Source organism: Mya arenaria, chromosome 10 (assembly GCF_026914265.1).
Source record: "Mya arenaria isolate MELC-2E11 chromosome 10, ASM2691426v1".
Lineage (NCBI taxonomy): Eukaryota > Metazoa > Mollusca > Bivalvia > Myida > Myidae > Mya > Mya arenaria.
In genome coordinates, this window is record NC_069131.1 from 74,494,707 (window position 1) to 74,566,795 (window position 72,089).

Genomic DNA, 72,089 nt, shown 5'->3' on the forward strand with positions numbered 1-72,089 from the left:
AATGGTTACGAATCTCAATGCAATGGTTACGAATCTCAATGCAATGGTTACGAATCTCAATGCAATGTTTACGAATATCAATGCAATGTTTACGAATCTCAATGCAATGTTTACGAATCTCAATGCAATGGTTACGAATCTCAATGCAATGTTTACGAATCTCAATGCAATGTTTACAAATCTTAATGCAATGGTTACGAATCTCAATGCAACGGTTACGTATCTCAGTGCAACGGTTACTAATCTCAATGCAATGTTTACGAATCCCAAGGCAATGGTTACGAATTCCAATGCAACGGTTACGAATCTCAATGCAACGGTTACGAATCTCAATGCAATGGTTACGAATCTCAATGCAACGGTTACGAATCCCAATGCAATGGTTACGAATTCCAATGCAATGGTTACGAATTCCAATGCAATGGTTACGAATCTCAATGCAATGGTTACGAATCCCAACGCAATGGTTACGAATTCCAATGCAATGGTTTACGAATCTCAATGCAATGGTTACGAATCTCAATGCAATGGTTACGAATCTCAATGCAACGGTTACGAATCTCAATGCAATGGTTACGAATCTCAATGCAATGTTTACGAATCTCAATGCAATGTTTACGAATCTCAATGCAATGGTTACGAATCTCATTGCAATGTTTACGAATCTCAATGCAATGTTTACAAATCTCAATGCAATCGTTACGAATCTCAATGCAACGGTTACGAATCTCAGTGCAACGGTTACGAATCTCAATGCAATGTTTACGAATCCCAATGCAATGGTTACGAATCCCAATGCAATGTTTACGAATCTCAATGCAATGTTAACGAATCCAAATGCAATGTTTACGAATCTCAATGCAATGGTTACGAATCTCAGTGAAATAGTTATGAATCTCAATGTAATGTTTACAAATCTCAATGCAATGGTTACGAATCTCAATGCAATGTTTACGAATCTCAATGCAATGGTTACGAATCTCAATGCAATGTTTACGAATCTCAATGCAATGGTTACGAATCTCAATGCAATGTTTACGAATCTCAATGCAATGGTTACGAATCTCAGTGCAACGGTTACGAATCTCAATGCAATGTTTACGATTCTCAACGCAATGTTTACAAATCTCAATGCAATGGTTACAAATCTCAATGCAATGTTTACAAATCTCAATGCAATGGTTACGAATCTCAATGCAATGTTTACGAATCTCAATGCAATGTTTACGAATCTCAATGCAATGGTTACAAATCTCAATGCAATGGTTACGAATCGCAATGCAATGTTTACGAATATCAATGCAATGTTTACGAATCTCAGTGCAATGGTTACAAATCTCAATGCAATGGTTACAAATCTCAATGCAATGTTTACGAATCTCAATGCAATGGTTACGAATCTCAATGCAATGGTTTCGAATCTCAATGCAATAGTTACGAATCTCAATGCAATGATTACAAATCTCAATGCAATAGTTACGAATCTCAATGCAATGTTTACGAATCTCAATGCAATGTTTACGAATCTCAGTGTAATAGTTACGAATCTCAATGCAATGGTTACGAATCTCAATGCAATGTTTACGACTATCAATGCAATGGTTACGAATCTCAATGCAATGTTTACAAATCTTAATGCAATGTTTACAAATCGCAATGCAATGTTTACGAATCTCAATGATATAGTTAAGAATCTCAATGATATAGTTACGAATCTCAATGCAATGTTTTCGAATCTCACTGCAATGGTTACAAATCTCAATGCAATGGTTACGAATCTCAATGCAATGTTGTTTACGAAACTCAATGCAGCGGTTACAAACCTCAATGCAATGGTTACAAATCTCAATTCAATGTTGACAAACCTCAATGCAATGGTTACGAATCTCAATTCAATGTTGACAAACATCAATGCAATGGTTACGAATCTCAATGCAATAGTTACAGATCTCATTGCAATGTTTACGAATCTCAATGCAATGTTTACGAATCTCAATGCAATGTTTACAATTCTCAGTGCACGTTTTACAATTCTCAATGCAATGTAAACGAATCTCAATGCAATGGTCACGAATCTCAATGCAATGTTTACGAATATCAATGCAAAGTGTTCATGTCTGAACAATTATAAAATATGCCTAAAAACATTCTTAAAAACTTTATGCAATTATCTGCAAACGTGGAATAGGTTATACTCTTCCCGCCAGACCAATAGGACACAAGTTACTCACAAGACCAAGGTGTTTGCATCAAAGGTCAAAGGTTGAAAAGATCACTGTCAGGGCTGTATCTTGACCATGCATCAAAGGCTTTTAAAACTTGCCATGAAAAATTACTATGATAAGGTGACATGGCGCGCAAAACACCCATGTATGTGCCTCAAGGTCAAGGTCACCTTTAAAGGTTAGATGTTCAAATAGTGCTTGTCCGGGCTGTTGTCAAAGACTAGGAAACTGTACGGATGGTACGATTTTTTTATTACAAAAATACTTAATCTCAGACTCAACTCAATTCACATCATAAAAGCATAGTACCTATGATTCAAAATCTTACATGTTTTATACTGTTTGAAATCATTTAAGAGTTGTGTATTTTCACACAATAGCTTATATGAATAGTAGTAATAAAGGATAATCTAACGGGGTTATTTATGTAAGGTCCTCCGATATGAGTATGGCTTAATACAAATGTATTGGATCATCTACAAAATGAATGCAAAGTAAATGCATTTGCTCTCGAATTAAAATGTAGATTTACAGATACAATTAATAAGGAATGGGGTGAATTTTCCGTGTTCTTGTATACTCAGAAGAAAAAGTTAATTCAGTATTTTCATTTTTGAACTAAGTCAACAATCTGAAAATAGTTTAAGTAAATACGTCTAAACAACATGTGGTTGACCTTTTTATTATCAATACATCGGTTAATCCCTGATTTGCCATAACATACATATTTTTTTCGATTTTTTTTTCGAAATTCACGTGGTGCACGTGCACACGTTAATATGGTCATAAAATATCGACGACAACCATGGGACGTGGCCCAAGCGTATCATTAGACAACAGAAATATCGCTTTAGGATTGCTGGAAGCCGGCATACGCGCAGCTGTCGTCGCGCGTCGTTTTGGTGTTTACGAACGGACTATTTTTCGTCTGCAAGAACGATTCATTCAAACAGGCAGCGATAAGGACAGGCTGCAGTCAGGCAGACCTCGTAAACATTTTGTATTTGGATTACGTCGACCAACTTCTCGTCGACCTTGAACGAAGCAATTATGGAAGTATGGATATGTCAGTCCAGGTAGGTAATCTTATCGTTTGCGGATGATATCTCAATAGTATTAGTCACTCCCCTTGATCTACAATGATGTTGTCTATACATATTGCCTGAGTTGGAAAATTGAAGTTAATGTCAAGAAATCAAACATTATTGTCTTTTCAAAAAGACGAGCTGAACCACCAATAGGAATACTTTATGGAAACATGTTCATTGAACAATCAAGCTACGTAATCCATCTTGGTATAGGCAAGGACTATAATTCCACTAATATAATATTACTCACATATAATATAATAATATATTCCACTCGCATTGAAGAAGGGCTACAGAAGGCGAGAAACGCATTTTATTCCATGGCTGCGCAGGGAGTTAGTCCCCATGGTCTCATCAAACTGATCTCTATAGATAATTATGTGAAAATTGTCAAACCAATAGCATTATATGGTTGTGAGCTTTGGTGTAACATGTCTATGACAAATGCTAACTTGGTCAAAAGGTTTCAAGACTTTATTGTCAAAAAGATACTGCGGTTTGACTAGATCTGATATGTCGGTGAAGCGATAGTTGGTTTGCATAAACTTAGTTGTGAGGATTGGAATTAGAAAGCTTCTGTTTTTGCACAAACTTCTAAGCTTAAATGTCCACTGCATTAGCAGGAATCTGTTTATTCGTAGGTATCTATTATATTTATCGAACTCACATGTATGGCTTTGTACCTGATATATGTTGTTTCTTATGTAAATATGGTTTGCAGACAACTGTTAACGATGTGATTGTTAATCCATCAAAGCTGCCTTCCAAATCAATTTGGAAGAGCTTCCTTAAGACTTTAGTTTACCAGTTTAAGGAGATCGATCGAGTGGAACTCGCGTGTGCTTTGCTATGACAGTTTTCATTAGTTTAGGTTTCTTCACCCAAACGTCCGTCCATGTATAGTATACAAAGTGCGTTCTCACAGCGGATACAATTGCGATCAATATTCTTTTTCAATAATATATGTACATAGTGGATATGTATGCGTTGCGACATCGACATTACGCTCGTCATTTATAAGTGACATTCGTGTCTTTGGGACGCAATTCCTTGCAGACTTATTGCATCTAAATGGAACTTTCTTTTTACTAAGACTCCTCGGTGCTCCTATCTTACCACTGTTAAATAAACTTTTAAATACACTTGTTCTCCTCAAACGATCATTTAAGTTCATTTACAACTTTGATGAAGGTAATGCGTAGGGCACGCAGGTCCTGTTGCTGACGCTTATAGAAATATATATAGACATATATATGTAAATGCATGTACCCGACCGACACTCAAAATCTGTACACATATTGTGTTAGCTATGCTGTATTGTGCATCACCATGTTGTTTTATTTAAACATTATATAACCCATCCATTTATTATATGTATACTTTAATAATGTGTATATAACTTGTATATCTTCAGTAATGGAGGAAATAAAGAAGATAGATGGATAGATCCTTTATTGAAATAGTGTTAATATTACGTTTTGACGAACTACATTTAAGACGTTTAATTGTTGACTGTCTAAAGTCGTCATTTGACTCGATTTTTTTACATTTTGGTATGTTTTTTTACAATTATGATATCAAAGAGTAAAACATTTCATTAAATAATTGTCCTATGATTCGTTACAGAAAAAAACATTTTTTGGTGCCAATCTGGTGTACAGTCCCTTTAAACGTTTTTGCTACATGTGTACAAATTTCTACAATTATTAAAATTAAATGACAAGAAAATTTTATATAAAAAAGCCTGAATAAATTAATTTAAGTATGAAATAAAAAGATTGTAATACGTATAAGGAGAAAGTAGAGGAGAGAACGGTTAAGAGGCGGGAGAGAAAGAGGAGGGAGATAATAAAAAAGAGGAGATAAAGAGAGGGAGAGGAAAAGGGTGAGATAAAGGGGAGGGAGAGAAAGGGGATGGAGAGAAAGGGGAGGGAGAGAAAGGGGGGCAAAGAGGAGGGAGAGAAAGAGGAGAAAAGGGAGGGAGAGAAAGAGGAGGTAGAGAAAGGGGAGAAAGATGAGGGAGATAAAGAGGAGGTAGAGAAAGGGGAGAAAGAGAAGTGAAGGGAGAGAAAGAGGAGGTAGAGGAAGAGAAGGGGATTGAGAGAAAAAGGAGGGAGAGGATGAGGAGGAAGGGGAGAAAGAGAAGGGGGGGAAGATGGGAGAAAGAGTGGAGAGAAAGGGGAGGGGAGGGAGATATGAGTTAGGGGGAATTGAGAGAAAGAGGGGATGAGAAAGAATGAGATAAAGAAATAGTGGGAGAGATAGGCAAAGAGGAGAAAGTGAGAAGTGACAGGGGAAGAAGAACGAGAAAGGAGATACAATGCGGAAGTTGAGAGGTTGAAAGTACATAAGAAAGTTTATGAGATTGAAGAGGAAAAGAGGCAAGGGTGAGTAATGGGAAGAGAAGGAGTGGGAAAAGAAGGCAAAATGAGAAATTTATTATTATTTGATAACTACATAGCAGATATGATGTAATGGTGCCTGCTTGGATGATGGAACTACATAGCCGATATGATGTAATGGTGCCTGCTTGGATGATGGAACTGCATAGCGGGTATGGTGTAATGGTGCCTGCTTGGATGATGGAACGACACAGCCGATATGATGTAATGGTGCCTGCTTGGATGATGGAACTGCATAGCTGATATGATGTAATGGTGCCTGCTTGGATGATGGAACTGCATAGCGGGTATGGTGTAATGGTGCCTGCTTGGATGATGGAACTACATAGCCGATATGATGTAATGGTGCCTGCTTGGATGATGGAACTGCATAGCGGGTATGGTGTAATAATGCCTGCTTTGATGATTGAATTGCATAGCGGGTATGGTGTAATGACACCTGCTTGGGTGATGGAATTGTTAAGCCGATATGGTGTAATGATGCTTGCTTGGATGATGGAATTACACAGCTGATGTGATATAAAGATGCCTGCTTGAATGATGGAATTGCATAGCGGGTATGGTGTCATGATGACTGCTTGGATGATGGAATTGCATAGCCGATATGGTGTAATGATGCCTGCTTGGATGATGGAATTACGCAGCCGATATGATGAAATGATGCCTGCTTGGATGATGGAATTGCATTGCGGGTATGGTGTAATGATGCCAGTTTGGATGATGGAATTGCATAGCGGGTATGGTGTAATGATGCCAGTTTGGATGATGGAATTGCATAGCGGGTATGGTGTATTGATGCCCGTTTGGATGATGGAATTACATAGCGGGTATGGTGTAATGATGCCAGTTTGGATGATGGAATTGCATAGCGGGTATGGTGTAATGATGCCCGCTTTGATGACGGAATTGCATAGCGGGTATGGTGTAATGATGCCAGTTTGGATGACGGAATTGCATAGCGGGTATGGTGTAATGATGCCAGTTTGGATGATGAAATTGCATAGCGGGTATGGTGTAATGATGCCAGTTTGGATGATGGAATTGCATAGCGGGTATGGTGTAATGATGCCAGTTTGGATGATGGAATTGCATAGCGGGTATGGTGTAATGATGCCAGTTTGGATGATGGAATTGCAAAGCGGGTATGGTGTAATGATGCCAGTTTGGATGATGGAATTGCATAGCGGGTATGGTGTAATGATGCCAGTTTGGATGACGGAATTGCATACCGGGTATGGTGTAATGATGCCAGTTTGGATGATGAAATTCCATAGCGGGTATGGTGTAATGATGCCAGTTTGGATGATGGAATTGCATAGCGGGTATGGTGTAATGATGCCAGTTTGGATGATGAAATTCCATAGCGGGTATGGTGTAATGATGCCAGTTTGGATGATGGAATTGCATAGCGGGTATGGTGTAATGATGCCTGCTTTGATGATGGAATTGCAAAGCGGGTATGGTGTAATGATGCCAGTTTGGATGATGGAATTGCATAGCGGGTATGGTGTAATGATGCCAGTTTGGATGATGGAATTGCATAGCGGGTATGGTGTAATGATGCCAGTTTGGATGATGAAATTCCATAGCGGGTATGGTGTAATGATGCCAGTTTGGATGATGGAATTGCATAGCGGGTATGGTGTAATGATGCCTGCTTTGATGATGGAATTGCAAAGCGGGTATGGTGTAATGATGCCAGTTTGGATGATGGAATTGCATAGCGGGTATGGTGTAATGATGCATGTTTAGATGATGGAATTGCATAGCGGGTATGGTGTAATGATGCATGTTTAGATGATGGAATTGCATAGCGGGTATGGTGTAATGATGCCAGTTTGGATGATGGAGTTGCATAGCGGGTATGGTAAAATGATGCCTGCTTTGATGATGGAATTGCATAGCGGGTATGGTGTAATGATACCTGTTTGGACATTGTAGCCACATTAATGATCGACAAATAACCTTTACGGAATACAAAGGCGAAGGAGCGAATGCAACCTCTTTTGCTCCTTTGCCCCGTCCGTTTGCGCAAGCGCTTAATAGGCATTTAAAAACAAATTGACCAATCATGTTTTCACTATTGATGCAAGGGAAACACCTCGGTATATGGTTGTTACAACTATGAGCACGAATTGTCTTTCTTGTCCATAATATATACCGCTCATTCAATTCTTTAGGGATTCTCCACATTTGTTTTAAACAAAATACGAATATATTAACTATAAAGATTTCATTGATCCCATTCTGTGCAGTGACTTGTGCCTGTTTTTACAAAACAAATGCCAGTAGTTCTTTAATTGATTACGTAAGTGTGTTGATTCTTTGCACGCTTGTTATCGCATCAGTGTTGGTTAACCACATTAACACAATATATTGATGTTCCTAAGTTGTCTAAACTTAGCTTTTAGTTGTGACTCTCTCAGAAGTGTTTCAATAAGTTGTCTCCATCATCAGGGGTACGTTTTTTATCATCAGAAGGAAAACGGTGATTGTTGCATCCAGCGAGTCGTGTATATAGCTGGAAAAGGTGCTAAACATTACTATTTTAAACAAACAACATCTCTGACATACATTCAATGCAGCAACACAAGCAATCGCATACAGTCATTTCCCCGCATTTTAGTGTCGCAGTTAGACAGAGGATACTCTAGGACTCAAGGACAATAACTAACAAATAATGCAGACAGAGTTATGGTTTATAAGCAGTGTACTTCTCCTTATTAATTTGTTCAGTGGAACCCCGTTCATCAAGGGACCGGTGAAAATACCCCGAGCCTCGAGAAATTCGAGTTAATCGGGAATGCTTACCTTCCTTCACATCCAGGTCGAGCCAATGAGGAAATCGAGATGAGCGAGTTCGAGTCAACGGGATATATGGATGTGAAGATTCATGTCAATACATCAAAGACTGTTCAAGGTGGTATTGACAAAAATAAGTTTAAATATCAATTGAAATGCGCGTTAAAATTTTATTGTATTAAATATTAAATTATCAACGGTGGTCGTATCGTTTCTATTTCCATGTACAGACATTTATTTTTACCTCATTACCAGAGATAACCAATGTAGATGTAGTTTTTCAGAGTTTATAATGCATAATTATGATAGCTTATGGCACACTTTGATCTGAGCCGTATGTTGTTTATGTTTACAAAGAAATAAATCACTGATTGCAATATGGATTTTTTTAAACTTTTAATTAACGTTTTGTCTTATAGCGAAACAAAAAGGATCAATGTTTTCAAAAGAATTTTAACCTTTGAATGTTTACGAATCTCAATACAATGCTAACAAATTTCAATGTAATGTTTGCAAATCTCGATGCAAGTTTATAAACCTCAATGCAATGTTTACAAATCTCAATGCAATTTCAACGAATCTAAATGCAAGATTTACAAATATCATTGCAATGCTTACGAATCTCTTTTAAATGTTAACGATTCTCAATGCAATGTTTACAAATCCCAATGCAATGTTAACAAATCTCAATGCAATTATTACAACTCTCAATGCACGGTTTACAATTCTCAACGCAATGGTTATAAATCTCAATGCAATGTTTACGAATATCAAAGCAATGTTTACAAATCTCAATGCAATGTTTACGAATCTCAATGCAATGTTTACAATTCTCAACGCAATTATTACAACTCTCAATGCAATGTTTACGATTCTCAATGCAATGGTTACAAATCTAAATGCAATGTTAACGAATCTCAATGCAATGTTTACAAATCTCAATGCAATGGTTACGAATCTCAATGCAATTATTACAACTCTCAATGCAATGTTTACAATTTTCAATGCAATGGTTACGAATCTCAATGCAATGTTTACAAATCTCAATGCAATGTTTACGAATCTCAATGCAATGTTTACGAATCTCAATGCATGTTTACAAATCTCAATGCAATGGTTACAAATTTCAATGAAATGGTTACGAATCTCAATGCATTTCAATTCATTGATTACAAATCTAAATGCATTGTTTACAAATCTCAATGCATAGGTTACGAATCTCAATACTAGGTCTACAAATCACAGTGCAATGTTTACAACTCGCAATGTAATGTAAACGAATATCAATGCAATGATTACGAATACTAATGCAATATTTACAATTGTCAATGCAATGGTTACGAATCTCAATGCAATGGTTAGGAATCGAAATGCAATGTTTACGACTATCAATGCAATGGTTACGAATCTCAATGCAATGGTTTCGAATCTCAATGCAATGGTTACGAATCTCAATGCAATGTTTACAAATCTCAATGATATAGTTAGGAATCTCAATTCAATGATAACGAATCTCAATGCAATGTTTACGAATCTCAATGCAATGTTTACGAATCTCAATGCAACGGTTACGGATCTCAGTGCAATGGTTACGAATCTCAGTGCAACGGTTACGAATCTCAGTGCAACGTTTACGAATCCCAATGCAATATTTACGAATCTCAATGCAATGGTTACGAATCTCAATGCAATGGTTACGAATCTCAATGCAATGGTTACGAATCTCAATGCAACGGTTACGAATCTCAATGCAATGTTTACGAATCTCAATGCAATGGTTACGAATCTCAATGCAATGGTTACGAATCTCAATGCAACGGTTACGAATCTCAATGCAATGTTTACGAATCTCAATGCAATGTTTACGAATCTCAATGCAATGGTTACGAATCTCAATGCAATGGTTACGAATCTCAATGCAATGGTTACGAATCTCAATGCAACGGTTACGAATCTCAATGCAATGGTTACGAATCTCAATGCAATGGTTACGAATCTCAATGCAATGGTTACGAATCTCAATGCAATGGTTACGAATCTCAATGCAATGGTTACGAATCTCAATGCAATGTTTACGAATCTCAATGCAATGTTTACGAATCTCAATGCAATGTTTACGAATCTCAATGCAATGGTTACGAATCTCAATGCAATGTTTACGAATCTCAATGCAATGTTTACAAATCTTAATGCAATGGTTACGAATCTCAATGCAACGGTTACGTATCTCAGTGCAACGGTTACTAATCTCAATGCAATGTTTACGAATCCCAAGGCAATGGTTACGAATTCCAATGCAACGGTTACGAATCTCAATGCAACGGTTACGAATCTCAATGCAATGGTTACGAATCTCAATGCAACGGTTACGAATCCCAATGCAATGGTTACGAATTCCAATGCAATGGTTACGAATTCCAATGCAATGGTTACGAATCTCAATGCAATGTTTACGAATCTCAATGCAATGGTTACGAATTCCAATGCAATGGTTACGAATCTCAATGCAATGGTTACGAATCTCAATGCAATGGTTACGAATCTCAATGCAACGGTTACGAATCTCAATGCACTGGTTACGAATCTCAATGCAATGTTTACGAATCTCAATGCAATGTTTACGAATCTCAATGCAATGGTTACGAATCTCATTGCAATGTTTACGAATCTCAATGCAATATTTACAAATCTCAATGCAATCGTTACGAATCTCAATGCAACGGTTACGAATCTCAGTGCAACGGTTACGAATCTCAATGCAATGTTTACGAATCCCAATGCAATGGTTACGAATCCCAATGCAATGTTTACGAATCTCAATGCAATGTTAACGAATCCAAATGCAATGTTTACGAATCTCAATGCAATGGTTACGAATCTCAGTGAAATAGTTATGAATCTCAATGTAATGTTTACAAATCTCAATGCAATGGTTACGAATCTCAATGCAATGTTTACGAATCTCAATGCAATGGTTACGAATCTCAATGCAATGTTTACGAATCTCAATGCAATGGTTACGAATCTCAATGCAATGTTTACGAATCTCAATGCAATGGTTACGAATCTCAGTGCAACGGTTACGAATCTCAATGCAATGTTTACGATTCTCAACGCAATGTTTACAAATCTCAATGCAATGGTTACAAATCTCAATGCAATGTTTACAAATCTCAATGCAATGGTTACGAATCTCAATGCAATGTTTACGAATCTCAATGCAATGTTTACGAATCTCAATGCAATGGTTACAAATCTCAATGCAATGGTTACGAATCGCAATGCAATGTTTACGAATATCAATGCAATGTTTACGAATCTCAGTGCAATGGTTACAAATCTCAATGCAATGGTTACAAATCTCAATGCAATGTTTACGAATCTCAATGCAATGGTTACGAATCTCAATGCAATGGTTTCGAATCTCAATGCAATAGTTACGAATCTCAATGCAATGATTACAAATCTCAATGCAATAGTTACGAATCTCAATGCAATGTTTACGAATCTCAATGCAATGTTTACGAATCTCAGTGTAATAGTTACGAATCTCAATGCAATGGTTACGAATCTCAATGCAATGTTTACGACTATCAATGCAATGGTTACGAATCTCAATGCAATGTTTACAAATCTTAATGCAATGTTTACAAATCGCAATGCAATGTTTACGAATCTCAATGATATAGTTAAGAATCTCAATGATATAGTTACGAATCTCAATGCAATGTTTTCGAATCTCACTGCAATGGTTACAAATCTCAATGCAATGGTTACGAATCTCAATGCAATGTTGTTTACGAAACTCAATGCAGCGGTTACAAACCTCAATGCAATGGTTACAAATCTCAATTCAATGTTGACAAACCTCAATGCAATGGTTACGAATCTCAATTCAATGTTGACAAACATCAATGCAATGGTTACGAATCTCAATGCAATAGTTACAGATCTCATTGCAATGTTTACGAATCTCAATGCAATGTTTACGAATCTCAATGCAATGTTTACAATTCTCAGTGCACGTTTTACAATTCTCAATGCAATGTAAACGAATCTCAATGCAATGGTCACGAATCTCAATGCAATGTTTACGAATATCAATGCAAAGTGTTCATGTCTGAACAATTATAAAATATGCCTAAAAACATTCTTAAAAACTTTATGCAATTATCTGCAAACGTGGAATAGGTTATACTCTTCCCGCCAGACCAATAGGACACAAGTTACTCACAAGACCAAGGTGTTTGCATCAAAGGTCAAAGGTTGAAAAGATCACTGTCAGGGCTGTATCTTGACCATGCATCAAAGGCTTTTAAAACTTGCCATGAAAAATTACTATGATAAGGTGACATGGCGCGCAAAACACCCATGTATGTGCCTCAAGGTCAAGGTCACCTTTAAAGGTTAGATGTTCAAATAGTGCTTGTCCGGGCTGTTGTCAAAGACTAGGAAACTGTACGGATGGTACGATTTTTTTATTACAAAAATACTTAATCTCAGACTCAACTCAATTCACATCATAAAAGCATAGTACCTATGATTCAAAATCTTACATGTTTTAGACTGTTTGAAATCATTTAAGAGTTGTGTATTTTCCCACAATAGCTTATATGAATAGTAGTAATAAAGGATAATCTAACGGGGTTATTTATGTAAGGTCCTCCGATATGAGTATGGCTTAATACAAATGTATTGGATCATCTACAAAATGAATGCAAAGTAAATGCATTTGCTCTCGAATTAAAATGTAGATTTACAGATACAATTAATAAGGAATGGGGTGAATTTTCCGTGTTCTTGTATACTCAGAAGAAAAAGTTAATTCAGTATTTTCATTTTTGAACTAAGTCAACAATCTGAAAATAGTTTAAGTAAATACGTCTAAACAACATGTGGTTGACCTTTTTATTATCAATACATCGGTTAATCCCTGATTTGCCATAACATACATATTTTTTTCGATTTTTTTTTCGAAATTCACGTGGTGCACGTGCACACGTTAATATGGTCATAAAATATCGACGACAACCATGGGACGTGGCCCAAGCGTATCATTAGACAACAGAAATATCGCTTTAGGATTGCTGGAAGCCGGCATACGCGCAGCTGTCGTCGCGCGTCGTTTTGGTGTTTACGAACGGACTATTTTTCGTCTGCAAGAACGATTCATTCAAACAGGCAGCGATAAGGACAGGCTGCAGTCAGGCAGACCTCGTAAACATTTTGTATTTGGATTACGTCGACCAACTTCTCGTCGACCTTGAACGAAGCAATTATGGAAGTATGGATATGTCAGTCCAGGTAGGTAATCTTATCGTTTGCGGATGATATCTCAATAGTATTAGTCACTCCCCTTGATCTACAATGATGTTGTCTATACATATTGCCTGAGTTGGAAAATTGAAGTTAATGTCAAGAAATCAAACATTATTGTCTTTTCAAAAAGACGAGCTGAACCACCAATAGGAATACTTTATGGAAACATGTTCATTGAACAATCAAGCTACGTAATCCATCTTGGTATAGGCAAGGACTATAATTCCACTAATATAATATTACTCACATATAATATAATAATATATTCCACTCGCATTGAAGAAGGGCTACAGAAGGCGAGAAACGCATTTTATTCCATGGCTGCGCAGGGAGTTAGTCCCCATGGTCTCATCAAACTGATCTCTATAGATAATTATGTGAAAATTGTCAAACCAATAGCATTATATGGTTGTGAGCTTTGGTGTAACATGTCTATGACAAATGCTAACTTGGTCAAAAGGTTTCAAGACTTTATTGTCAAAAAGATACTGCGGTTTGACTAGATCTGATATGTCGGTGAAGCGATAGTTGGTTTGCATAAACTTAGTTGTGAGGTTGGAATTAGAAAGCTTCTGTTTTTGCACAAACTTCTAAGCTTAAATGTCCACTGCATTAGCAGGAATCTGTTTATTCGTAGGTATCTATTATATTTATCGAACTCACATGTATGGCTTTGTACCTGATATATGTTGTTTCTTATGTAAATATGGTTTGCAGACAACTGTTAACGATGTGATTGTTAATCCATCAAAGCTGCCTTCCAAATCAATTTGGAAGAGCTTCCTTAAGACTTTAGTTTACCAGTTTAAGGAGATCGATCGAGTGGAACTCGCGTGTGCTTTGCTATGACAGTTTTCATTAGTTTAGGTTTCTTCACCCAAACGTCCGTCCATGTATAGTATACAAAGTGCGTTCTCACAGCGGATACAATTGCGATCAATATTCTTTTTCAATAATATATGTACATAGTGGATATGTATGCGTTGCGACATCGACATTACGCTCGTCATTTATAAGTGACATTCGTGTCTTTGGGACGCAATTCCTTGCAGACTTATTGCATCTAAATGGAACTTTCTTTTTACTAAGACTCCTCGGTGCTCCTATCTTACCACTGTTAAATAAACTTTTAAATACACTTGTTCTCCTCAAACGATCATTTAAGTTCATTTACAACTTTGATGAAGGTAATGCGTAGGGCACGCAGGTCCTGTTGCTGACGCTTATAGAAATATATATAGACATATATATGTAAATGCATGTACCCGACCGACACTCAAAATCTGTACACATATTGTGTTAGCTATGCTGTATTGTGCATCACCATGTTGTTTTATTTAAACATTATATAACCCATCCATTTATTATATGTATACTTTAATAATGTGTATATAACTTGTATATCTTCAGTAATGGAGGAAATAAAGAAGATAGATGGATAGATCCTTTATTGAAATAGTGTAATATTACGTTTTGACGAACTACATTTAAGACGTTTAATTGTTGACTGTCTAAAGTCGTCATTTGACTCGATTTTTTTACATTTTGGTATGTTTTTTTACAATTATGATATCAAAGAGTAAAACATTTCATTAAATAATTGTCCTATGATTCGTTACAGAAAAAAACATTTTTTGGTGCCAATCTGGTGTACAGTCCCTTTAAACGTTTTTGCTACATGTGTACAAATTTCTACAATTATTAAAATTAAATGACAAGAAAATTTTATATAAAAAAGCCTGAATAAATTAATTTAAGTATGAAATAAAAAGATTGTAATACGTATAAGGAGAAAGTAGAGGAGAGAACGGTTAAGAGGCGGGAGAGAAAGAGGAGGGAGATAATAAAAAAGAGGAGATAAAGAGAGGGAGAGGAAAAGGGTGAGATAAAGGGGAGGGAGAGAAAGGGGATGGAGAGAAAGGGGAGGGAGAGAAAGGGGGGCAAAGAGGAGGGAGAGAAAGAGGAGAAAAGGGAGGGAGAGAAAGAGGAGGTAGAGAAAGGGGAGAAAGATGAGGGAGATAAAGAGGAGGTAGAGAAAGGGGAGAAAGAGAAGTGAAGGGAGAGAAAGAGGAGGTAGAGGAAGAGAAGGGGATTGAGAGAAAAAGGAGGGAGAGGATGAGGAGGAAGGGGAGAAAGAGAAGGGGGGGAAGATGGGAGAAAGAGTGGAGAGAAAGGGGAGGGGAGGGAGATATGAGTTAGGGGGAATTGAGAGAAAGAGGGGATGAGAAAGAATGAGATAAAGAAATAGTGGGAGAGATAGGCAAAGAGGAGAAAGTGAGAAGTGACAGGGGAAGAAGAACGAGAAAGGAGATACAATGCGGAAGTTGAGAGGTTGAAAGTACATAAGAAAGTTTATGAGATTGAAGAGGAAAAGAGGCAAGGGTGAGTAATGGGAAGAGAAGGAGTGGGAAAAGAAGGCAAAATGAGAAATTTATTATTATTTGATAACTACATAGCAGATATGATGTAATGGTGCCTGCTTGGATGATGGAACTACATAGCCGATATGATGTAATGGTGCCTGCTTGGATGATGGAACTGCATAGCGGGTATGGTGTAATGGTGCCTGCTTGGATGATGGAACGACACAGCCGATATGATGTAATGGTGCCTGCTTGGATGATGGAACTGCATAGCCTGATATGATGTAATGGTGCCTGCTTGGATGATGGAACTGCATAGCGGGTATGGTGTAATGGTGCCTGCTTGGATGATGGAACTACATAGCCGATATGATGTAATGGTGCCTGCTTGGATGATGGAACTGCATAGCGGGTATGGTGTAATAATGCCTGCTTTGATGATTGAATTGCATAGCGGGTATGGTGTAATGACACCTGCTTGGGTGATGGAATTGTTAAGCCGATATGGTGTAATGATGCTTGCTTGGATGATGGAATTACACAGCTGATGTGATATAAAGATGCCTGCTTGAATGATGGAATTGCATAGCGGGTATGGTGTCATGATGACTGCTTGGATGATGGAATTGCATAGCCGATATGGTGTAATGATGCCTGCTTGGATGATGGAATTACGCAGCCGATATGATGAAATGATGCCTGCTTGGATGATGGAATTGCATTGCGGGTATGGTGTAATGATGCCAGTTTGGATGATGGAATTGCATAGCGGGTATGGTGTAATGATGCCAGTTTGGATGATGGAATTGCATAGCGGGTATGGTGTATTGATGCCCGTTTGGATGATGGAATTACATAGCGGGTATGGTGTAATGATGCCAGTTTGGATGATGGAATTGCATAGCGGGTATGGTGTAATGATGCCCGCTTTGATGACGGAATTGCATAGCGGGTATGGTGTAATGATGCCAGTTTGGATGACGGAATTGCATAGCGGGTATGGTGTAATGATGCCAGTTTGGATGATGAAATTGCATAGCGGGTATGGTGTAATGATGCCAGTTTGGATGATGGAATTGCATAGCGGGTATGGTGTAATGATGCCAGTTTGGATGATGGAATTGCATAGCGGGTATGGTGTAATGATGCCAGTTTGGATGATGGAATTGCAAAGCGGGTATGGTGTAATGATGCCAGTTTGGATGATGGAATTGCATAGCGGGTATGGTGTAATGATGCCAGTTTGGATGACGGAATTGCATACCGGGTATGGTGTAATGATGCCAGTTTGGATGATGAAATTCCATAGCGGGTATGGTGTAATGATGCCAGTTTGGATGATGGAATTGCATAGCGGGTATGGTGTAATGATGCCAGTTTGGATGATGAAATTCCATAGCGGGTATGGTGTAATGATGCCAGTTTGGATGATGGAATTGCATAGCGGGTATGGTGTAATGATGCCTGCTTTGATGATGGAATTGCAAAGCGGGTATGGTGTAATGATGCCAGTTTGGATGATGGAATTGCATAGCGGGTATGGTGTAATGATGCCAGTTTGGATGATGGAATTGCATAGCGGGTATGGTGTAATGATGCCAGTTTGGATGATGAAATTCCATAGCGGGTATGGTGTAATGATGCCAGTTTGGATGATGGAATTGCATAGCGGGTATGGTGTAATGATGCCTGCTTTGATGATGGAATTGCAAAGCGGGTATGGTGTAATGATGCCAGTTTGGATGATGGAATTGCATAGCGGGTATGGTGTAATGATGCATGTTTAGATGATGGAATTGCATAGCGGGTATGGTGTAATGATGCATGTTTAGATGATGGAATTGCATAGCGGGTATGGTGTAATGATGCCAGTTTGGATGATGGAGTTGCATAGCGGGTATGGTAAAATGATGCCTGCTTTGATGATGGAATTGCATAGCGGGTATGGTGTAATGATACCTGTTTGGACATTGTAGCCACATTAATGATCGACAAATAACCTTTACGGAATACAAAGGCGAAGGAGCGAATGCAACCTCTTTTGCTCCTTTGCCCCGTCCGTTTGCGCAAGCGCTTAATAGGCATTTAAAAACAAATTGACCAATCATGTTTTCACTATTGATGCAAGGGAAACACCTCGGTATATGGTTGTTACAACTATGAGCACGAATTGTCTTTCTTGTCCATAATATATACCGCTCATTCAATTCTTTAGGGATTCTCCACATTTGTTTTAAACAAAATACGAATATATTAACTATAAAGATTTCATTGATCCCATTCTGTGCAGTGACTTGTGCCTGTTTTTACAAAACAAATGCCAGTAGTTCTTTAATTGATTACGTAAGTGTGTTGATTCTTTGCACGCTTGTTATCGCATCAGTGTTGGTTAACCACATTAACACAATATATTGATGTTCCTAAGTTGTCTAAACTTAGCTTTTAGTTGTGACTCTCTCAGAAGTGTTTCAATAAGTTGTCTCCATCATCAGGGGTACGTTTTTTATCATCAGAAGGAAAACGGTGATTGTTGCATCCAGCGAGTCGTGTATATAGCTGGAAAAGGTGCTAAACATTACTATTTTAAACAAACAACATCTCTGACATACATTCAATGCAGCAACACAAGCAATCGCATACAGTCATTTCCCCGCATTTTAGTGTCGCAGTTAGACAGAGGATACTCTAGGACTCAAGGACAATAACTAACAAATAATGCAGACAGAGTTATGGTTTATAAGCAGTGTACTTCTCCTTATTAATTTGTTCAGTGGAACCCCGTTCATCAAGGGACCGGTGAAAATACCCCGAGCCTCGAGAAATTCGAGTTAATCGGGAATGCTTACCTTCCTTCACATCCAGGTCGAGCCAATGAGGAAATCGAGATGAGCGAGTTCGAGTCAACGGGATATATGGATGTGAAGATTCATGTCAATACATCAAAGACTGTTCAAGGTGGTATTGACAAAAATAAGTTTAAATATCAATTGAAATGCGCGTTAAAATTTTATTGTATTAAATATTAAATTATCAACGGTGGTCGTATCGTTTCTATTTCCATGTACAGACATTTATTTTTACCTCATTACCAGAGATAACCAATGTAGATGTAGTTTTTCAGAGTTTATAATGCATAATTATGATAGCTTATGGCACACTTTGATCTGAGCCGTATGTTGTTTATGTTTACAAAGAAATAAATCACTGATTGCAATATGGATTTTTTTAAACTTTTAATTAACGTTTTGTCTTATAGCGAAACAAAAAGGATCAATGTTTTCAAAAGAATTTCAACCTTTGAATGTTTACGAATCTCAATACAATGCTAACAAATTTCAATGTAATGTTTGCAAATCTCGATGCAAGTTTATAAACCTCAATGCAATGTTTACAAATCTCAATGCAATTTCAACGAATCTAAATGCAAGATTTACAAATATCATTGCAATGCTTACGAATCTCTTTTAAATGTTAACGATTCTCAATGCAATGTTTACAAATCCCAATGCAATGTTAACAAATCTCAATGCAATTATTACAACTCTCAATGCACGGTTTACAATTCTCAACGCAATGGTTATAAATCTCAATGCAATGTTTACGAATATCAAAGCAATGTTTACAAATCTCAATGCAATGTTTACGAATCTCAATGCAATGTTTACAATTCTCAACGCAATTATTACAACTCTCAATGCAATGTTTACGATTCTCAATGCAATGGTTACAAATCTAAATGCAATGTTAACGAATCTCAATGCAATGTTTACAAATCTCAATGCAATGGTTACGAATCTCAATGCAATTATTACAACTCTCAATGCAATGTTTACAATTTTCAATGCAATGGTTACGAATCTCAATGCAATGTTTACAAATCTCAATGCAATGTTTACGAATCTCAATGCAATGTTTACGAATCTCAATGCATGTTTACAAATCTCAATGCAATGGTTACAAATTTCAATGAAATGGTTACGAATCTCAATGCATTTCAATTCATTGATTACAAATCTCAATTCATTGATTACAATCTCAATGCATTGTTTACAAATCTCAATGCATAGGTTACGAATCTCAATACTAGGTCTACAAATCACAGTGCAATGTTTACAACTCGCAATGTTAATGTAAACGAATATCAATGCAATGATTACGAATACTAATGCAATATTTACAATTGTCAATGCAATGGTTACCGAATCTCAATGCAATGGTTAGGAATCGAAATGCAATGTTTACGACTATCAATGCAATGGTTACGAATCTCAATGCAATGGTTTCGAATCTCAATGCAATGGTTACGAATCTCAATGCAATGTTTACAAATCTCAATGATATAGTTAGGAATCTCAATTCAATGATAACGAATCTCAATGCAATGTTTACGAATCTCAATGCAATGTTTACGAATCTCAATGCAACGGTTACGGATCTCAGTGCAATGGTTACGAATCTCAGTGCAATGTTTACGAATCTCAATGCAATGTTTACGAATCTCAATGCAATGTTTACGAATCTCAATGCAACGGTTACGGATCTCAGTGCAATGGTTACGAATCTCAGTGCAATGTTTACGAATCCCAATGCAATGTTACGAATCTCAATGCAATGGTTACGAATCTCAATGCAATGTTTACGAATCTCAATGCAATGGTTACGAATCTCAATGCAATGGTTACGAATCTCAGTGCAATGTTTACGAATCTCAATGCAATGATTACGAATCGCAATGCAATGGTTACGAATCTCAATGCAACGGTTACCAATCTCAGTGCAATGTTTACGAATCGCAATGCAACGGTTACCAATCTCAGTGCAATGTTTACGAATCGCAATGCAATGATAACGAATCTCAATGCAATGTTTACGAATCTCAATGCAATGTTTACGAATCTCAATGCAACGGTTACGTATCTCAGTGCAATGGTTACGAATCTCAGTGCAATGTTTACGAATCCCAATGCAATGTTTACGAATCTCAATGCAATGGTTACGAATCTCAATGCAATGTTTACGAATCTCAATGCAATGGTTACGAATCTCAATGCAATGGTTACGAATCTCAGTGCAATGTTTACGAATCTCAATGCAATGATTACGAATCGCAATGCAATGGTTACGAATCTCAATGCAACGGTTACCAATCTCAGTGCAATGTTTACGAATCGCAATGCAATGGTTACGAATCTCAATGCAATGTTTACGAATCTCAATGCAATGTTTACGAATCTCAATGCAATGGTTACGAATCTCAATGCAATGGTTACGAATCTCAATGCAATGGTTACGAATCTCAATGCAACGGTTACGAATCTCAATGCAATGTTTACGAATCTCAATGCAATGGTTACGAATCTCAATGCAATGGTTACGAATCTCAATGCAATGGTTACGAATCTCAATGCAATGTTTACGAATCTCAATGCAATGTTTACGAATCTCAATGCAATGGTTACGAATCTCAATGCAATGGTTACGAATCTCAATGCAATGGTTACGAATCTCAATGCAACGGTTACGATTCTCAATGCAATGGTTACGAATCTCAATGCAATGGTTACGAATCTCAATGCAATGGTTACGAATCTCAATGCAATGGTTACGAATCTCAATGCAATGGTTACGAATCTCAATGCAATGGTTACGAATCTCAATGCAATGTTTACGAATCTCAATGCAATGGTTACGAATTCCAATGCAATGTTTACGAATCTCAATGCAATGTTTACAAATCTTAATGCAATGGTTACGAATCTCAATGCAACGGTTACGTATCTCAGTGCAACGGTTACGAATCTCAATGCAATGTTTACGAATCCCAATGCAATGGTTACGAATTCCAATGCAATGGTTACGAATTCCAATGCAATGTTTACGAATCTCAATGCAATGTTTACAAATCTTAATGCAATGGTTACGAATCTCAATGCAACGGTTACGTATCTCAGTGCAACGGTTACGAATCTCAATGCAATGTTTACGAATCCCAATGCAATGGTTACGAATTCCAATGCAATGGTTACGAATCTCAATGCAACGGTTACGAATCTCAATGCAATGGTTACGAATCTCAATGCAATGGTTACGAATCTCAATGCAATGGTTACGAATCTCAATGCAATGGTTACGAATCTCAATGCAATGTTTACGAATCTCAATGCAATGTTTACAAATCTTAATGCAATGGTTACGAATCTCAATGCAACGGTTACAAATCTCAATGCAATGGTTACGAATCTCAATGCAATGTTTACGAATCCCAATGCAATGGTTACGAATTCCAATGCAATGTTTACGAATCTCAATGCAATGTTTACAAATCTTAATGCAATGGTTACGAATCTCAATGCAACGGTTACGTATCTCAGTGCAACGGTTACGAATCTCAATGCAATGTTTACGAATCCCAATGCAATGGTTACGAATTCCAATGCAATGGTTACGAATCTCAATGCAACGGTTACGAATCTCAATGCAATGGTTACGAATCTCAATGCAATGGTTACGAATCTCAATGCAATGGTTACGAATCTCAATGCAATGGTTTCGAATCTCAATGCAATGTTTACGAATCTCAATGCAATGTTTACGAATCTCAATGCAATGTTTACGAATCTCAATGCAATGGTTACGAATCTCATTGCAATGTTTACGAATCTCAATGCAATGTTTACAAATCTCAATGCAATCGTTACGAATCTCAATGCAACGGTTACGAATCTCAGTGCAACGGTTACGAATCTCAATGCAATGTTTACGAATCCCAATGCAATGGTTACGAATCCCAATGCAATGGTTACGAATCTCAATGCAATGTTTACGAATCCAAATGCAATGTTTACGAATCTCAATGCAATGGTTACGAATCTCAGTGCAATAGTTATGAATCTCAATGCAATGTTTACAAATCTCAATGCAATGGTTACGAATCTCAATGCAATGTTTACGAATCTCAATGCAATGGTTACGAATCTCAATGCAATGTTTACGAATCTCAATGCAATGGTTACGAATCTCAATGCAATGTTTACGAATCTCAATGCAATGGTTACGAATCTCAATGCAACGGTTACGAATCTCAGTGCAACGGTTACGAATCTCAATGCAATGTTTACGATTCTCAACGCAATGTTTACAAATCTCAATGCAATGGTTACAAATCTCAATGCAATGTTTACAAATCTCAATGCAATGGTTACGAATCTCAATGCAATGTTTACGAATCTCAATGCAATGTTTACGAATCTCAATGCAATGGTTACGAATCTCAATGCAATGGTTACGAATCGCAATGCAATGTTTACGAATATCAATGCAATGTTTACGAATCTCAGTGCAATGGTTACAAATCTCAATGCAATGGTTACAAATCTCAATGCAATGTTTACGAATCTCAATGCAATGGTTACGAATCTCAATGCAATGGTTACGAATCTCAATGCAATAGTTACGAATCTCAATGCAATGATTACAAATCTCAATGCAATAGTTACGAATCTCAATGCAATGTTTACGAATCTCAATGCAATGTTTACGAATCTCAGTGTAATAGTTACGAATCTCAATGCAATGGTTACGAATCTCAATGCAATGTTTACGACTATCAATGCAATGGTTACGAATCTCAATGCAATGTTTACAAATCTTAATGCAATGTTTACAAATCGCAATGCAATGTTTACGAATCTCAATGATATAGTTAAGAATCTCAATGATATAGTTACGAATCTCAATGCAATGTTTTCGAATCTCACTGCAATGGTTACAAATCTCAATGCAATGGTTACGAATCTCAATGCAATGTTGTTTACGAAACTCAATGCAGCGGTTACAAACCTCAATGCAATGGTTACAAATCTCAATTCAATGTTGACAAACCTCAATGCAATGGTTACGAATCTCAATTCAATGTTGACAAACATCAATGCAATGGTTACGAATCTCAATGCAATAGTTACAGATCTCATTGCAATGTTTACGAATCTCAATGCAATGTTTACGAATCTCAATGCAATGTTTACAATTCTCAGTGCACGTTTTACAATTCTCAATGCAATGTAAACGAATCTCAATGCAATGGTCACGAATCTCAATGCAATGTTTACGAATATCAATGCAAAGTGTTCATGTCTGAACAATTATAAAATATGCCTAAAAACATTCTTAAAAACTTTATGCAATTATCTGCAAACGTGGAATAGGTTATACTCTTCCCGCCAGACCAATAGGACACAAGTTACTCACAAGACCAAGGTGTTTGCATCAAAGGTCAAAGGTTGAAAAGATCACTGTCAGGGCTGTATCTTGACCATGCATCAAAGGCTTTTAAAACTTGCCATGAAAAATTACTATGATAAGGTGACATGGCGCGCAAAACACCCATGTATGTGCCTCAAGGTCAAGGTCACCTTTAAAGGTTAGATGTTCAAATAGTGCTTGTCCGGGCTGTTGTCAAAGATTAGGAAACTGATGGTACGATTTTTTTATTACAAAAATACTTAATCTCAGACTCAACTCAATTCACATCATAAAAGCATAGTACCTATGATTCAAAATCTTACATGTTTTATACTGTTTGAAATCATTTAAGAGTTGTGTATTTTCACACAATAGCTTATATGAATAGTAGTAATAAAGGATAATCTAACGGGGTTATTTATGTAAGGTCCTCCGATATGAGTATGGCTTAATACAAATGTATTGGATCATCTACAAAATGAATGCAAAGTAAATGCATTTGCTCTCGAATTAAAATGTAGATTTACAGATACAATTAATAAGGAATGGGGTGAATTTTCCGTGTTCTTGTATACTCAGAATTTTCATTTTTGAACTAAGTCAACAATCTGAAAATAGTTTAAGTAAATACGTCTAAACAACATGTGGTTGACCTTTTTATTATCAATACATCGGTTAATCCCTGATTTGCCATAACATACATATTTTTTTCGATTTTTTTTTCGAAATTCACGTGGTGCACGTGCACACGTTAATATGGTCATAAAATATCGACGACAACCATGGGACGTGGCCCAAGCGTATCATTAGACAACAGAAATATCGCTTTAGGATTGCTGGAAGCCGGCATACGCGCAGCTGTCGTCGCGCGTCGTTTTGGTGTTTACGAACGGACTATTTTTCGTCTGCAAGAACGATTCATTCAAACAGGCAGCGATAAGGACAGGCTGCAGTCAGGCAGACCTCGTAAACATTTTGTATTTGGATTACGTCGACCAACTTCTCGTCGACCTTGAACGAAGCAATTATGGAAGTATGGATATGTCAGTCCAGGTAGGTAATCTTATCGTTTGCGGATGATATCTCAATAGTATTAGTCACTCCCCTTGATCTACAATGATGTTGTCTATACATATTGCCTGAGTTGGAAAATTGAAGTTAATGTCAAGAAATCAAACATTATTGTCTTTTCAAAAAGACGAGCTGAACCACCAATAGGAATACTTTATGGAAACATGTTCATTGAACAATCAAGCTACGTAATCCATCTTGGTATAAGGCAGGACTATAATTCCACTAATATAATATTACTCACATATAATATAATAATATATTCCACTCGCATTGAAGAAGGGCTACAGAAGGCGAGAAACGCATTTTATTCCATGGCTGCGCAGGGAGTTAGTCCCCATGGTCTCATCAAACTGATCTCTATAGATAATTATGTGAAAATTGTCAAACCAATAGCATTATATGGTTGTGAGCTTTGGTGTAACATGTTTATGACAAATGCTAACTTGGTCAAAAGGTTTCAAGACTTTATTGTCAAAAAGATACTGCGGTTTGACTAGATCTGATATGTCGGTGAAGCGATAGTTGGTTTGCATAAACTTAGTTGTGAGATTGGAATTAGAAAGCTTCTGTTTTTGCACAAACTTCTAAGCTTAAATGTCCACTGCATTAGCAGGAATCTGTTTATTCGTAGGTATCTATTATATTTATCGAACTCACATGTATGGCTTTGTACCTGATATATGTTGTTTCTTATGTAAATATGGTTTGCAGACAACTGTTAACGATGTGATTGTTAATCCATCAAAGCTGCCTTCCAAATCAATTTGGAAGAGCTTCCTTAAGACTTTAGTTTACCAGTTTAAGGAGATCGATCGAGTGGAACTCGCGTGTGCTTTGCTATGACAGTTTTCATTAGTTTAGGTTTCTTCACCCAAACGTCCGTCCATGTATAGTATACAAAGTGCGTTCTCACAGCGGATACAATTGCGATCAATATTCTTTTTCAATAATATATGTGCTAGTACATAGTGGATATGTATGCGTTGCGACATCGACATTACGCTCGTCATTTATAAGTGACATTCGTGTCTTTGGGACGCAATTCCTTGCAGACTTATTGCATCTAAATGGAACTTTCTTTTTACTAAGACTCCTCGGTGCTCCTATCTTACCACTGTTAAATAAACTTTTAAATACACTTGTTCTCCTCAAACGATCATTTAAGTTCATTTACAACTTTGATGAAGGTAATGCGTAGGGCACGCAGGTCCTGTTGCTGACGCTTATAGAAATATATATAGACATATATATGTAAATGCATGTACCCGACCGACACTCAAAATCTGTACACATATTGTGTTAGCTATGCTGTATTGTGCATCGCCATGTTGTTTTATTTAAACATTATATAACCCATCCATTTATTATATGTATACTTTAATAATGTGTATATAACTTGTATATCTTCAGTAATGGAGGAAATAAAGAAGATAGATGGATAGATCCTTTATTGAAATAGTGTTAATATTACGTTTTGACGAACTACATTTAAGACGTTTAATTGTTGACTGTCTAAAGTCGTCATTTGACTCGATTTTTTTACATTTTGGTATGTTTTTTTACAATTATGATATCAAAGAGTAAAACATTTCATTAAATAATTGTCCTATGATTCGTTACAGAAAAAACATTTTTTGGTGCCAATCTGGTGTACAGTCCCTTTAAACGTTTTTGCTACATGTGTACAAATTTCTACAATTATTAAAATTAAATGACAAGAAAATTTTATATAAAAAAGCCTGAATAAATTAATTTAAGTATGAAATAAAAAGATTGTAATACGTATAAGGAGAAAGTAGAGGAGAGAACGGTTAAGAGGCGGGAGAGAAAGAGGAGGGAGATAATAAAAAAGAGGAGATAAAGGGGGGAGAGGAAAATGGTGAGATAAAGGGGAGGGAGAGAAAGGGGATGGAGAGAAGGGGGAGGGAGAGAAAGGGGGGCAAAGAGGAGGGAGAGAAAGAGGAGAAAAGGGAGGGAGAGAAAGAGGAGGTAGAGAAAGGGGAGAAAGATGAGGGAGATAAAGAGGAGGTAGAGAAAGGGGAGAAAGAAAAGTGAAGGGAGAGAAAGAGGAGGTAGAGGAAGAGAAGGGGATTGAGAGAAAAAGGAGGGAGAGGATGAGGAGGAAGGGGAGAAAGAGAAGGGGGGGAAGATGGGAGAAAGAGTGGAGAGAAAGGGGAGGGGAGGGAGATATGAGTTAGGGGGAATTGAGAGAAAGAGGGGATGAGAAAGAATGAGATAAAGAAATAGTGGGAGAGATAGGCAAAGAGGAGAAAGTGAGAAGTGACAGGGGAAGAAGAACGAGAAAGGAGATACAATGCGGAAGTTGAGAGGTTGAAAGTACATAAGAAAGTTTATGAGATTGAAGAGGAAAAGAGGCAAGGGTGAGTAATGGGAAGAGAAGGAGTGGGAAAAGAAGGCAAAATGAGAAATTTATTATTATTTGATAGATCTCGAAACATGCGCGACCACATACGCATGTACGATGGTGGCCCCAAGAGCCAGTGGGAAAGACAGAAGAGAGGAGACAGATCTCGTACCATGCACGACCACACGTACGAGCGGTGGCTCTGAGAGCCGGGTCGAGAACCAGCACCGCTAGTTCCCGTAAAATGTACCCAAGATTTGAAACCCTGGGATTTTATCGTAATACAAAACTTGGAGGTTTAAATGGCAGTTTTATATTACACTTTCTGTGGAAATGTTATTTGATAAATTCACGCATTGGTACAAAAAAAACCTACATGTTATAATATCATATTTTAGGTGCACTATTCTTGAATGATAATTCCTCAAAAATGAGTTAATTGCCTTATTTTAGCGATTTAGTATTATTTTCTGGCTTCCGTTTATTGCTTATACAGTTTATTTATACTATTAATAAATATTCTATAAATAAATGTATTATTATAATAACAATGAGCTACAGTAACGCCTTTGGCCATCACAATGAAAGGTGCGAAAATATGGCCATGAATGAAAATAAGTAAGTTGTATACTGGCAGGACATGTGTGTACTCTTGAAATATGAAGAGTTCTGAAACAGTGCCGTATACAGTGCAACATGGAGGCACATGGAGGCACCACGGCGCGGAATCGGAAGCTTTTCGTGAAGACCTAGCCTGGCAACACTGGAGAAGCACGGCTTCCTCGTTATCACTGCTGAACAACGACTTTCTCGTTATCGCAGGTGAATCACCGCTTCCTCGTTATCAGAGGTAAATCAAGGCTTCCTCGTTATCAGAGAAGAATCACGGCTTCCTCGTTATCAAAAGGGAATCACGATTTCCTCGTTATCAGAAGTGAATCACGGCTTCCTCGTTATCGCAGGTGAATCATGGCTTCCTCGTTATCAGAGGTGAATCACGACTTCCAGGTTATCGTAGGTGAATTACGGCTTCCTCGTTATCGTAGGCGAATCACGGCTTCCTCGTTATCGTAGGTGAATCACGGCTTCCTCATTATCAGACATGAATCACGGCTTCCTCGTTATCAGAGGTGAATCACGGCTTCCTCGTTATCAGAGATGAATCACGGCTTCCTCGTTATCAGAGATGAATCACGGCTTCCTTGTTATCAGAGATGAATCACGGCTGCCTCGTAATCGAAGGTGAGTCACGGCTTCCTCGTTATCAGAGGTGAATCAAGACTTCCTCGTTATCAGAGATGAATCACGACTTCCTCGTTATCGTAGGTGATCACGGCTTCCTCGTTATCGCAGGTGGATCACGGCTTCCTCGTTATCAGAGGTAAATCAAGGCTTCCTCGTTATCGAAGGTGAATCACGGTTTCCTCGTTATCAGAGGTGAATCACGACTTCCTCGTTATCGTAGGTGGATCACGACTTCCTCGTTTTCGTAGGTTAATCACGACTTCCAGATTATCGTAGGTGAATCACGGCTTCCTTGTTATCAGAGGTGAATCACGGCTTCCGGGTTATCGTAGGTGAATCACGGCTTCCTCGTTATCAGAGGTGAATCACGGCTTCCTCGTTATCAGAGGTGAATCAAGGCTTCCTCGTTATCGAAGGTGAATTAATATATATTTGTGTTATGAGGGTGCAAGCCTGTTCTCATGACATTATTCATGTAATTGTAATTATTTTATTTCTTATGTCGTTTCGTTCGAGAAATAACATACCGTTGTGTCAGACCTGTAATGACCTGTAATTAAGCACTGTTTGAGCATGTTGTGTGTACGATTCTTTCAGGTCTTTTAATGCCTGATCATATGGAATGTGCTAAGTGTCACGGAAAAATAGAAAGTTGTCTGCCAGGGGCGTACCTGAAGCATTTTGAAATGTACGCCCGTACACTTAAGAGCGGTGAAAAAAGTAAAGGTATTTCTATATTCTGGTCCCAATGTGATTTGTGGGGTTGGAGCGAGACCGATATCCCTTGACTCGGGACTTTTTACTGGCCATTTCGCGGGAACCTTAATTCATTTATACGCCTGGGCGTACTGGACTATGCCTAGGTACGCCCCTGTCTTTCTCAAGTTCTTGGATGGATCTTGAACCATACATTAATAAGCCCATTGTTAACACAGTTGTCACTTTATTTTACATTTGCAACGCATTGCCACTGACACTAAATGTAGCATTAATTATGCGTACTTGACGCAAAAGACTGACGTCGTATTTCAGATTCGACGTTTCCGTTTAGTGTTTAGATGATCAAATATATGTCTCCAGTAACCACACAAGTCACAGCCATGGTAAAATCTTCGGCTTTCGAGTTTTTATAAGGAAATACCTTTGACGCCAGATCGTTATCCATATTAAGTATGTTTGACACTGTACATGATTAATGAATATTATATACTTTACCAACATCGAAAAGGTAAAACTTTTCCAACATGTAGAGCTTCAATGATCACGTTATTTAGTTTACAATGTTGTTACTCGAACGAGATAACTGCATTGTAACCTTCACGAAGCGTTAGTAACCGTTACCTCCCTTTGCTGTATGATGTACACAACGATGTTATTTTTATGTAAGTTTTAAACATTTTTCTTTTTTTCTATTTTTTTTTCTTGCAATGGTATCGTCTGGGCCAGTATCAAATATTGATCTTATCTTAGACATGTCTCAGTGATTTCATTCAGCCTATTGGTCAGCTACATGCAAGTTCAATCTTATAGTTGCTCATTGAATACGGCCTCTGGTGCTTAGTCCCTTTAAAAAGGAAATTGCCTTTCTAGAACGTTTTGGAACGTTTTACGAATTGTCCTACCTCATGTCTTGTGTACAATCACAATAACGAATTGTTCTACCTCATGTCTTGTGTACAATCACAATAACGTATTGTTCTACCTCATGTCTTGTGTACAATCACAATAACGTATTGTTCTACCTCAGGTCTGGTGTACAATCACAATAACGTATTGTTCTACCTCATGTCTTGTGTACAATCACAATAACGTATTGTTCTACCTCAGGTCTGGTGTACAATCACAATAACGAATTGTCCTACCTCAGGTCTTGTGTACAATCACAATAACGTATTGTTCTACCTCAGGTCTTGTGTACAATCACAATAACGTATTGTTCTACCTCATGTCTTGTGTACAATCACAATAACGAATTGTTCTACCTCAGGTCTTGTGTACAATCACAATAAGTTGAATAACGAATTGTTCTACCTCAGGTCCTGTGTACAATCACAATAACGAATTGTTCTACCTCATGTCTTGTGTACAATCACAATAACGTATTGTTCTACCTCAGGTCTGGTGTACAATCACAATAACGTATTGTTCTACCTCAGGTCTGGTGTACAATCACAATAACGTATTGTTCTACCTCATGTCTGGTGTACAATCACAATAACGTATTGTTCTACCTCATGTCTTGTGTACAATCACAATAACGTATTGTTCTACCTCAGGTCTGGTGTACAATCACAATAACGTATTGTTCTACCTCATGTCTTGTGTACAATCACAATAACGTATTGTTCTACCTCATGTCTTGTGTACAATCACAATAACGTATTGTTCTACCTCATGTCTTGTGTACAATCACAATAACGTATTATTCTACCTCAGGTCTTGTGTACAATCACAATAACGTATTGTTCTACCTCAGGTCTTGTGTACAATCACAATAAGTTGAATAACGAATTGTTCTACCTCAGGTCCTGTGTACAATCACAATAACGAATTGTTCTACCTCATGTCTTGTGTACAATCACAATAACGAATTGTTCTACCTCATGTCTTGTGTACAATCACAATAACGAATTGTCCTACCTCAGGTCTGGTGTACAATCACAATAACGAATTGTCCTACCTCAGGTCTGGTGTACAATCACAATAACGAATTGTCCTACCTCATGTCTGGTGTACAATCACAATAACGAATTGTTCTACCTCATGTCTTGTGTACAATCACAATAACGAATTGTTCTACCTCATGTCTTGTGTACAATCACAATAACGTATTGTTCTACCTCAAATCTTGTGTACAATCACAATAACGTATTGTTCTACCTCAGGTCAGGTGTACAATCACAATAACGAATTGTCCTACCTCAGGTCTTGTGTACAATCACAATAACGTATTGTCCTACCTCATGTCTTGTGTACAATCACAATAACGTATTGTCCTACCTCAGGTCTTGTGTACAATCACAATAACGAATTGTTCTACCTCAGGTCTTGTGTACAATCACAATAAGTTGAATAACGAATTTTTCTACCTCAGGTCCTGTGTACAATCACAATAACGAATTGTTCTACCTCATGTCTTGTGTACAATCACAATAACGTATTGTTCTACCTCAGGTCTGGTGTACAATCACAATAACGTATTGTTCTACCTCAGGTCTGGTGTACAATCACAATAACGTATTGTTCTACCTCATGTCTTGTGTACAATCACAATAACGTATTGTTCTACCTCATGTCTGGTGTACAATCACAATAACGTATTGTTCTACCTCATGTCTGGTGTACAATCACAATAACGTATTGTTCTACCTCAGGTCTTGTGTACAATCACAATAACGTATTGTTCTACCTCATGTCTTGTGTACAATCACAATAACGTATTGTTCTACCTCAGGTCTGGTGTACAATCACAATAACGTATTGTTCTACCTCATGTCTGGTGTACAATCACAATAACGTATTGTTCTACCTCAGGTCTGGTGTACAATCACAATAACGTATTGTTCTACCTCATGTCTTGTGTACAATCACAATAACGTATTGTTCTACCTCAGGTCTTGTGTACAATCACAATAAGTTGAATAACGAATTGTTCTACCTCAGGTCCTGTGTACAATCACAATAACGAATTGTTCTACCTCATGTCTTGTGTACAATCACAATAACGAATTGTCCTACCTCATGTCTTGTGTACAATCACAATAACGAATTGTCCTACCTCAGGTCTGGTGTACAATCACAATAACGAATTGTCCTACCTCAGGTCTGGTGTACAATCACAATAACGAATTGTCCTACCTCAGGTCTGGTGTACAATCACAATAACGAATTGTCCTACCTCAGGTCTTGTGTACAATCACAATAACGAATTGTCCTACCTCAGGTCTGGTGTACAATCACAATAACGAATTGTCCTACCTCATGTCTGGTGTACAATCACAATAACGAATTGTTCTACCTCATGTCTTGTGTACAATCACAATAACGAATTGTTCTACCTCATGTCTTGTGTACAATCACAATAACGTATTGTTCTACCTCAAATCTTGTGTACAATCACAATAACGTATTGTTCTACCTCAGGTCAGGTGTACAATCACAATAACGAATTGTCCTACCTCAGGTCTTGTGTACAATCACAATAACGTATTGTTCTACCTCAGGTCTTGTGAACAATCACAATAACGTATTGTTCTACCTCAGGTCTGGTGTACAATCACAATAACGTATTGTTCTACCTCATGTCTTGTGTACAATCACAATAACGTATTGTTCTACCTCAGGTCTTGTGTACAATCACAATAACGAATTGTCCTACCTCAGGCCTTGTGTACAATTACAATAACGAATTGTCCTACCTCATGCCTTGTGTACAATCACAATAACGTATTGTTGTACCTCAGGTCTGGTGTACAATCACAATAACGTATTGTTCTACCTCAGGTCTGGTGTACAATCACAATAACGTATTGTTCTACCTCAGGTCTGGTGTACAATCACAATAACGTATTGTCCTACCTCAGGTCTGGTGTACAAGCACAATAACGTATTGTCCTACCTCATGTCTTGTGTACAATCACAATAACGTATTGTTCTACCTCATGTCTTGTGTACAATCACAATAACGTATTGTTCTACCTCATGTCTTGTGTACAATCACAATAACGTATTGTTCTACCTCATGTATTGTGTACAATCACAATAACGTATTGTTCTACCCCAGGTCTGGTGTACAATCACAATAACGTATTGTTCTACCCCAGGTCTGGTGTACAATCACAATAACGTATTGTTCTACCCCAGGTCTGGTGTATAATCACAATAACGTATTGTTCTACCCCAGGTCTGGTGTACAATCACAATAACGAATTGTTCTACCTCAGGTCTGGTGTACAATCACAATAACGAATTGTTCTACCTCAGGTCTGGTGTACAATCACAATAACGTATTGTCCTACCTCAGGTCTGGTGTACAATCACAATAACGAATTGTTCTACCTCATGTCTTGTGTACAATCACAATAACGAATTGTTCTACCTCATGTCTTGGGTACAATCACAATAACGTCATGCCTTATGTACAATCACAATAACGTATTGTTCTACCTCAGGTCTTGTGTACAATCACAATAACGTATTGTTCTACCCCAGGTTTGGTGTACAATTACAATAACGTATTGTCCTACCTCAGGTCTGGTGTACAATCACAATAACGAATTGTCCTACCTCAGGCCTTGTGTACAATCACAATAACGTATTGTTCTACCCCAGGTCTGGTGTACAATCAAAATAACGAATTGTCCTACCTCAGGTCTTGTGTACAATCACAATAACGAATTGTCCTACCTCAGGTCGGGTGTACAATCACAATAACAAATTGTCCTACCTCAGGCCTTGTGTACAATTACAATAACGAATTGTCCTACCTCAGACAGGATCTTTTATTACGCCTTAATTCTTCTATAGTGCAAATATGTGTGTTTGGTTTTTAAATTAAACTAAAGTGCTTCTACTTTGTTTTCACTCATAACCGAGTCAACTACGAATACATGCACATAAAGCATAACGCAATGTCAGATAACGTGCTATCATGAGTCTCTGAATGTGACTGGAACATAACACAACCTCGTACAACGTAGCAAACAGCAGCATATAACGTTATACAACGTGTTTCAACGTATAACATAGTGACACCGCGTGTCATAACGTGACAAGGAAATGAGGGTGCAGCGGGGTCACGACGTAGCATACCACAGCACAACGAGTCAATAAACGAAAAAAACGTACTAGCCGTCAGAACGCGTTATGTTTACATTGTGTCACAACCACGGTATACCACGTGCCACGACGTTCTTGTATAGTGCGGTCAGATTGTGACGCTTTGACTGGGCTATAAGGGGCTTCAATATTGGAGAGAACTTCAATATATATATCAGTATTACACAAGTTAGTCAATGACAGGGCTGGGACTCGCGCTCACTGTGGAGTACACCAATCAGGAATCTAGTTTCCGGAGGAGAGTATTTGCCACTTTCGAAAGAAAAAAAATGTATTCTCGTTTCGATAAAAAAAAATCATACGCTACACTCAAATCACGCTTACATTTTTTTAAAATATTATTTTTTCGTGTTTTTTTTTTGCTGTCTACAGTATATGGCATTTGTCTAAAATATCCGAACGAAGTTGCACTTTGAATTGAATAAGGCGATCATGGAAGGTGAATATTTAATTGAAACTTCATTTAAACATTCTGATATTCGATCGTACTTATCTGTATTTCAAAGAAAGCAAAATATGCAATATCTAATTTTAGCGTTGGGTAAGTATGACCAGATCCCAGTGTGATTAGTGTAATGTAACCGCCCCACGATTGCCTCCCCTAGTTATAAGGTATTCATTTCCTGTCATAAAAGTAGAGATTCCTCATCATTGCATGATTTCAGCTTTAAAATACAATGTACATACTTATTTACGGCGTAATGTACTTTCACACTTTAGTTTCTATGTATGTATTTGCTGCAATTTTAGAATAATGGGTAATTGCGTTCAAACTTGATTGGCTGTTCTTTTATGGGCGTAATTTACCATGCCAAGAAATCCTATCCAATTTTCGATTAAGAAGGAAACCCGTGTTTTGAGAGGCTAAGCCTGCATTAACCTGTCATATTTAATGTTCCAGTGAATGGTTTTGTGATTTTCCAGACAACTTTTATCCGTTATCTGCTATTAGCTAAATCATCGAAATTTAATGGCCATTATGCACCAGTCAATTGTAACCAGGGCCCCCCCCCCCCCCCCCAGGTCCGGGGATAGCCGGGGAAAAGGGCTGTGTTTTGACTTTCCAGTTGGCCCCGCAGGGCTGGGTGACCGCGGTGGTTTTGTCATAGCGCCAAATTAAGCCCAGATTGGGCCTCATATAAAGTCTCTGGGGTGCGGGGGCATTTGGCCGGTGTTTAACCATCAGTTCGTTCCCGCAGGCGGAGATTTTACCCGGGGTTGGCTTGACCAAAAGTCAAAGTCCCGCCTATTCCCCGGACATAGGGGGGGGGGGGCGTGGTTACAATTGACTGGTGCGTTACGCCCAGTATGAATCGCATGGGAGATATGTCTCTGGTCAGTTTTTGGAATAGAGCATGATTCTCAGGTTTTACGCTTCATCTCAATCTTTATATTTCATACTTGTCAAGCATAACACAAACATTTCAATAATGGTTTAGTACTGAATATAGACATGATTTTCTGAACTATAATTAACTAAGTATTAAATATTTGATGTAGTTTAAGAGTCTCATTGACAACGGAGTTTAACTCTCTAAACTAGGCATTTAAGTTATGTTTAAAGATTGAAAACATCAAGTACAGATAAATCTTTCTATATTTCTTAACTCCGCAACATCTACGTGTATTGAAATAGTACCTTTAGCTTAGATTGTGTCGATTAATTTATCAAATTCATTACTGTATTGTTGTATAAGAGGCTATTAGGATTTGGCCGGTGTAAGGATGTAAACCCAGTGAGTAATAGAATTACGACATAGTCATTATTCTTGAGAAAAAATGGCCCATGGGTCACACTTTATTGACTACTTGATTGGTTGTCCGGTTAGCGCACTGGTAAGCCCACTCGCTTCTCACCAAGATGACCCCACGTTCGATTCCCGTCGTCGGCGCATGTGAGTTTGGTATAGGGACAGACATTTGTTTGTCAACGCGTTTTCCGATTTCCACCACTAAACAAGATCACACTCTCGCGTTCAATCGTTCCAACAAGAGCAATTGATGTATTGTTTTTGTTCACAATTGTTATAAAATACATATGTCTAAACTTATATTTGATCCATGTGCACGACATAAAATGATACAGGGGAGTCTTTTTTCGGTGGATGTCGAAAATCTTCGGAAAAAATGTTGTTTTTACTATGTGCCTTCATCATTATAAGTAAATAAATGAAGGGCCTTTGCATTGACACACAAATGTAGTCCCTTCATCCACAACTGCATAGTTGATTATCGCGAGATTAACAGCATTACAAGTAGTAATTGGATAGTTAGTAGTTGGAGTCATAGCTGAAGCTGTAGAAGTGGCAGCAACAACAGTATAAACAGCAGTGTCAGTGGTTTCAGGGGAAGCATATCGGTGGTATTGGTGGTTGCGGTGCTGGTGGCGGCGGTGGTGTTGTGGCGGTGGTGATGACAGTAGTGGTAGTATGAACAGCAAAAACTGCAGCATTACCAGCTGTATTACTAAGACTTGAAGTGCACACATTAAATGACCAAACATGTTCAATTAATATATTTGTTTAAACTTCAATAGAACATAGTCAGTTTTATTCGGGGTTATATACTTTTTTACAGACACGATCGTGGAGAGTCATTTTATTATTTTTAGAGGTGGGGGGAGGTGGGGAGCACAATATTATTCAGGAAATGAGTCACTCAAGGATAATGATTTTATGTCGGCCCAAATATGTTCCTACACCAATCAAGGTATGATGACAATGCAAGATGCATCTCACGGTAATACGAAAATGAATTCACAATGCCCCAGAATGTGTTCATGATGATGTAAACACAAATGAAGTAGATTTGACATTCGGAGTTCAGTTTCACCAGTATGATATATTTTTAAGTTTCGATTGTATATTCCACGTTGTGTACGTATACAGTAGAATTCCGTTGGGTCTAACTCGTTTTGCTCGAATTCCTTGTTGGCCCGAAAATGTTTCATGATACTGACGGTAAGCATTTCCGCTTGGCTCGAATTATCTGAGGCTCGATGTATGTTCCCCGGTCCCTATGAGTTCGAGTCAATGGGGTTCAAATGTACTAACAAATTTATAAAATGTGAAATCAATCAAGCTTCCATTGTAAAATCAATAAATACAATTCGACCTATGAAACGACCAGATTCATATAAATCAATATAGGTTACATTTACAAAACAGTTGTAATAAGCGTACTATTTTAATTAACAGCTGCCACATGTTTAAAACAGTTTAATGTTACTCATTAAAAAAACAAACATATTTTATATATAAGTTTACATTAAGTTTAACTTGTCAATAATTATGTATAACACTTAATACTTCTTCATGTTTTTCTTAAGCAAAATTTAATACATAATTTTTCCAAATCTTGACCCAAACCGCAGCAATTCCCAAGACATGATAACACGAGAATTTGACCTTAGATTCTTGGTCAATTAGGGGTTAATGTGTAGCTGAAGTTGACTCTCGTGTAAAACGGAAAAATTGGCTGGTATTTCTTGGCATGAATAATTGAAGTAATTAATTTCTTGCACTTACAATGAACATATATTACAACTGTCTTAAATAAATTAATATTAGTTGTTATTCTTTACACAAAGAATTAGCACATACCATGTACATGTAATGTGCTTAGACAATGAAATCTTGTTTGCAACAATGTGATGGAATGTTTTTCAGGCCAGCTGCAGGGAGTCAACATCCTAGCCAACCTTCACAAAGGCACCAATGACAACAGGAATCACAGAGGCTCATCCAGGAAGCAGTGCTAATTGTTGGGCGATTGCTGAGGGACACCCTACTTGAAGATATCAGGAAATCCCCATGGTATATTGTCATTATGGTGAATGAGACAACATATGTCTCTGTCATTATTGAGATGATTGTCTACATCAGGTACATAGTTACTAAATGTTGTCAATCATATTTGTGTATGAATACCATTTGAAAATACTATGGTTGTTTTCTTTATTATGCAGTATTACATTTTCTGTATTTAACACTCGGGTATCTGAAGGATGAGGCTGGCTGATCGGAGTTCTTGTCCGTGTTGCCTTTTGTAGACTAGAAAGCAGACACCATCATAGCTGCCATCACCTACCTCTGTCAACCTGTAACTGGACCAGATGTGTGCCTTTGGCAGCAATGGGGCTGCTGCATTGGTGGGTTGAAAAAAATGGGGTGGCAATGCAATTGCGGCAGAGAGTACCCCATTTTGTCAACAACCACTACCTTTCACATAGGTTGCCCCTTGCTACAGTCTAGGCAGTCAAGGTTGTACCATACCTTCCCCAAGTTAAGGATTTTTATGACAAGAGCCCTGTCAGGACAAGTGGCTTGAGGGAAATACAGGTAAATTGATAGCTAATTCCCTTAGTGAATTTGCAGGTTTCAAGCTTGCAAGTCATCCCTAAAATATTTCTGCTGACAAAAAACTAAGTACCGGGTAAGTGCTATTTGAAATATTTTATTTCCCATATTTAGCACCCCAAAATTATGTTTGTTATTTAAGAATGTGCTGAAGGAACCTATGCTGCAATTGTTAGAGGTCAAGGATGTAAGATTGATGTGAAGACAAGACAACAACTATGTTGATGAAGTGCCTGCCATCCATGATGTGATGTCCCTTCACATGACTGGCTGATGTTTTGCCTCACCTAGCAGAACTGTCTGTTGCTGTGCCAGTATGTCATCTCGAGTCAGACCTAGTAAATTTATTTATTATCTACGGTATAACATTTATAGAATTATTTCAACTACACCCTCTGATGACTTAGTCATAACTCTTTGTTTAAAGGCACATTCAAAAGAGATATATTTAAGGCTAATTGAATGTACATGTAATTGATTATTAATCATTCGGTTTGCCTTGTGTGTATTTTCAGAGATGAGGTGTACACAACTGTAAAGCCTCTGTAGAAGGTGGTACAGCCGGGCAAGGCCTACCAAGTGTCTGAAGACAGCGTGACCACCTTGAACCATCAAGGCTTTACTTCAGAGATAGATATTGACTATTTCTGGAACAAGGTACACATGAACATTTATTTCCATGTACAACTCTGTGAACATATTATTTTTACTGTTACTGATGTTCTTATTAAAAAATTAAATGTAATAGAAGTTGATATATGCTGCATCTTGTTGTAATTCAAAAAAAAAATTGATTAAGAGTTCAAGATCATTTAATTATGTTCAGGTGTTAAAACTGTTATCATTTGCAGATCTACATCCCCTTCCTGACGAACATTGTGGTGAACCTAGAGGATCGATTCCCAGACCTGCCACTCCTCCAGAAGTTTGAGGTCTTTAACACCCGGAAATTCTTTGGGGAGGAGCCAACCTGCCGTGGGGAAGATGACATTAAGGTAATGAGTAAAACAGAATAGAAAGAATTGTGAATGCTTAGAAAGAAAGCAGTCACAAGATGCCTTGACAAAACAGCCTTGTTTTTTTATATGATAATGGAATAGTTTTTACAGTCATGGTGTGAATTATATTTCCTTTCAAGACCTTGTTGAGCACTTCCACCTTCCAGTAGACAAGACTTAATTGAGTGGAGGCAGGTGTGGAGCACTCTGAGTGACAGCTGACTTGGCAGACAAGGCCATGGAGTGGGTGACCACAAACCTGAAAACATTTCATAACAGAGGATGATTTTTTGACCTTGAGAGAGGTGTAGAACTTCAAGAACTGTATGAAAAACACTGCCTGGCTAATAGTACAGTAATACTTGAAGCTTTGTCTTGTTGATTCATGGATATGTCAATGTATTGTTTCATCTTCATTTCTAACTCCTGATTCGTGAGCAAGCATATGTGGTGATTCATGTGGTAAACGCATGGTTTTATCTTTTTCATACACATTTAGTTGTGATACATTATTTTGATATTTTCACCATGGATTTAGAGCAGATAATTTCAGAGCTAGGTTGTATTGAAAGCAGCCTGGACCATACTTGTATGTTATTAGGTCATTGCTTTCAATGACTTTGACTGTGAGCATTCAAATATTTGTCTTCAGACCCGGTAGGAGAGTATGTCAGAGATGGTATGCTGAAAGCTAAGCAGGCCAAAGTTGATTGAAAGGATTCTGCCCTGACCTTTGGGAACTGTACAAGACGGGTTTGTGGAGCAGGGATAGTGATGATGACAGAGGTAGGGTACTTTGTTGTAAAGCTTTGATATATGAGTTTTAAGAGCATGTCATAGTCAAGGGGCGTATGAATCTTGTCAAATCTCGGACAAAAACAGAGATAGCAATGATTATCAGGTAGGTATTGTAATGTAGTGTTTATGTAAACTCCGGACTTACAGGGAATACTAATCGTGCTAATGGAGAAAGTGTAGTTTTAATGTGTTTGTGCTTGTAAAAGTTAGCTTTCTAGTTGGAGAAAAAAGTAATGTATGAAACCTTGCAGGAGGATAAAACTTCACAAGATAATATCAACATCAGGGGAAAACTGCATGATTTCTAGTAACTGTCCCTAGATGAAGAAGTAACAACATGGACTCATATCTTCCCAGGGATGAGAGGCCAGGACTGAAATGGGCTGCAGGGGCCAGAAGTAACAATATAGCCAACATTGTTCGAGGTCTTGTTGCTACAAAGGTAGGGATGCAAATTTTAGTTGTCATAGCCTTGGTTTTGTTGTCGATTCTGGACCATTACTAAAACTGTTCAAGATATTTAGACGGAACTTGGTACACATGTTGCCAGGGACAATGCACACATGTTAAGCAAGGCCGATAATTACGTCTTTAATAATTGTTTTGCCTTATTTAACTAACAAAGCAGACAAGCCTTCGTCTTTGCTCCATTGTGCATTTCTTTGGCTTTGATATACCATAGGTTTTTATAGGGTAAGTCAAAATGTGAGATTATGAATTTGAAGAGAAGGGTTGGTAGAATATATAGTAGAATGTATTGTTTAGACTCCGGATGGCTGTATCAACAAACATGGATATGGTCAGTTTTGATACAGAGATTTTCGGGGACCCTTAATTCGCATGTTATAGTAGACACATTGCACATCATGTCTCCCATTTAGCGGATCTTGAGGTCAACCCCCCTCCCATTCAACAGGCTTCACATTTATGCAATATAACCTTTGTCTTAACGTGAATCATCTTTATTTTGAATCAAAAACCGTAAACACCTCAAGCAAAAAAATTGTTATTGCAGCTGCTGTTTGGGATGTATGAGTAAAGACAGCACCGGCTTCCGAACTGCAAGATTTATCAGATGCAGATGAACAGTCAGTCAAGCACGGGTTTTCTAGAACACGAGGCTACTGAGGGCTTAAACTAGTTTACTTTTCGTGATGTTAAGACCTTATGAGGTAACTACATGCTCTGGGTGATAAAGGCTGCCCAGTTATAATTGTTACTTTTTTCTAAACAGACATTTCTAGTTAGTTGTTCAGTCATCAGTGTCTGTCGCCAAAGAATCACCAAAAATGCATGTTTCAGCATTGTTGACAGTACTCCTGTATTGAACGTCTCACACTTTTGTGTGGAAGTGTCATCTGATATGCTCATAACTGCCTGTCCACTGAGTTGCATTTCCAGTATAGTTTGAGTGCATGGTTGTTCTCTGTCATTTTCAGGTACTTGATATCGTGTGTGGGCAGAAATGCAGAATGGTACCACCAGTCACTGAAGCCACCTTTCTCATCACGGACGAGAGACCTGTCAGACAGTGACTGCAGTTTTCAGAGTAGCACTTGATTGAAGCTCTACAAACTTCAGGTTAGCGGTAAATCAGGCCCATATGTTGCTGGTACCAATCTCTAGCAATCTTTTAGTAATTATAAAACAGCTTATATGTCCTAAGCAAGTGCCAAAGCAGCTTTTTGTTTAGACAGTTTGGATGCGCAATTTTGGAAACATTTATGGGATCCAATTAGCGCCTCTGTCTTTTTTAATTTGCTTAGATCCAGGAATTACTGAGGGTCAGCTTTTTAACAGTTTTTGCATCACTTTCAGTTGTCAGTGTTTGAACCAGTATATCATCCTTTGCTGTACAGCGGGCATAGCCACCTTGACATTCAACATCGTAATTTGTGTTGCACAGGTAAGCACCACTCAGCACAGCTTGTTTTGGAGTTCAATTGCCACCACATACTTGTGACTTGTATGATTTTCAATAGCCACACTATAGACCTGAGAAGCAGCTTGTCAAGATTTGTATGAAGCAACCATGCGATTGGAATTATAGTGGCCATCCACTTAAAGTCTGCAGTGAATTAGATTTTCTGTTGTGCTCAATGACAAGTTGGCACTAGGCTGCCATGTCATTGAGTTTAATAGTGTTTCTACAGGTGTTATCAACAAGTTTCTGCATATGACTTCTTGCAGGAGCTGGAATATCCATATTACCGTATGTCACAGAAGCACATTTTCCTAGGTAATTCCAGCAGGTATATCCTGAATAAGCAAGCAACATGTTTAATACAGCTCCTTTGCACTCGCTAAAGTGCTTACTTTTTTCAAAACTTGTACAAGTTTAGATCCCAGACCAAACCTTGTTTCTTTGAGAATACTTCAATTCAGATTCTGGCACTTACTATCATTTTGCATTCAAACTACATACATGGACACTTTTTTTAGTGGTTAAGAACTTTCTCAATTTCACTATGCGGTTTCCCAGATGAACATCCTCCTATTGCAGATACTGCCAAGAGCATACCGTACTTGCACTGGGCAAGTTTTCCAACCATGTGGAATCAACATCTCCAGCTGAACCTCAAGGGCATGGAAAAATATCAGACTCCTTAGCATGGTGAGCTTTTGTGTATTTATTTCCAGGGCCAGTATTCATAAAACATCTTAAATAAGTTTTGTAATTTTAGTATCTCATTGGTCATATGATATTTTATCATGAAAATTTAAAATATCATGAAAATTTTAAAAACTACTTTATTTTCATAAAATTAATTCAAAATGAAACTTTAATTTGATATCACATAATAAATGTGTTTTTTTATTTAACTTTAAGAAATTGACTCAAGTTAGGAAATGACTTAAGATGTTTTATGAATACCGCCCCTGGTGTCTGTAAACCCTGCCAGACTTCTTGCAGTTTAGATTCCCTTACATCATTTTTACAAAAAGTACCAAAATGGAACCACAGCTGTGACAGCTTTTCAGACTTGATACTTGAGGAACCATAATATAGAGAAAGCCTTTTTGATTTTTCAGAATTCTGATGGGTTATAAGAGTCCTTGTGAACCTGTCATTCTTCACCCAGGGGTAAGGGCAGATGGAGTATGTAAATACTTTCCTTTCGTCATTTTTACAAAAAAGTACCCAGAGTTTCTCAAATGAATCACAACTGTGACAGCTTTTGGGTGGAACAGATAAGAAAATAAACACTGTTTTATAAGGTTTATTTGATTTTATTTAATCACCATTTTGAAGCTAATAATTGTATATCTACAATAATTATATACTAAAAATAATTCAATTGTATGAAGTTATTTTGCATTGTATTTCATTATTTAAATATTGAAATACCTTATTTTCTATTGAAAAGTCAAAGTTTTTTTCCTTGGCATTAAATTCCTGTAAAGGTTTCTATCATAAAGGTCTATAAAACACATTTAAAATGGTGTGAAAGGACTTAATCAACAATCTTTCTTCCTATTTATGTAGCATCTGATGTGTACATTGCCTTCTTGTATGTATTTTTAAGTTTACACATTCATTATATAACATTTGAAGACATTTACAACCCCAGAGATGCGGCTATGACTGTGTCATATGGACTTTATATATGATAAACAGGAGTAATTTAACATATAGCAAAGAAGGGAATTTCATTCCTTGCCAACACCTGAACAAGTCTGAGCATCCAAGCCTCTATACCGATTATAGAATGGTGGCTTGAACAGCAATAGGTAGGAAATAATCAACATTAACTCGTATACATGCGCTAAAGTGTAAATGGGGGAAAAATTAAGATGTTATGAATGATATTAAAAAATCATTTTTTATCATGTAATTAATGTTTAATTTCTCGATTATAATAGAGCAGTTTTCTTATACACACACACACACACATGTAATTGATATAAGTCGTATTTGAATGTTTTAATGGTGCAATGAAGATTAAGGTTATGCGTCCTATGGTTGATAAACATGTGGTGGTTTGCCTAGTAACCTATTTCTGTATGTATTACTAACAAAGTCATCTACCTTAAGGGCTTCACAGTCTTGGTTGTGAGCAATGGCTTGGGACACAGATGCTGGGACTCAGTCACAAGAGGAGAAGGTCAGGACACAGATGCTGGGACCCAGTCACAAGAGGTGGAGGTCGGGACACAGATACTGGGACCCAGTCACAAGAGGAGGAGGTCGGGACACAGATGCTGGGACCCAGTCACAAGAAGAGGAAGTCGGGACACAGATGCTGGGACCCAGTCACAAGAGGAGGTCGGGACACAGATGCTGGGACCCAGTCACAAGAGGAGGTCGGGACACAGATGCTGGGACCCAGTCACAAGAGGAGGAGGTCGGGACACAGATGCTGAGACCCAGTCACAAGAGGAGGAGGTCGGGACACAGATGCTGGGACCCAGTCACAAGGGGAGGAGGTCAGGACACAGAAACTGGGACCCAGTCACAAGAGGAGATCGGGACACAGATGCTGGGACCCAGTAACAAGAGGAGGTCGAGACACAGATGCTAGGACCCAGTCACAAGAGGAGGTCAAGACACAGATACTGGGACCCAGTCACAAGAGGAGGAGGTCGGGAAACAGATGCTGAGACCCAGTCACAAGAGGAGAAGGTCGGGACACAGATGCTGGGACCCAGTCACAAGAGGAGAAGGTCGGGACACAGATGCTGGGACCCAGTCACAAGAGGAGAAGGTCGGGACACAGATGCTAGGACCCAGTCACAAGAGGAGAAGGTCGGGACACAGATGCTGAGACCCAGTCACAAGAGGAGAAGGTCGGGACACAGATGCTGGGACCCAGTCACAAGGGGAGGAGGTGGGGACACAGATGCTGGGACCCAGTCACAAGAGGAGGTCGGGACACAGATGCTGGGACCCAGTCACAAGAGGAGGTCGGGACACAGATGCTGGGACCCAGTCACAAGAGGAGGTGGGGACACAGATGCTGGGACCCAGTCACAATAGGAGGTGGGGACACAGATGCTGGGACCCAGTCACAAGAGGAGGTCGGGACACATATGCTGGGACCCAGTCGAAAGAGGAGGTCGGGACACAGATGCTGGGACCCAGTCACAAGAGGACGAGGTCGGGACACGATGCTGGGACCCAGTCACAAGAGGAGGAGGTCGGGACATAGATGCTGGGACCCAGTCACAAGAGTAGGTGGTCAGGACACAGATGCTGGGACCCAGTCACAAGGGGAGGAGGTCGGGACACAGATGCTGGGACCCAGTCACAAGAGGAGGTCGGGACACAGATGCTGGGACCCAGTCACCACAGGAGGAGGTCAGGACACAGATGCTGGGACCCAGTCACAAGAGGAGGAGGTCAGGACACAGATGCTTGGACCCAGTCACAAGAGGAGGAGGTCGAGGCACAGATGCTGGGACCCAGTCACAAGAGGAGGAGGTCGGGACACAGATGCTGGGACCCAGTCACAAGAGGAGAAGGTCAGGAAAAAGATGCTGGGACCCAGTCACAAGAGGACGAGGTCGGGACATTGCTGCTGGGACCCAGTCATAAGAGGAGGAGGTCGGGACACAGATGCTGGGACCCAGTCACAAGAGAAGAAGGTCGGGACACAGATGCTGGGACCCAGTCACAAGAGGAGAAGGTCGGGAAAAAGATGCTGGGACCCAGTCACAAGAGGAGGAGGTCGGGACATAGCTGCTGGGACCCAGTCACAAGAGGACGAGGTCGGGACATAGCTGCTGGGACCCAGTCACAAGAGGACGAGGTCGGGACACAGATGCTGGGACCCTGTCACAAGAGGAGGAGGTGGGGACACAGATGCTGGGACCCAGTCCTAAGAGGTGAAGGTCGGGACACAGATGCTGGGACCCAGTCACAAGAGGAGAAGGTCGGGACACAGATGCTGGGACCCAGTCACAAGAGGAGAAGGTCGGGACACAGATGCTAGGACCCAGTCACAAGAGGAGGAGGTCGGGACACAGATGCTTGGACCCAGCCAAAAGAGGAGGAGGTGGGGACACAGTCACAGGTACATGGAGCCATTTGTTCATAAAGCAATGGAAACTACCAGGACAAGCCCAGAAGCCTTAAATTTAACCAAGATCCAAAATAAGAATTAAGGCCAAGCAAGCACCAATCAAGAGACACAATGCTATAAGACAATCGGGCTGAGAAACATTATGAAAATAGTGTCATTGGTGATTGTTGGGGTGACATTTATTGCACTGTTAGTGAAACTTAAGTGAAAATTAAGTAAGAACTCCTTGGGGCTGAAACAGGCTTATGTGCACTCAACCTGACAGTATAACTAGCATAGTATTTTTTCCAAGCACATTTAACACATACATGTAGTAAAATATGAAAGATGAAAATGGTCATACAAGTTTGTTGTGTTTGGGGTCTTTCAATAAAAGATCTGATGTTTCCCTCCCAGGTGGTAGTTATCTGTAGATCTGTTAAGTTATACCTGCTGTAATGTCCATAAAACAAGAGAGCCGCGGAACAAACACCAACATTTCTCTCTTGATTTACATTCCCCAAAGGGGCACAACTCATCAAGCATTAAAGCCAGAAAAATGGGCCTTGCTGAACATATCCACCAAGTTTCATTTAAATACATCAACATTTTTTTTCTTGTTATTACCATGGTAAAGTTTATGCACAAAGACGGCACTGTTGAAGCCTTTAAAACTGACAGTACCTTTCTATTTTTCTTTGAAAAACAGACAATTAAATCAATTGTGTGTCATTTATAACATTGAACAGAACATGTGCAAAAATTTCTTTAGGAAAATCAATGTCCTACATGACTTATAAATTTCAAGATTTTATTAGTTGCATTCCATTTAGTTAACGTCCATGATGTATTGATAAAGACTTGTTTCAAACTTTAGTCCGAAGAAGCAGACAGGCAATCCCAGGAATACCAGTCCATTCTGTTCCGCTCTTCAGCAGTAAAGACGATAGCGACATGTAAAAGGTAAGTGGCTCTAGGGTAACATTTAAATCATTAATTAACAAGACATATCTTTAAAAAAGATAAGCAGCATTCAATTAGTAAACAATGTCATAAAGAGTGTATGTGAAAGCTGTTTGAACTTAACATGTGTATATTGTTTCATTTAAATATCAAACAATATATATGAAAGATATGTAAGATATGTATTAATTAAGTGGTAATTAATGACATCTGGATGTAAGTTTTATGGGATGAGTTTCTTACATTTAATATGTCTACTCTATAATAAATCGTATTAGAATTGCTTGACCATTTTGCATTTATCAACAGTAACCAGACTTAGAGGAAGATACTTGGTAGCTGATCGCAGACTCAACAAGAAGGCTCCTGTTCTGGCTTTGAGCAAGGTAAATAAAACTAGATATATTGGGTTCTGACAATTAGAATTGAATGATTTAACTAGACTGTCCTTCGCAGAATTAATTAAACACAAAACTCCCATAGGGCTCACACAGATGACAGCGTCCAGCGTCTGAGTTGATTCATATCGAAGCAAATAGCGCCTGAGAGCACTTTGTAGCCTATAATGTGATGAGGTCATGGTAGGGCTGGAGAATAAAACAATTCAAAGCCTCACACACAATCCAGTATCACTGTTTGCTTCTTAATGAAAAATGAAAAAGTCATAAATTTATTATATCATCATTCAAACAATATGTTTAAAGGTAGTGAAAGTAGTTTGCAATTCAAGCATGTTTTGAAACTCGTTTAAACTGAAATTTAAAACTACATCAACATTAAACTCACTTTCAAGGATGTTAATTGTTTTTTTTAGCTTAGAACCTGGGACCAATAATACATGTAATCTTACTCCCAGTAAGAACATACAATTATCAATAACTTGTTGCGAATATTATTGTATGACATGATAAAGTGGTTAACTTGGCATGAATCTATTTAGGGCAATTTTTTGTTTTTGAGTGATTTTTTAAGTGTTTTTTCTCCCAATTAACTTATTTTAAGAATACGCTTTTAAAAAGAGTGAAATAATTTTGGATAATGCCCTTTTGATACCTGGAAATCAATATTTGAGGTTGAGATGTGACTATTGAAGGGTAAATTCCTGATATCTGGGTCTGATCTTTCTTGATACTTAAAATTCTGATGAAGTCATATGTGGTCAACAATAAGGTCAATCTTAGAAAATACTTATTTAAGCATCTCATCCATTTTTTGCCAAACTAGACAAGAATAACATTCATCAAGTTCAAATATAAGTAAGTTAATTTTTTGTCAAATAGTGGTCACTTTGTCAAATCTTTTAACAACTATTTTACTTAGTAGGGGCTTGTAATTTTACTTTGTAGGGGCTTTTTAAATGATTGTGTTGATATTAGTTTAAGTTGGTTAATTTTAAATAATGGCCGTCTCCATTCAAAAAAGAGGTAACCATTTCAGCCAAAGTAGGCAGTGTTGTCAGATGAGAAATATAATCTATTTGACATATACATTTGTTTGTTTTTCAGAGTTGAAAATCAAGGAGCTGTGATGTACAATAGAGGTACGCTCAAACGTGGAGGAAATGTTCAACCCTGACCGGACCCAGTTGCCAATAATCTTTATACTGCGATTGGTTAGGAAGTCTTATTCAGGCCAAATGCTGCACTGGCCAAGAGCTTGGTCACAAGGAAGGATACAGGAAGACAGTTGTGTTGATGAACAGCAGCTAGGCAGGAACAGTACTCTGTATGGGGGAGAAGACAATAAATGATCACACTGTCAGTCAGCACCAGCTGAAGCTGATTGTTTGCATTTCTATCATGCAGGCACTATGTGAATGAGACATAATTTACAGTTTAATTGTTCATTTGTTCTGCCATAAATTATAATAATTAGATGTTGTTAATTTTCTATTAAGTTTATATTCCTGTTCATTTGTTTTATTATTCCCCGCCAAACGGAAGGTTTCAGGAGAGGGGGTTTTGTTTTGGCGTTGTCTGTCCGTCAGTCATTCTGTTCGTTCATCCGTCCCTCCCTAACCATAACTTGGTAGGCATTGACTAGAAATGTTAAAAATTGGTCAGAATGTTCCCCTTGATCATATCTCGACCACATGTAAGTGGGGTCAAAAACTAGGTCAAATCTTATAAAATCTTTTGAACAAACTAAAGGCATTATACATGGTCAAACCTTAATCAAAATGTTTTCCCTGATGAACTCTTGGACATATATAAAACTGGTCACATATGATCGAAAATTAGGTCATTAGGAAAATCTTAGAAAAATCTTGTCATGGTATTTGATTGGTCAGATTTTGTTTAAACTTGGTCAGGATGTACCCTTGATGAAATATGGACTGCTTGTAAAAGTGGGTCACTAGGTCAAATCTTTGGAACAAACTAGAGGCATTAAACAAGGTCAAATATTCATGAAACCTAATCAAAATGTTTCCTTGTTATTTCAGGAATAAGCCAATCAATTATGCATTCATGCTTTTAATTTTTTAATAATTTGTCCCCTCCTCCCTCACTGAGAGGAAAGGTGGATTATATTAATGGTAGGTGTTTGTTTGTGCGTCAGAGCAATCTTGTCCATGGCATAACAAGGACTTTGAGGTGTTGTCTTCAAACTTCATATACAGAATGATCTTATTGCGAGTGCACAGGAATCATAACTCTTGCTGCAGTTTTATTTTAGTTATTTTCCTTTATTTATTTTCATACTTATTTTTTGTCTGGAGTCTAACTTAAAAAGACTTTAAAGTATTGACTTTAAACTTCATATACTGATAGATCTCATTTAGGAGAAGTGCAGTGAATATGAACCATAACTCTGGCTGTCATATCTTTTTGTCATTGCCCTTTGAAAAATTTCATTGTTTTCCTTTGTTCTAAGGGGAAGTTGTTACTGTTAAGATAAAATACGATTTATTTTGATTAGGCAAGATAGCAAAAAGTACAACAAAAGCACTCTGAGATTTTTACTGAGTATTTTTAACATAACAGTATAGGGTTTTACAATTGTATAAGAGCTGCAGTGGCAAAATTAGTGATGATTACAATAATAATTACATTTTACAATTAACATAATTATATGACAATTTTATAATATGAATTGATTCTAATAAGAACAGTTTGAAAAACAGTGTAGTATCATTGTTATTAAAAATATATAAGAGAAGCATGAATGATAGGTGCCAAGCTTAGATGTCCATTTAAAGCTGTAAAAGCAATTAATGCAAAAATTGTTTGGACTATTAAAGCCAATTACCCACAAGGTATAATGATGTTCCATGATGTTGTATCACACATGGATGGCAGCTATCACAGAAACTTAGTTACCATATCATACAGTATGATGTATTATGACAGTCTGTGACTGCTCTTGTTAGCTTTAAAGTCATCGATCTATTTTTGTTGTTGTTTTCTTTCTTTTATTTATTGATGATTTGTTAGATTGTCAATTATCCATTCATTTAATGATTTCTGTTTTCATTTATTTGTTACTTTGTCAAATAAACATTCGTTCATTTGTGTTTGTGTTTATCTATTGCAGACCCAGAGATATAAATAATGTAGGATTTCCAAAAGTATTGCACCGAGTCACATGAAACTTGATAGGAATGTTGGTCAGCATGGGAAATGGTGCGCCTGCAATTTGTATGACATTCCATTTTCAAATCTAAACTAAGTTAAAGTTATGGTCCTTTACTTATTAAAAAATTGTTTAAAAATTAATGATAATATTATGTGTCACAGAGAGCTCCAAGGAAGTTGCACCTACACACATGACTCTAATTTTTAAGCAATGAATTGAGAAAGTAAAAAAAATAGCAATTGAGATTTGAAAACATCAGTAGAATAGAGCATTGCATGATAGCCTGAATATGGATCTTCAAACATTGTGTAACGCTATTGCTAACTACCCATATACCAAGTTTCATATTTATCTCTTTAGAACATTCTAAGCCATTGCACAAAAAACACCCAATTTTAAAAAATAGAAAAATATCGGGTTAAGGGGAGATAACTAATTACATATGCAGGATGGAGTTATTATTCTTGGAAACTGCACTTCCTTTCATTGCAATAAATACACCATATTTCACTTGAATCACTTTTTGAGGTACATTCCAAGAAATGGCATGGAAAAGCAGCCATTATGGAAAACTTAGAGTTAAGGGGAAATAAATATGCAGGATATGATTATGATTCTTGGGGTTTACACTTCCTCCTGTTGCCATCTTTCCACATCCCAAGTTTCATTTCATCCTTTTATTTATTCCCCAGATGTGGCTGGGACATGAACCCATTTAAGAAAAACACATCAGGTTAAGGGGAGGTAACCATGGAAACGTGTGGGGCAGGATTATGGTTATTATGCACTGCACTACCTCCCATTCCATCTACATAAAAAGTTGCATAAAAATAATGTTTAATAAAAATTATGTCCATGCGTAAACAGTAAACACAATGGTCTCTTTGTGCAGTGTTTTTGTTAATAGCTTTATGTTGTTGTCATTGTGCAAAAACAGACGAGCGTTATTGTTCACTCCACGGCGCACTTGTTTGTTTCCATAACGGAATGGATAATCTGAATGGAATCACTATGAATTTGTTTTCGTAATTATTTTGGCCATGTTTGGAGACGTAGTCTTTGAAAATGTTACTATTAAGATGAGATGTCAGCTTGTCCTGTGTGAGTTACAGTATTTCTTACAATGTTGATGACATTGACAAATTGTGGCCGACAAAGCGTATTCCAGGGACGCCTGGCTGTACGACAGGCCGTGGCTAACAAAGCGTGTTCCAGGGACGCCCGGCTGTACGACACACCGTGGCCGACAAAGCGTGTACAAGGGACGCCCGGTTGTATGACAGGCCGTGGCCGACAAAGCGTATTCCAGGGCCGACAAAGCGTTTTCCAGGGACGCCCGGCTGTACGACAGGCCATGGCCGACAAAGCGTATTCCAGGGACGCCCGGCTGTACGACAGGCCATGGCCGACAAAGCGTATTCCAGGGACGCCCGGCTGTAAGACAGAGGGTGTGACCGAAGAAGCAGCTTTCAGGAACGCCTGGCTGTTCGACAGAGGCCCTAACCGATGAGCTTGTTCCATGAACGCCCGGCTGTACGATAGGGATACCGACGAAGACTGTTCCAGGGACGCCCGTCTGTATGACAAACGGTGAGATTGGCGAATCGTGTGTACTTCCCAAATATTGATTCATCCCGACTGGGTGGCAGACCCAGGGCTGGGACCTTGGACTGGTGACGAACGTGTAGGGCCCCGTCTCCCAGAACATGCATACGTGGCAGACCGTCGGGCGAGACAGGCGTACGGCATAGAAGAAACGTTTCATACTTACGGCCTGAAGGCCAAAACGGTCGGTCGGCGTGGTGTGGGAGCTTGCATCTGGTTCACCAACCAAACAATATTTTTTTTATAATATCTTGCTCGTGAAAATAAAAAGTTCAACAAAACGGGCGCCGTAAGTTTTAGTGTGTTCTAGGCTTGACCCGAAAAGCAGTTTTATAACATGTTAAAAAATAAAGGACCAACAGTTACCAGTTATCAAATCACTGAATTATGATGGAATGCAGATTTGATCTAAAATGAAATTATTACTAGTTTCTTTTATGCTTTCCGGTTAAATAACAAGCTATTTGCACCCCATTTGAAAATGTTTGTGTTGATTTGACGGCTTAAAGAGTGTGGTTTCCACATTGCTTTATGCAAGTAACGTAGCGTACACAATGTGGGACTGATTTGTTTTTACATGACCTCCCCAAATTGAAGACGACATTATGTTTCTAACGCGAATCCAATTGAATTGACATATATTTTATCATAAAAGAAACATGAAACTTGTTAAATTTGGTGTTCGAATTATATTTCACCGACTGAAAGCATTAAGTGGTGTAGTGGTTATTGTGAGGCGTTGCATCGCGCATGTTGGCCAAGATGACATGACAACTTATGCAGACTACGAAAACGTTAGTTCAGTCTTCTGCAACGACGGTTTATTGATTTATAGCTGGCTCTCTGAACCACACGTACACTTAAGCGGATACAATTCTGAAATCAGTCAACTCTTGGAAAAAAGTTGGGTTTTTTAAAATAGGGGCGTGGATAAGGTTAAGTGGGACAGCGTACTGCAACTGGAAATTAGGTCTGATTGTTTTCAAGATCCAACATTTAGAATCTTTCACAAACTGATCACTAACGGTTCCGGGGACGACGGAGCGGGTAAATATGGTATAGAAACGTCAAACCTGGATTCGCCCCTGCAGACAACAATGCGTTTACCACTATGGGAGGTGGTTGATAGCGCTATACAAACCAGGCAAACGTGAGCTTAAGACAGACTGCAATAACGGAGTACTAGAGCACATCTTATTTATTCAATACAAACAATTCTGTTGACTGTGCCTTCTTTTCCAGTAAGCATGAACACAGGCACGAACACTTACCAGAAGACACAATAATTACGTAGACTGGTTCCATATTTTGTTCATACTACTTGCAACGTATTTAAATTGGTACCATTTGAAAGAGTAATTTTTATTTTATTTACTACCTTGATTATAATAACATGACATAGCATAATATAACTTAATTAGTGCGAAACAACCTGACATGATTCAACCATAGTAACGCGCTACGGTCCAGGTTACGTTATTTCGTACGCATGTTGAATTAAAAACTTAAATAAATATCAGCTGCAGAAATTCTTTAAACATCCGCGATACTGTTAAACGTTCGTGCGACGTCAATTGAAAATATGACGTCAATCGGCCGTTTCATTTTGAAATATTTAAACCTCAACTTCCATTCCTTAAATAAACTCGATGAACGCAACACCTTCGGACTCCATACACTTTGACCAACCCAATTTCGTTCATACCCCGATAATGACATCAATTCCTTAAATACACAACGTCTGCTCTATGACAGTCACGCATGTCGTGATTTCATCCGGGTGCTTAGAAAGAATAGGAGTGACATCCCGGTTGAGCATTTCATCCTCCATCAGGATAATGCCCCACCTCATACTGCGGAGACCACTCAGCTTTAAATTAGCGTCCTAGGACTGGAGGTTCTTCTATAACCGCCTTACTCCCCTATTTTCCCGGAGTTGAAGTCCCACCTCAAAGGTCACCGATTTATGGAGCTACAAACGGCTGCAAACATATTGATACACCAGTACCCGGCAGTACTATCATCTTCAACAAATGGCCAAAGAGACAGTCGAACGCTGTTTAAAATGGTCCGGTGAGAAGAAGTGAGATCACACCAGACGTATCTCGAGTACCTTCATGATAATCGACGTCGTTGACGTCGTCGAACAGATCATGACGGGGGCCGATAGTGTACGTCTTCAAATGGTCGTGATTTGATGTAGGAGAGACAGACATTTCGGATATTTACAGACGCAGTTGAGGATAGAACTGTGTTTTGATTTATTTTTTATTAGTGCATGTCTTATACTTTTATGATATAAGGGCAGTCTACGTAATTAATGATCACCCTACATATGTCCGACGTCGAAATGACGTTTGATTTCGGTTGCGACATTGGCGACAAAACCGACTTATTAATCTGGAATATAGCCGATGTTGGGATTTAAACAAAAACGACATCTAACTGGATTCCGAGTCAATTTATGTACATAAAGGGCTGAAAACAACATACACACGAATAACTCGTTGATTTGTTTTAGTATTTGATATCTATTATTTTTTACATTTGTTTTTAAAACATGAACGATTAAAACATGTTTACAAAGGCGTGAAACAATCATCACCAACGGGCACTACCAAATTCAGAAAAAAATCAAATATATGCCACTTCAGTCAAATCCTGGATGAGGCTGCTAACTGGAAATGTATGGTCAAAGGGAAGCAACTCAATTATACAACACGCATGAGAGCTTACACCTTAACTGCCCTTTCCAATTGCTAACATTTTCTCAATTCCACGTACTATTTACATTGAGCATATATATAGCAAAATTCTCGGATATCACAGATTCAAAATGTGTATTTTCATTGATTAACTTACCGTTCCAACACGAACTGCAGGACAAGCTACATACAGATAAAATGGAGGTACATAATACGGTGTTCCGTAAGGGCTAAAGTGTAAGACAAGAAAGGCGAATACGCAAAGGGACGAAGGCGAAGACACGAATACGTAGATGTGCGTGAAGTTAGCAGCACAACAGCATAGCAGCAAGCTGCCAGCAGCAAGTTGATATGCTGCTGGCAGCTAGCTGCTGGCAGCTAGCTGCTACATTTTTTAAATATGAATATAATGATTTATATGAACTATATACTACTTTAGTTAATCATTGTATGCTTTCCAGCTGTTTATAGGAATATAAATAGTGGTAAGAAAAAATGAGATTTTACTGTTTTAGCTTAATGTTTGGTAAACTTTTGATTACTTCGGGTCTTTTTGATAAGCGGTCCACCAACACAGTTATTTTCTTGCGAAAGAACAATTTCTCGGACCAACGGGACCATACCAACTAAACGTAATCTTTATTGATAGTAAGGAAACTACAATGCCTAAGATTTGACTACCATTACGAGTAGGTATGATAAATGTTCAAATACCATGCGGACGAAAAGTGCAGGGATGAACTAGGCCACGAGCCCTACAATGTGTGCTATTTCGATAGTTGGAGCTTTTGTCCTGAGTAGGCGAAAATAGAGCTCGAAAATCGAAATTTGCTGCTGTAAAAGCCATTTTGGGGACGCACTGACCCGAAAATTCGAGTAAGGGGACCATAACGAAAAGTGCAGGGATGAACTAGGCCACGAGCCCTACAATGTGTGCTATTTCGATAGTTGGAGCTTTTGTCCTGAGTAGGCGAAAATAGAGCTCGAAAATCGAAATTTGCTGCTGTAAAAGCCATTTTGGGGACGCACTGACCCGAAAATTCGAGTAAGGGGACCATAACGAAAAGTGCAGGGATGAACTAGGCCACGAGCCCTACAATGTGTGCTATTTCGATAGTTGGAGCTTTTGTCCTGAGTAGGCGAAAATAGAGCTCGAAAATCGAAATTTGCTGCTGTAAAAGCCATTTTGGGGACGCACTGACCCGAAAATTCGAATAAGGGGACCATAACGAAAAGTGCAGGGATGAACTAGGCCACGAGCCCTACAATGTGTGCTATTTCGATAGTTGGAGCTTTTGTCCTGAGTAGGCGAAAATAGAACCCGAAAATTCGACTGAGGGAACTTTAGCGAAAAGTGTAATGTTGAACATTCTTCGTTTAACGCTCCTTTGGCTCATGTTCAGCTAGGCATTGTCAGGTTCATTCGAAACAATCATGGTTATTTAAAACTCATTAAAAAGTATATGTAACTGAATTCCAGGCAGGGATCTATTCTGCATGTCAATGGAGATTTATTAACGCCGGCTAGTAGACAACAGGTTTGGATCCTAGGCGCTGATTTGCAATTGAAGTGGGTCCGTCTAGCGCAGGTTCGAATTAAAATTGCCGAAAATAAAACAAACAATAGGCGAATAACACCTGCTCAACAAAAACAATAGCCTTATATATTTAGAGACAGATATTGCCAAAAATTTACATTTATTGCTTTATACTAAGATATTTGCAATCCACAGTTCGCATCTAACGACAAACATTCTAATGCCGAGCAAACTATTTACTAATACCGTACATACGTATCAACGGAGGGTACACAGAGGTAACATTTTGGATGGTATAAAAGGTACGGAGTGTAAACAGTGTTTAAGTAGAGGGGGACAGAGGGGGTTTCATTAAGCAAATTCTGTGTCACAGATTTGCACCAAAAAGTTTTTTTCTGTAACGAATCTCAGGACATTAATCTAATAGAATTTGTTACGCTTTGATGTCATAATTGCAAAAAAGTACCATAATGTAAAAAAAAAGATTGTGTCCGAGACTGGGTTCGAACCCGCGTCGCCAAAATTGAAATTCGGCGTATTCCTTACTGAGCTACCATAACTATGGGAGACATAATTAAATTATAAAGCTATGTCGGTAGTATCACGTGATAACACCGACTAGCCAATCACACATAAGGAATGAATTCTACCTGGTAGACATACCCAGTAATCTTTTTTTAATGGTAAAATACAATATAACTGCTAAACTTAAATAAATTGTAAACTATGTGGTACTTTAATTAGTAAGTTTTAATGCATTGTACACATTTGCAACAAAGTATACGCTAAACTATTTAAACAACATATTAGACATTGAAACACTGATTTTAAATCCTCATCATCCTGTCATTGGAATGTTAAGATAACAGTGACTTTGATTGTTAAGAAATACTGCAGATCACAAGTGTTTCCATTAAACTTCTAGAGCAGTAAAGATTCTGAAGTTCTGAACTATTGGCTCAGTATGTACTTGTACAAAATAAATGGCTGTGTACGGCTGTGTCATGTCAAGTAATTTATTTATCTACATTTATTTCCGTACATACTAAAACCTTTTAACGATTTAGTACATGAAAATGATCGACTTCTTTCATTTCAAGTGAAACATTTCCTCTCTTGATCTGTGGTTATAGTGTAGCCCTTTGTTGAGTCATTTTAGTTGCTATTAGCAGCCACCCGCTGTGATTTAATTTCTGCTCCCATTATCTGGAGTTCCTTTGATGATGCTTAATTAATATACTATAAACTGTCAGCAGCGGGCGTTTCTTATGTAATCAACTTAGATCTGACCTATTTATAACTTTTCCCAGCAGGGGTCGTTCACTGCGTTTGTTTGATCAAAAATTTGATGGTCAGTAACACTTACTGGCAATGACATCATACCACTTATAACTTGAGAAACAGGTACTGTAATTTAAAATTAAAGATTTATAAAGCAAAGCGACTCATTTAATATTTTATTTAAATTGTTGTACTGTTATAATAATTTATTTGTGTTAAGAACTATAAGGCAAAACAAATATTTGGTTAGGGTTAAAACAAACATTTTTTATAAGGCTTGATTTAAGAATATTGATATAAGAACGTTATTTTCCATTGGCGAATAGCGTTAAAGAATTCCTGTATAAAACGTAAAAATGTTTAAACTACATATTAAAAAAGATGCACTCTTATTCCCAAAGAAAATGTACCACAAGTATTAATACAATTGTTTTAATATTTTTTAAACCAATCGGTAGGGTCGCGCCGATATGTAGGTAGGGTTTGTAAGATTTGATTGAGGGTTTTTTTCTGTGTCATTCTTTCTCTTCAATATTTAAAATATGAAAAAAGCAAACAGTTGCTTTCAATAATAAAAATAAAAAGTAAATGTTGTGCTTAGTTTGTTATTTATAGGGTGGAGGGGACAGAGCCTTGAATCCAAATTTCGAAATTATATTTGCAACTTTTAAGTGTCCAAAAAAACAACTTTCTGAAATCCTTAAAAGATACAGAGATCAGTTTCGTTACAAAATTAAATTTGAACTCACTGACAGTATAAAATGACCAGATTATATATAAAAATGTGCTTTCTATAAGCCATACATTATAAGTTTAGAACCCATCATGTTAACCTTTCTCGATCACCAGAATGTTGATGATATGTGACTATACTCTGGTTCAATCGCCAAGATTCGGAGAGCAAACAGAGACAATTTCAGCCAATCAGAGGCGTTTCACTGTATTCTATTAATAGATTATCTTGCAGTCGGTAAACCTTGGCGATTGCCTATAGCCAATGAAAAAGAGCCTAACATAACACAAATAAAATTAGAACACATGAAAGCAAGCGTGGCATGAGACGGCTTATCATACTTCATGAATGATGATTCACAACATGTGTACCGCATTTTGTACTAACACTGCGGAAAATGGTTGAATTTACGGGAAAGAACGGTCCCGTACATGGGTAGGTATAAAAGAGTGGCCGGACCGGACCAAATGCGGACCAACTGAAATCTCCGAACTGTTACGGAAATCGTTCGGAAGTTTACCTAATTACCGTATGATTTATAATTCGGTCATTAAAATTTCCACAGTCTGTCGAATTAATTGATAAAATTTAGAATGTGTGTGTTTTAGTTGTATTTCGTATAGTTTTATGACGGTGGTGGTGTTAGTAGTTTATACTCCGGATCCCGGCGTGAGCACATTGAAGGGTCCCAGAGTGACAGTTCAACCACCGCACACCTATCCTGGGCGGTGAACCAGTACTAGGTGCCTTCACTTCATAACCAATCACAACAGAAGTGAGTTGGTCCGCCCGGGAATCGAACCAGGGTTGTCCGATTAACAGTCCAACGCTCTACCGACTGTGCTAACCGGGTGGACTTTTATGACCCACTGGCCATGTGTTTTTATAAGCAAATGATCATGTCACTAATTGACATAACGCGGGCTGTCAGTCAAATTAGCCGGCCAATACCGGACTGACCAATCAGCATCCAAATAAGGCGTGGCTTATCAGTTGCCCTTTGTTATCCGCCATGGTTAAGGGTCCGCCTACGGAGCGGGAGGTCGTGGGTTCGATCCCGGGCCGCGTCATACCGAAAGACGTTAAAAGCTGGTACAAGTAGCTCCCTTGCCTGGCGCTTGGCATTTAAAGGGTAGTTCTTGGGAAAGTGGTGTACTCAGTACTGGTTCTACCCAGGAAAGTTGTATCCCGTGTATCGGTGCTTTACACCGAGCACGTTAAAGAACCAAGAGGTCTCTTCGCAAAGAGCTAGGGTAACACACCTGGATCTCTTGTATCTCACTCTGTTTCTTCAAGTCTTCCAAAGTCTGGATTTGACTGCGAATTGCTGTCATTCTATCTCATATCACTTATGGCATTTAAACACAATTTAACTATGTACGTGAAGTTAGCGCCCTAGCGGCCTAGCGGCGTGAAGTTAGCGGCCTGGCGGCCTAGCGGCCTAGCGGCGTGAAGTTGGCGGCCTAGCGGCCTAGCGGCCTGGCGGCCTTATTATTTTTTCTATTTCCAAGCAATTGTTTATGCGTTTTTTTTTAAACAATGATAAATCAAGGTTTTTTATTCATATAGTTACATAGCGGCCTTAAATTGTTATATATTTAGAATATTTTTCTTTACCTGCTTTATCGACGCTTTTAAAAAAAATGTTGATAATCGCTAATAGCTTCAAAGTGTTAATTTTGCATAAAAACAGTTAATATGTCATTGTTTTAGAAGAAAATGCATGTATACATGCTTTGAAATAGGATACCATTTTAGGCCGCTAGGCCGCTAGGCCGCCAGGCCGCTAACTTCACGCCGCTAGGCCGTTAGGCCGCTGAAGTGCTCGATCGACTTTTTTGAAAAAAAAGTTGAAAAACGGTTCAGAGTGATAATTTGTGCATATAAACAGTAAATATATCATTGATTAAGAAGAACAGGCATGTTTAATGCTTTGAAATAGCTGACTGCTTAATCGACTTTTTTGAAGAAAAAAAGATGTTGATTATCGCTAATAGCTTCAAAGTGTTAATTTGTGCATTCAAACAGTTAATATGTCATTGTTTTAGAAGAAAATGCATGTATACATGCTTTGAAATAGGAAAACATTTTAGGCCGCTAGGCCGCTAGGCCGCCAGGCCGCTAACTTCACGCCGCTAGGCCGCTAAGCCGCTAGGCCGCTGAAGTGCTCGATCAACTTTTGAAAAAATAAATAAAAAAACGCTTTAGAGTGATAATTTGTGCATAAAACAGTAAATACATCATTGATTTAGAAGAACAGGCATGTTTAATGCTTTGAAATAGCTGACTGCTTTATCGACGCTTTTGAAAAAAACTGTTGATAATCGCTTCAATGTGTTAATTTGTGCATAAAAACAGTTAAAATGTTATTGTTTTAGAAGAAAATGCATGTATACATGCTTTGAAATAGGATTCAATTTAGGCCGCTAGGCCGCTAGGCCGCTAATTTCAGGCCGCTATGCCGCTAGGTCGCTGAAGTGCTTGATCGACTTTTTTGAAAAAAGTTTGAAAAACGCTTCAGAGTGATAATTTGTGCATAAAACAGTTAATTTAAAATTGTTTTAGAATAAAAGGTAAAGAAAAATATTCTGAATATATAACAATTTAAGGCCGCTATGTAACTATATGAATAAAAAACCTTGATTTATCATTGTTTTAAAAAAAACGCATTAACAATTGCTTGGAAATAGAAAAAATAATTAGGCCGCCAGGCCGCTAGGCCGCTAGGCCGCCAACTTCACGCCGCTAGGCCGCTAGGCCGCTAGGCCGCTAACTTCACGCCGCTAGGCCGCTAGGCCGCTAGGGCGCTAACTTCACGTACATAATTTAACTCATGATGGCGTCACGGCGGGGTCAAGCCATAATGCAGCCAATGGGTGCGGGCAGACCTTGATAAACTCAAATAAACAAACGACCTCCGACTATCTGCACTAGTGAGTGTGGCGGATCCGTGGTCTTGAGATAACACACTTGACTATCAATCCAGGCGTCACAGGTTCGATCCCCCGTCGCATCACTAACAAAAACTAATCGTCTTCCGGAAGGGACGTTAAATGGGGGTCCCGTGTGACAGTGCTATACACTGGAGCACGTTAAAGAACCAGTGTAGCTCTAACATTCAGGGTTACATTCTGTCTTTGCACAATGATCCAAAAACCTAAAATGACTAACAATCTTAATGGAGCACTCGCCGAATGGGCAAGGCTCGAGTGCGAATATAAATAAGCTTACACACCCACACAGTAATGAGTATGTCCGCCCTGTTAGCTCAATCGGTAGAGTGTAAAACTCTGAATCGGACAACCCTGGTTCGATTCCCGGGCGGACCAGGTCACTACTGTTGTGATTTGTTATGAAATCCTTTCTACGACCATTCGCAGTGTACCACTGCCCCTGGCATGTACAGAAGTTGTCAGTTCCTTGCAGAGGTGAAGGCACCTAGTACTGGTTCTGCCCAGGAGTGTTGTGCGGTGGTTGAACTGTCACTCTGGGACCCTTAAATGTGCTCACGCCGGGACCCGGAGTATAAACTACTAACACCACCACCACCTTCAGTATTGAGTGAGCTCAATCGATAGAGCGTTGGTAAAAATATAATATAAAGATAAATATAAGATAAAAACAAATCTGGCTTCTTAAAAATAATAACATCCAATTAGAAAACTTGAAATTAATTTCGATTTCAATAATCTGTTTTTAAATAGCAATCGGTCTCTAATCTTAGATATGATTTTATTTTATCAGCATTCTTCAAAGCAGGTGTTACAATTTATATAATATTGTTTGAATATATTATTTGTTCATTCATACATTAATTCATTCATACATTACTTCATTCATACATTAATTCATGCATACATCAATTCATTCTCACTCACTCACTCACTCACTCACTCACTCACTCACTCACTCACTCACTCACTCACTCACTCACTCACTCACTCACTCACTCACTCACTCACTCACTCACTCACTCACTCACTCACTCACTCACTCACTCACTCACTCACTCACTCACTCACTCACTCACTCACTCACTCACTCACTCACTCACTCACTCACTCACTCACTCACTCACTCACTCACTCACTCACTCACTCACTCACTCACTCACTCACTCACTCACTCACTCACTCACTCACTCACTCACTCACTCACTCACTCACTCACTCACTCACTCACTCACTCACTCACTCACTCACTCACTCACTCACTCACTCACTCACTCACTCACTCACTCACTCACTCACACTCACTCACTCACTCACTCACTCACTCACTCCTCACTCCTCACTCACTCACTCACTCACTCACTCACTCACTCACTCAACCCACCCACCCAGCCAATCAGAAAAGCACCCACCCACCCACCCACATACCCAATCACCCACCCACCTTACTTGATTACAAAATTCAAAACTTTTTTATAACATGGGCGTACGGGAAAGAGTGCATTTCCGTATATCCATAGGGTACGGGAATTGTAACTTTTGGAACTTGTATATGTCCGTACATCCGTAATATACGGGAAATGTACACGCCCGTATATTTTTCGTGTACAGGAATGGTATAAACCCGTACGCTCAACGTGTACGGAAGAGCATAAATTCCCGTACTCTCGACATGTACGGAGACCATACATGTCTATCCGCTCAAGATATACGGAGATGTATGGTACCGTACATTCATCAAAATTTTGTTAGTACCAGTCGTACATCAACCCTACCAGCATTGTCGATTTTTATTATTTATTATTATAAACATGTCGCTTTAATTTCATCAAAGGTTGTTAAAACCCACCAAAAGCATAACATTTCCTACACAACGGGACCCTTACTAACACATTGCGGTTTCCCTGCGTAACACGGAACAATGTATACCAGTGTATGATTTAAATGTTGTTCATATCATGTATGCTGTCAAATATAACACCAAATTACCTGACTTTATAACAAAATTCAAAACCTTTATAACATGTGTGTACGGGAAAGGGTACATTTACCGTATACCCGTAATGTACAGGAATTGTTACTATTCCGTACACTCAGTGTGCACGGGAACTGGTTTATTTCCGAACATCCATATAATGCGGGAATTGTACAAGCCCGTATATTCATCGTGTACGGGAATAGTGTAATCTCATACTCTCGTTAGTCAATCTACTCAGTATTGTCCGAATTATTTATTTTTATAATTTAGACCTCTTTTAAATTTCATCAAAAGCTATCGAAACCCATTAAAGCATTAAATTTTCTAAAAAGGTATTTTTTACTGACACCATCCTGTTTTTTTAAGAAACAGTGATATGTTTAAGTCAATGGTCAATGGTATAAATGACTTTCATATTATATGTGCTATCAAATTTAACCCCCAAAGACCTAAATTGGCTACAGAATTCATTGTTTTTTGTTACAACACGGATGTACGGGTTAGTGCACGCCCATACATCGAATCCCGTATACTCAAGATGTGCGAGTTTTATGAATATACGAATCCGAACACACCCGTATACTCAACATCCCGTACACTTACCGTACAAATTGGATGTACGGGTTTCAGTATATTCCCGTATATTAAACCATTTTCCGCAGTGTAACATCTTCAATCCGTTAAAGTTAGTCCAATATAGCCAAGAGACATTCGGAGCTCCTCGGCCATTTTATCGAAAAAGATATACGTTATTCTGCTCAATCGTTTAAGACATTCGAGAGGACAATGAGAGGGAAATAAGTCTTATGATTAACACCTTTATTGTTTAAGGGATTTTCATAAGTAACTAAGCTTGATTGGTTATAATTTGGCGATTATCTCGTAATTACTTTTTAAATCAAATATGTATTTCTAGAAATGGAACTTGATTTTGATATTTTAAATATTTATTTTTAATAACTCCGTCAGAGAAGTTAAACAGTTAATTGTGTCAAAGTCAATTTAAAGAACACCCGCACAATATTGTCCCGTATAGTTCCGAAAAAAATACAATTATATTGACCTTGAGTGTTCATTGTATTGACTTCTGCCTAGTTTAAGGAATATTTGCCATGATAATCCACTGCCGTGCATCTTCTCAATATTACACTGGTGTCACAGTAGGGGCCATTTCCTGTGTATTTGTTAATTGGCTCCGGGCCTTTTAGGTTGACACTTTTCGAGTAGATTATCCTACTAATACATATAAACAATATACACAGCTATAAATGAATTAATTGAATAAACCAAAATAAATATGACTGATAAGCTTTTAAACTGTGATATAGCATTTATATTTAAACCCATTTTAAATGCGTTATCACCATTGTTATATCCAAATTGTGAAGCATCCTTTGTTAAAATATATTGGTGGGCTACTATATATAACATCACTCTTGTTCTTATTCAAAGGCATTGTATTAATACTGTTATTATCGTTTGAAAGCAACAACAACAAAAGATGAAAAGTCCAATTCTATAATAAAACCTTTATAACTGCACGGCTGGATTCCCAGATCGGAGAACTGCTAAGCGGCACAAGGCCGTTAAGATAACTTTCGTTATGACTTTGTATTAATATCGTTCGTGTATATGCTTATGGGTGTGTGCTTGTGCGCGCGCGTGCGTGCGTGCATGTAAGTGTGTTTGCGTTTATTCATCGGTTCTGTATAGTGTGACTTTTTGAATTGCTATTCGTAAATATGGTTGGTATTATTTTACTTTGTACTGTGATGATAAGAAATATTACTGTGTCTCAAGCATTTAATGATTTTTGCCTATCAATTATATAGTTAATATGTTTTCATGAAAAAGTTTAAAAATTATAATAGGGTTATACAAGAATAAATTAAATCAGTAGGGTACTTATATAATAAAACAAGAAAGGATCTTTTTTCAAGAAGGACATTTGCAGATACAAAGTCACACGGTGCAAGATTCCTCCTCGTATGCGACCGCGCACCCCGGTTTAGTGAGTGTAGGATGATATCCCCCCCGGATGATTGCCCCCCAGACATTAGCCCCTAGGACCATATCCCCCCGGATGATAGCCCTCCCAGACAATACCCCCCCCCCCCCCCAGACAATAGCCCCCCCCCCCCCGAATATATATATATAAATGACTTTACATATATACACTCTTTTAAATATGCATATTCATATAACTCATAAAACAAAAACAAAAATGCCATTTAGTGGTCCTTTTCTGGTTCTCTATACAGACTTGTGAATCAAGTGTTCAGCGAACAAAACCTATAGTTACAGTTCAAACAGTGCATTTGCAAATGTCCCTATTACCATCTAACAGAATTGTAGTGTTGAAGGGTACAATGAAGGGTGACCAATGTTGTGGGAATTAGTGTTACAAGTTCGATTTTGACTTGTAAAAATAGTCCTCACAATTTCGAGTCATTGAGCTTTGAGAATATCATACAAATTTCCTTAAATAAACTGGTTATAATATGCATTTTAATATTGGGGGGTGGATATCGTCCGTTTTTTCACTAAGACGGGGGGGGGCTATCTTCCGGGAGGACTATGGTCCTAGGGGCTAATGTCTGGGGGGGGGCAATCATCCGGGGGAATATTATCCGTACCTCCGGTTGAGTAGTGCAGCTTCACCGAGCCCGAGCCACACTGTCTTAGCGGCACGTGCATTTGACCAGCTTGTGGTATTAGCTGACATAACTGCGAGTCGCTGTTTAAGTGCAGACAAAGTTTTATCGTTCAAATGACTCAAGTCAAATTAAGATGTTAAAAGTTGGTTCTTTATTAATTCCCCTTTTACGTTTAATTGTCACGTCCGGCTTTTGATATAATGTACCAATATTATTTAATAGAAGAAGTACAAAGATCCTAGTTAATTCTCTATGTGTTTCCATTACAAAGGGTCTTTTCCTGTATATGTCAAATTTGGGAGTAGTCGGTCCCTGCTAAAAGTAAAATGAAATATGGAATCATTGTTGTGACTCGGAGACCAATGCATATCCCTGATTAGAAATAAGAGATGTCTAGTTGGTTTGGTTTTGGTTATTTTAAATGCAAAACAGGCATTGCCTTTTGAATGTGCTAGTTAACTATAAATGTCAATATATGAGCATACTTTCTTAACATGCACTAGTTCACAAAGCCAAAAGTAACGCCGATTCAATGATATCCTCATTAACATTGTTATTTTTTATGGCCTTTCTCAACCAAATGTTTGCATTGGTGGGCCGCTCATGAAAAAAAAACCTGCCGTAATCAAAATTTTACCAAATAAGCTAAATCAGTAAAATCTTTTTTTTCTTACTCCTATTTGTATTCCTATAAACAGCTGAAATAAAAAAAAAACAATTATATACTATTGTATTATAGTAAATATATATTATTATATTCATAGTAAAAACGCAGCAGCTAGCTGCCAGCAGCACAGCAGCTAGCTGCTGTTGCTGCTAGCAGCTTGCTGCTATGCTGCTGTGCTGCTAACTTCACTCACATAATACGTAGACACGAAAAAACAAAAGTACGAAGGCAAAGGAACCTTTTCACCTCGTACTTGTGCGCCTTCGCCTTCGTGTCTTCGCTATTCGCCTTCGCCCATTCGCCTTCTCACCTCGTACTTGTGCGCCTTCGCCTTCGTGTCTTCGCTATTCGCCTTCGCCCATTCGCCGTCTCACCCCGTACTTGTGCGCCTTCGCCTTCGTGTCTTCGCTATTCGCCTTCGCCCATTCGCCTTCTCACCTCGTACTTGTGCGCCCTTTTGTCTTAGCTATTCGCCTTCGCTCATTCGCCTTCTCACCCCGTACTTGTGCGCCTTTGTGTCTTCGCTATTCGCCTTCGCCCATTCGCCTTCTCACCTCGTACTTGTGCGCCTTCGCCTTCGTGTCTTTGCTATTCGCCTTCGCCCATTCGCCTTCGTGTCTTTGCTATTCGCCTTCGCCCATTCGCCTTCTCTCCTCGTACTTGTGCACCTTCGCCTTCGTGTCTTCGCTATTCGCCTTCGCCCATTCGCATTCCGTTTGCATAATCGCTTTACAGCATGGCTGATCATGATATTAATATATTGTATAAACTACATGTATAAGATTTACACTCGCTTCTCGTGTCCCGGAGTTTGATTCCCGGTCTGGGAACAAATTAAACCGGACAAGTGGGTTTCCTAAAACAACACAATACTACACTCTTGCGTAACAATATGCAAGCGTCTGTGATTAATATAATATTTCAATTATTTGTTTCTTAATCGTTGTAAATAAATCAGTTCGGTTTAATAATGTATTATAAACGTATAAACATGTTGTGATACAAAGAGATATAAGTACAAAAAATGTATATTATAAAGTCACGTTGAATAAATTTACTTGTATAAATACAAACTAAAAAAGTGCTGTATTGATGTTTGGGGTCATCATTTCGACGTGCGTGTCAGACTGTTATTGATCTTTATTAAGAAAATTGGTATCAGATAATCGCGGCCCCATTGCCGTAACTAGCCAGAATATTGGGGCCGCGGCGGCGGACCCTGCGGCCCCAGCTCCTACTCGCCTGCTTCATTTAACATTTTAACATGTTCACTCAAAACTTTCATATTTTTTAAGGAAATTGCAAAATCCATATTACTGCAAAATTAAGTATTAGATAGGAAAAACAACTAAAGGTTGTCGAACACTACATGTCTTGCACAGTTATCTGTCAGACTACCAGCTTACAAGTTGACATTATCAGGCAATCTGCCCAGTGGTTAAAAATACAAAAAGGAAAAAAATGCAAGCAAGATATAACTTAGGATTGAAACCGGGTAGGGTTTGACTGTTTCTGTCATGGACGTTTTGACTGTTTGATCACATGATGACATCCGGGAATCTTTAAAAAAATGTGCGCCATTTCTATTGATCATTTGTTTACATTTCACCTTTAAATTACTATCCAGAGTGCATGTATACGTAAGTGGTACGAATTGGTTTGTTTTCTCTCCTTGTCCGTTATCCAATAAGCTTCTATTGTGCCGCGGTGGACAATAATTTAACCTGTTGATGGTTGCAACACCCCGGTTATCACGTGCCGGTTCCACACTAGTCTAGTCCACCTAAATGGCCGTCAACGAGTCTTTTGACGATTTTTAGACTATGGCAGACTCGAGACGTCTACCATCTCAGAAAAAAGTAGCAATTTCTCTACTTTTTTTCTCTACTACAATTACTCGCGGCGGCAATTTTTCAAATATTTTCGTTATAAATTCAAATTTCTACGAAAATATCATTGCCTACTATTAAACACATATTTACTTGTGTCATTATGCCAAAAAAACATGTTCAGATACCATAATGCACTTACATGCATCGATTGTATCCATTAATCTGTAAATCAAGGACAAATCTGACAGGTTGTGTACATGTATGAAATGGGGTAAAGGATTTCGAATATTTTGGTCGTTGATAGGTTCAGTTAAATAATGTTTGGTGGGTCGATTTGGGAGACCATAGCTTATTCATTCCTTTTTGATGAAATATATATTTGAAGAAATAATAAAGGTGTTTAAAGGGAGACGTAGTCACAATTTAGTGAGTGAGCACATAATTCACGTTCCACCGTGATACTGCGCATTTAGAGCTCAAACATTGTTTTCTACATACTACATATCAAGTCAATACATATTAAGAAATTATTTAAAAATAACTTTTCTTTAATTTAAAGGTATTTTTTGTAACGATATATAGATAAATCTGGCGGTGACTTGCTGGGAGACTAGACAGTAATTTTGTGTGTCTATTTGTTTACTACTAAGAGCTAGTGAAATATTTCACACATACGCGGATTGTTTATAAGTTTATGTATGACTTATAAAGGTACAAGATAATACGTAAAACTGTGCGCATAATTAACAACAACAACACAGTCATTCCTTAAATGATACATGGAGACAGAACAAAACATAAAACTGTATAGATATAATGACTGATTAGTGATTACAAAAGCGGATTGTGCATTTCCGTCATTGTATTGTTATCTATATCAAATATATCGTCACATGCCAACAAGCAAAGTCTTTTTCGGAATTTGGAATCCAGTAACAGGTCCCTCCACTGGTTACGTATCAATGCCTCCGGTGTGACAAATATTATCGAAACATCGGCCCTTGCAATATCTGGAAAATATCACTATTCTAGTAAAAGTAATATAGTTTTTAAAACTCTTCAGTCTATATTCTACTATTAGTTTAAAATGACTCAAAAGGCAAATGAATTTACAATTTCATTAAGAATGTGCGCCTTTTATCAAATTAATTCAAAGGAATTATTAAAATTTTATTAACTATTAATTATTTATTTATTATTTATTAATTATTATGATATAAATCGGTGAAATTGGCGTGTTATAGTTGCCAAAAAAGACTTAAAACTTTCTAATAATGGTGAAAACTTCCAAAATTGATTGACAGGAAGTGCATAATTCCAAGTTACCATATACAAGATACAAGAATATTAATTAAGGTAAAATGAAGCGATATTGGAACAAGTATTTATAAAAGCCGTTTTGTACTTATATTCATGCATACAATTTTACAAAAAGTTAGTTGAATAGGGCATTCTAAATGGAAGCCGATTTGCCATGGTCTGTTGATCTATGATCCCGTCAATATTTAGAGTATTTAGTGTAGTTGGGCAGCTCACCATTCCAGATCTATTGCAGCTAGAGTCCTTAAACTTGGTAGAATGATGTTTAAGATGCGTTCTTAGCAACCAGCAGTAGTGCATGTTCCCTGTTTGTTGGTTCATATTCTAATTTCTGTGCTTATCACTACAAGTATATATCTTCACTTATTTCGTTTTTTTTCCAGGAAATCTTCCCAACGTGTCCCCCTGAAGAATTGATCAACATATATGTACAGGAACGAGAAAGCCAGCAGGCTGAAACCACCGAAAAGGTTAAAATTAACACTGAAAAGGCCAAATTCAAACAGCAAAGAGACTTCAGAAATACACATGAAAAGAAGAAAAGTAGATATACAGATATTAAAGTGGGTGATAAAGTGTTAAGATTTAACAGTGCACGAGCTGGATGGAAAAGCAAAGCCGACTTAGGTTGTAACTATTCTGGGCCATATGTTGTTTTGGAAGTAGTTGGACACAGGGTTAAGTTAGAAAAGGATGGTAAAATTCTCAAAAGTCTTGTTTCAGTGAACAATGTAAAGCTAGTGCTTGACGAGACAAGTGACAATAATAGCAATCTAGAAGAACATGATATGTCTAACAATGCTATCCGTTTGTATATTGACAATCTAGATGCAAACAACAATGTAAATAGTCTCCTCCAAGAATGCGCGGCTATATTCAACACATCTAAATCGCCTGTCAGAATGTTTAGGATTAGCAACCAAGTGAAAACCTGTCCAGTTCTGTCCTTTGTAAAGAGGTATGTACAATATATACACATTGATATATGTTAGTAACATTGTATTATGGTTGAGCAGAAGAAGTACCCCGGTATACATTATCTGATGATCTGATCTGAAAATAAAGGCTTATTTAATCATTCGGATTATTTACAATCTTTGTTCTGATGTTAAGCTCATATGCTATATGTTATGTTTGTATGATGAAACCTTGAATGTTGCATTAC

At 38.2% G+C, this 72,089-nt stretch overlaps 3 long non-coding RNA genes across 3 annotated transcripts; all 3 read left to right on the top strand.

Annotated features, from left to right (window-relative positions):
• The first annotated feature begins 38,642 nt into the window (after positions 1-38,642).
• Positions 38,643-40,295, top strand: LOC128205044 (uncharacterized). The gene is made up of 4 exons (XR_008256160.1): positions 38,643-38,777; positions 39,463-39,634; positions 39,836-39,977; positions 40,172-40,295. It is a non-coding gene; the product is annotated as an uncharacterized LOC128205044 (long non-coding RNA).
• A 1,104-nt stretch (positions 40,296-41,399) lies between these two features.
• Positions 41,400-42,650, top strand: LOC128205045 (uncharacterized). Its single transcript, XR_008256161.1, has 3 exons — positions 41,400-41,558; positions 42,132-42,288; positions 42,556-42,650. It is a non-coding gene; the product is annotated as an uncharacterized LOC128205045 (long non-coding RNA).
• Positions 42,651-47,148: 4,498 nt separating this feature from the next.
• Positions 47,149-51,523, top strand: LOC128206270 (uncharacterized). Its single transcript, XR_008256428.1, has 3 exons — positions 47,149-48,081; positions 48,391-48,467; positions 49,587-51,523. It is a non-coding gene; the product is annotated as an uncharacterized LOC128206270 (long non-coding RNA).
• Positions 51,524-72,089: the final 20,566 nt, after the last annotated feature.